The following is a 72089-nucleotide window of genomic DNA, read 5'->3' on the forward strand; positions in this document are numbered from 1 at the left end:
GAATCTTTCGTTGACCAATTGAATGAATGATCAGAGCAAGTGGTTCGATTTAAGCCATCAATGGTCTCCGAGTGCCGATCACGCCTAGGGTACCCTCTCGGAGCGTGACATTAAGTTAAGGTGTGCCATTGGTTTTGGTCATAGTTTAGAGAGAACTTATGCAGTATCCCCATTTATTATACAAATATGAACTTCATCTCCTTCCTTGAATACAAGTATCAGGTTCATCCAAAAATATCTCAAACTACACTAAATCACTCAATATTTCATATTTAGGCTCCTCGATAGGTAATCAATACTTTGCACTAGTAACCATTCAAAACAGACTTATTTGTGGAAATCCAATTTTAATTTTTTTAAGCTTCGAGCTTCAACAATGGTTGCATATGGCTTAAACGAAATGTCAGTTATAATTCATAGGTAAAATAATGACTTAATATGCCAATTTCTCTAAAAGTAGTAAAAATTACCAATCACTCAGCTTTATATACATATTTGACCATTTATTTCACTTCGAACAAGCAAAAGAAATAAATCCGTTAATTACCACCGCTGCAATAGCCATTTTCATCGAAAACAATTGTCTTCAGTTAACCAATTAATTAATAAAACCACACCTGATAATTTCAAAAATGGACAAAAAATAAAATATGGGGGAGAGTGTGTGTGTGTGTTTTGGATGTGTAGAGAAGAGAGAGGAAAGAGAGATATCAATATGTTAGTGGTTAAATTTGATAAAGTCTAAAAAGCTTGGCCTGTTAGAAAGCAAGTAGGAAGAGCAAGTGGTCGTCCACTTGTTGCTCCTTTTTCTTTACATGAGTGGGCAAGTTGCCCACTAATTTTAATCTTATTTTGGCTATAAATTGCCAAAGTTTGGCAATTGAAATAAGAACATAGATACTATAATATCTCTCAATTCTCTCTTTATCTCACTCTCTCCTCCTTATTTTGCTAAATTTAGTTTATTTTATTGTATAACACGTTATCAACACGACGCTCTAATTTATTTATTTATTTAGAAAATTAACTTTTATATCAGGTATATCTATTGAAAAAAATTAATTTTAAGTTGTCTTTGTTATTTTTAAATTAATTTTCGTCATGTCAAACTTGTCAAAATTGGAGTTTGTGGCATTTGATATTACTGGAAAAAATTATTTGTCATGGGTACTTTATGCTGAAATCCACCTTACTGCTAAGGGTCTTGGTGATGCTATAATCAAAGGAAGTAAAGCATCAAGTTAGGATAAAACAAAGGCTATGATTTTCCTTCGTCATCACCTAGATGAAAGCCTGAAGGTTGAATACTAGACAGTGAAAGATCCACTTGAATTATGGATAGATTTAAAAGGGAGGTATGACCACCTCAGGAAAATGGTATTGTCAAGGGTTCGTTATGAATGGATGCACTTACGATTTTAAGATTTTAAAACTGTAATTGAGTATAATACTGATGTATTTAGAATAACTTCTCAATTAAAATTATGTGTGGAAACTATAAATGATGATGACATGTTGGAAAGAAACTAACTACTTTCCATGCCTCTAATGTGATATTACAACAGCAATACCGTGAAAAAGATTTTCAAAAATACTCTGAATTGATCTCATGCCTTTTGGTGGCTGAGCAACATAATGCTCTTTTAATGAAAAATTATGAAGCTCATCCCACTGAAACTGCTCAGTTACTGGAAGAAAATGTAGTAGAAGCACATAGCCAGTCTGAAAGAAGACAAAATAAAAATTAAGGCCATAATAATGTGCATGGACGTGGCAATGGAAAAAGATGATATAATAATTATCATGGTGGTGGTCAAAAAAAGGGAGAACAATATGAGTTCTCAAAAGTGGACCTTCAAGAAGTAACAGTCGTCGTTGTGGCATGAAAGGTCACTGGAAAAATGAATGTCGAACACCTAAGCATTTTGTAAGGCTTTATCAAAATTCCTTCAAAAGAAAGGCAAATAGATGTGGTGCCTCTTCTTCTAATGCTCGGATAGAGTCACACTTGGCATTTGAAAATAATTTTGAGGCAAGACGTTCGCACAATGATAATATTGAAGTAAATCTGGCTTTGAAGAATGACAATTTTAATGACCTCAATGATATTACTCATTTAGAGGTTGAAGATTCTTTTAGGGATTATAATTGATGTTTAATTTTATTATATGATTTACAATATGTTGTCATTTTTATGTACTTTTGATTATCATGTTTTTACATTTATCTATTTAAAAGAAAAGAAGAAAAAAGAACTTATGTTTTTCTAGCAATATTGTTACTTATTTTATCTCTTATAATGTATTCTTATTTTATGAAGATAGATAAATTTCTCAGTCTTCAATTGAATCCAAAATGAGTAATGGAGATATGTGCCTTTTAGATAGTGCTACAACTCATACGATATTAAAAGAAAAGAAATATTTTCTGTCATTTGATTATAAAAAAGGCGTATGTCAATACAATATCCGATAGTACAAAATTGATTGAAGGCTCTGAAAGAGCGGCCTTATTACTACCTGGAGGAACGATATTGGTAATTAATAATGCATTGTATTGTAGTAAGTCTCAATTAAACTTGTTAAGTTTCAAGGTTATTCGCCAAAATGTCTATCATATTGAGACTGCGAATGAAGAAAAGGTTGAATACCTTTATATTAATACAATGAATATGGAGAAGAAAATTGTGCACGAAAAATTATCCACACTTTCTTCTGGATTGTATCATACAAATATTGGTAATGTTGAATCACACGCCATAGTAAACAAAAGGTTTACTGATTCTAATAATTTTATCATTTGGCATAATCGGTTAGGCCATTTCGATTATAATATGATGCGCAAAATTATTGAGAATTCACATGGACACACTTTGAAGAATTAGAAAATTGAAAAGTACCTTCATTCTTACAAAAAATGGTGGATGTACATAAGGAATTCTCTTGTGTTGCTTGTTCCTAAGAAAAAATAATTATTAAACCATCAGCAACTAAGGTTAGGATTGAATCTCCTGTGTTTCTGGAACGTATACAGGGTGATATATGTGGGCCAATTCACCCTTCATGTGGACCATTTAAATATTATATGGTCTTGATAGAAGCATCTATAAGATGGTCACATGTGTTCTTATTATCAACTCACAACATGGCTTTTGCAAGATTATTAGCTCAAATTATAAGGTTAAGAGTACAATTTTCAGATTATACAATAAAGACAATTCGTCTTGATAATGCTGATGAATTTACATCTCAATCCTTTAATGATTATTGTATGTCGGTTGGAATAAAAGTTGAGCATCCGGTCGCTCATGTTCATATTGAAAATGGTCTAGCAGAATCATTGATTAAACGCCTCCAATTGATAGCTAGACCATTGCTAATGAGGACAAAACTTCCTCTTTCGGTGTGGGGGCATGCTATTTTGCATGTAGCAGCACTTGTGCGCATAAGGCCATCAAATTTTCATGAATTTTCTCCATTACAGTTGGATTTGGGAAGGGAGCCAAATATATCCCATCTTAAAATATTTAGGTGTGCGATATATGTCCTAATTGCTTCACCGCACCGCACAAAGATGGGTACCCAAAGAAGATTGAGAATATATATTGGGTATCAATATCCTTCTATTATAAAATATTTGGAACCTATGAATGAAGATTTATTTACGGCAAGATTCGCTGATTGTCCTTTTGATGAATCAGTATACCCAATATTAGGGGGGAAACATAAGCAATTGGAAAATGAGATAGATTGAAATTCATTATCACTATCTCATTTAGATCCTCAAACAAATCAATGTGAGCAAGAAGTTCAAAAGATGATTTATTTATAGAATATTACAAATCAACTGCCGGATGCATTTACTAACCTTCCACGGGTTACTAAATCGCATATTCCGGCTACTAATGCTTAAGTTCGAGTTGATGTCCCGGTAGGACAACTTGTTCCGACAAATGAGTCTAGGCTACGGTTAAAATGTGAAAGACCAATTGGTTCCAAAGAAAAAAATCCTCAAAAAAGAAAAGGAGTAAATGATCGAGATAATCATAATTTGGGGGCAATTACTCAAGAAGAGCCCAGAGACACAACAAATGGTGATACCACCGAGGAGGTCCAGTACTTGAAAATAATGAGAATGAAGAAATCTCAATAAGTTATGTCTCTACAGGAAAATGGTGGAACCGAAATGATATTGTGGTCGATAATATTTTTACTTATAATGTTGCCACTGATATAATGCAACAAGATAAGGATCTTGAACCAAAATCTGTCGATAAATGTAGACAGAGAAATGATTGGCCAAAATGGAAGGATGCAATTCAATCAGAGTTAACTTCACTTGAAAAACGTGAAGTTTTTGGATCAATAATCCAAACACCTGAATGTGTCAAGCCAGTAGGGTCAAATGGGTTTTTGTGCGTAAACAAAATGAAAAAGGTGATGTCGTAGATACAAAAAATGACTTATAGCCCAATTTTTTTCACAAAGACCTGGTATTGACTATATGGAAATATAATTCCCTTCAGGTATCTAATGAATTTGGCAGTTCATGAAAAACTTGAAATGCACATAATGGACGTGGTCACTGCCTATTTATATAGCTCATTAGATCACGACAATTTTATGAAAATTTTCGAAGGGTTCAAATTGTCTGAAGCATACAAGGATTCTCGAGAAACTTGCTCAATAGAGCTTTAGAAATCCTTATACAAGTTGAAAAAATCAGGGCGCATGTGGTACAATCGTCTTAGCGAATATTTGCTAAAAGAAGGATATAAAAATGATCCAATATGCCCTTGTGTCTTTATGAAATGTTCTGTATCTGAATTTGTCATAATAGTAGTATATATTGATGATTTGAATATTATTGGAACTCCGAAAGAACTTTCAAAGGCAGTAAAATGTCTGAAAAAGGAGTTTGAAATGAAAGACCTCGGAAAGATAAAATTTTGTCTTGGTCTACAATTTGAATATTTTAAAAATGGGATATTTGTACATCAGTCAACATATACTAAAAATATTTTAAAGAGGTTTTATATGGATAAAGCACATCCATTGAGTACCCCCAATAGTTGTGAGATCTCTTGATATTAATACAGATCCGTTTGACCTCATGAAAATGAGGAAGATCTTATTGGTGCTGAAATATCATATCTTAGTGCAATTGGTGCATTAATGCATCTTGCCAACAATTCTAGACCAGATAAAGTTTTCTCTGTAAGCTTGTTATCAAGATTTAGTTCTTCTCCAACACGAAGACACTGGAATGGAATTAAGCATATATTCAGATACCTCCGAGGGACCATTGATATGGGATTGTTTTACTCAAATGAATCCACATCACAATTGATTGATTACACAGATGCGGGATATTTTTCTGATCTCCATAAAGGTCGATCGCAGACAGACTATTTATTTATATGTGGTGGTACAACTATATCATGGCGTTCAACAAAACAAACTATGGTTGTCACTTTCTCAAATCATGTAGAGATAATAGTCATCCATAAAACAAGTCGAGAATGCGTTTGGTTAAGATCAATAACTCAACACATTCAAGAAACATGTGACTTTTCTTTGAAAAGAGACGTTCCAACAATATTGTATGAAGACAATGTTGCATGTATAGCTCAACTGAAGGGAGGATACATCAAATGAGACAGAACAAAATATATTTCACCAAAATTCTTTTTTACTCATGATCTTCAAAAGAAGGGTGAAATAGATGTCCAACAAGTTCGTTCAAGTGACAATTTAACAGATAGGTTTACCAAGACATTGCCGATTTCAACCTTTGAGAAAATGAGATACAAAATTAGAATGCGACGTATTCAAGATATCAAATGAAGGTTTCATCAGGGGGAGTAAAATACACGCTACACTCTTTTTTCCTTAACCAAGGTTTTGTCCCACTGAATTTTTCTGGTAAGGTTTTTAATGAGGCAGCACTCAAGGCGTATTACCAGATGTGTGTACTCTTTTTTCTTCACTAGGCTTTTTCCCACTGAGTTTTTTCTAGTAATGTTTTAATGAGACACAACATCAATCGGTGTTCAGAATAACTATGTATATTGTTTCTTGTAAAGTTTTTATTGAGGCACATTACACATGGACATCCAAGGGGGAGTGTTAGAAAGCAAGTGGTTGTCTACTTGTTGCTCCTTTTTCTTTACATGAGTGGGCAAGTTGCCCACTAATTTTAATCTTGTTTTGACTATAAATTGCCAAAGTTTGGCAATTGAAATAAGAACATAGATATTGCAATATCTCTCAATTCTCTCTTTATCTCACTCTCCCTCCTTATTTTGCTAAGTTTAGTTTTTTTTATTTTATAACATGGCCTATTTTGGCAATATATTTGGATCAATTGTATTTTTCAATAATTATCTCCAAAAAAGAGTGTCGTGGTAATTGGTAGAAAATGATCAAAATGATCCTTCATGTATGAATAATGTTTTATTTTGGTCCTTAATATATTTTATTTGATTAAAATATCCTTAATGTATAACAAATATATTCATTTTGGTCCTTAATATATGTCACTTGATTGAAATGATCCTTAATGTATAACAAAAGACGTTCATTTTGGTCCTTTACCTTTATCCTAACATATATATCAAAATAAAAAGTGTTAAATTCAACCGTGGATCCCATGTGAATAACAAAATTCACTATTGTTGTCTTATTTGTTAAGTTCAAAGAAAGAACTCCATAAAATCTAACACTATTTTCTCTATTTTCTCATAAAAAATTACTATTTTCTCTTTCCTAAAATACTACTTTTTTTTTTTTTAAAATTTTGAAATTTTTATTGCATGAACCAAACGACCCCTTACAGATATTTGTCTATCTTTACTTGCCTAGTACGTGGCATATTCCTATCCTCATTTCTAAGATAACTCTCAGAAATGTCAAAAGAGGGGAACTCTTTAGTAGCTCCTCTTCCTAAAACTCGTCTCTTGGTCTTCCTCCTTCTTTGTTTCCATTGTTTGTGAACATGATGAAGAGGCCAAATTGTTGCTGGTTTCCTTCTGATTTGCTTTCGATCTAGCTGATTTTTGAGTTTTTTAGCCCTGCATGTGTGTTTGTTGCCTTGTTTTTCATGTAGAAAATGGTCCTTCTCCTTGTCGTGTTTCTGTTTTTGTTTTTTCAGTTGATCCTCTTTTATTGAGGTGTGAAGATGATGATAGGACCAAATCTGCTTAGTTGGTTTCTTTCTGATTCTCTTCTGGTGTAGATATTTTGATGTGTCCCCTTCCCCTCTGTTGAATCTGTTGCATCTAAGAGCTTTGTTCTCCGCCATTGTGGTTACTAGAGTGCTTGAAGAAATTGATTTGTTGTTGCTTAGGGAAGTTGTTGCCTTGTGTTGATTAGTCCTTTTGTGTTTTCCTGTACTCCTGTAAAATAGACATCCTAGAAAAACAATTTGAACTAACAAAATATTATATAAGAAATCAAAATCTTTTTCCTCCTCTTTGTATTTGATTTTCATTTTCAATGTGAGTCCCTTTTTCCTTTTTTCTCCAGCTCTTTCAGAATTTCTTAATTCTTAGATAAGGGATTTGACTTTTATCACTGTTTAGGATTCTTCTCATGTGCACCGTCAAATCCTTAAACAAGTAACATTGCATTGGTCCTTCGTCTAAAGCATAGTTGGCTAAAGCATCTGCCAATTTATTTGCTTCTCGTAGGGTATGTTTGAAAAGGACATCCAAATCCCTCTTGTATTCCTCCACTTGTTGTATCCAGTCTGCTATAATCCATGGAGGTTTCCAATCTCCAGTTAAAATATTTTGTATAGTTTGTGAGTCTGTCTGAAAAATAATGTTGTTAAGTCCTTGCTGCTTACAATACTTCAGGGCTTCCAGTAGAGCCACAATTTCTGCTTCTATATTGGTGGCATAACCAATTTCCCCTGCTTGAGCATATATTAGATTTCCTTGTGCATTTCTCACACAAAAACCATAGGCACTCCTCCCTGGGTTACCTCTAGAGGCTCCATCAGTGTTGCAAGCACACCAACCTTGTGGAGGGAAATTCCATCTGACTTGCTTTACCTTCATTCTTGCTTTGCCTTCCTCCAATATATGCACCAGATTTTCCCACCCAATAGGGATAGTTCTAATTGAGGGGTTTCTGTAAAGAACTAGTCTTTGGATGGAGATTAGGACTAGATGAATAACTGAGCTATTAACCTTCCTAGCCCATGTTTGATACCATTTCGTCTCTTCCATAATTCCCATATTATGATTGATGGCACTGCAGCATATATCTGCTTCAATCTGTTAGTTACTTGTGCATTCCACCATTTCACAATTAATTGTTGTAACTGTACTCCTTCCATGTTTATTCCTGCTGCCTTACAAAAATAAGACCAAGTCCTTTTAGCAGTATTTGATGTTAGGAATAAATGGGGCATAGTCTCCTCTCTAGGATTTATACAACACCAACACTTAGACACCATAGTAAAGTTCATCATTTTTAGGACATCATCAGTAGGAATCTTGAATTTCCAACATCTCCACATAAAAAAGGAGATTTTAAAAGGCAACCCCTTAATCCACATGAAACTATATTTGCTCATTTGTGGTCCCCTTAACCTAATAAACTCCCAGGTTGATTTAATAGTAAAACCTCCACTTGTGTCTAGTATCCACCAAGGTCTATCACAATCTCTTTCTTCCCTGGGTGTGGATATATTATCGATGATATGATCAACAATGTCTTCAGTGAGTACTTCCATCAGTTTTCTTCTATTCCATCTCCCTTGTTCTGTCATTTCTTTGACATTTTGAATTCTTGTATCATAGGTATTCCTTGGATTTACATAGTACAGGGCTCCCAATCCAGTCCAGTTATCAAACCAGAAAAGTGAATCCCCTTTCCTAGTTTGCCACCAAATTTGGTGTTCTATTAGGTCCCTGGCTTCTAGCATTTTTTTCCATGTCTGTGACCCCTGTTTCCACTGTACCACTATAGCATGTTCCTTCCTACAATATTTGTTAGTCATATAATCACTCCATAAGGTAGATTTTGTCCTGAAGTTCCACCAAAGTTTACAAAACAGTGCCAATGAGACATCATGAAGTGATCTAAAACCTAGGCCTCCTTCTATGGTTGGAATACACACCTTATTCCAAGCCACCCAATGTCTACTCTTGCTCCCAATAGTATTGCTCCAAAAAAACTGAGCAAACATCTTGTGTATTTGTCTGATGATTCCAATAGGGGGGTTAATAGCTGATAATATGTGTATTGGCATGCTTTGCAAAACATGTTTAATAAGAATTGCCCTTCCTCCAAAAGATAACATTTTTCCTTTCCATCCTTGAAGTCTATTCATAATTTTAAGGGTCAAAGTATTAAAGAATTCCTTTTTTCTTCTACAGTGGTAAATAGGGCAGCCCAAATATATAAAAGGGAATTCTCTTCTATTGATGCCAGTTACAATCTCAACTGTGATACTGATGTCACCTGATACTCTATTATGCATATAGACAGCACTCTTGTCCATGTTTATCTTTTGCCCAGAAGTCTGCTCATAGTTTCTCAAAATTCCCATTATTTTTTGTAGAGACACCACATCTGCTGAGGTAAAGATAATCATGTCATCTGCATATGCAAGATGATTTATTTTTGGACTCCATTTAGGCATTCCAAAGCCCTTAAACTGAGAGTTTTGATGCAATGCATTTAAACTCCTTGATAGGACTTCTGCTGCTAAAATAAATAGGGTAGGGGAGAGAGGGTCCCCTTGCTTTACTCCTCTGGTAGATTTAAAAAATCCTTGTTGTTGACCATTTATCAACACTGAGTACCAGTTATTGCTAACAATCCTATAGATTATGTCTATACTCCTTTCTGAAAAACCCATTTTTCTAAGTACTTTGGTTAAGAAAATCCAAGATACCCTGTCATAAGCTTTTGCCATATCCAACTTCATTATAACATTTGCATCTTTAGTTCTTAGCCTTATGTCAGAGATAATTTCTTGAGTCAATAGAATATTCTCCACTATACTTCTGTTTTTAATAAAACCAGCTTGATTGAGGGATATATTATTAGTTAGTTTGGAAACCAATCTCTCATGGATCAATCTAGAGAAGATTTTGTTCACAAAATTGCTCAAACTAATTGGTCTCATATCAGAGAAAGTGTTAACAATATCTTTCTTTGGTATTAAGATTAAGTTAGTATGGGTGATAAACCTGGGCAATTCTGCACCACAAAAGAAAGCTTTCATCATATTGGTGACATCTTCTTCAATGATTTCCCAGCAAGCTTGATAGAAAACACCAGTAAATCCATCAGGTCCGCCTGCACTTTCACTATTTAATTGGAAGATCACTGCCTTCACCTCTTCTTTGGTAGGTTCTGCTTCAAAACACAGGTTGTCTTCCTCAGTGATCATTTTGGGTAAGTGGTTAAGGATTTCATAGTCTTTTGGGTCTTCTTCCTTTGTGAACTGATCAGTGTAAAAATTAATGGCTTCTGTGATTATTCCCTCTTCCTCTTCTATCCAGTTCCCATCTTCTCCTTGAATTCATCTAATCTGCATCCTTTTCCTTCTTCCTTGTACATGAGCATGGAAGAATTTTGTGTTTCTGTCCCCATCATGAAACCATTGCATCCCAGCTTTCTGTTTCCAAAATTCTTCCTCTAGGTGTAAAAATTTATTTAAGTCAGCCTGTACTTTATGCAAGTCCTGTCTGTTGGTAGGTGTTGGACATTTCTGAAATTGGGTTTCCTTCATTTTGACAATCTCTTCAAGGGTTTCAATTTCATGAAATATATTCCCAAAGGTTGCTTTACTCCATTGTGACAAAGCTGCTTTCACCTTCTTCAGTTTATGATGATAGATTATGAAAGGGTTTGCCATAAACTCAGCTGTCCAATTTTGTCTAATTAGATCCAAAAATCCTTCTTGTTTTACCCAAAAGTTTAAGAACTTGAAAGGTTTTTTGATGTTTCTATTGTCTCTTGTGTAAGAGATTATCATAGGAGCATGATCTGAACCATTTCTAATCAAATGTTTGATATCAACACTAGAATATTTTGTTTGTAGTAGTTGGTTACCCAAACATCTATCCAGTCTCTTAAAGATACAGTCATCCCCAGTTTGACCATTCCACCAAGTATATTTGTTGCCACTAAACCCCAAATCTGATACTCCACAATTCTGAATACATCCTCTAAAATCCATAATTTCATTAATGGTAACTGGTAGTCCTCCAAGTTTCTCCTCTTGTGATGTTATTGTATTAAAATCACCCCCAATCATCCATGGGATGCTGACTGAGGTAGCTAAATCTTCCATAGAGTCCCATAATTCCATTCTTTCATTTTGATTACATTTAGCATACACCAGGGTTACTAGTATCTCCTCTTGACTACCTCTAATCTTTAAATTAATGGTTAAATGTTGTTGATGGTCCATTATTATGTGACAGTCAAAAATATCATCCACAAAAACCCATATTTTACCAGATATATTGGCCATTGCATACTCCATGCCAAGTCTTCTTCTATATTCTTCTATCTTGTCTGAGTCTTGAAAAGGTTCCATTAAACCTATGAATCCAAATTGGTGTTTTTGATTAAGCTTTATCAACCTTGTGAAGGCTTCCATGGTATTGACTGACCTAATATTCCATATGAGATTATTAATCATGGTTTATTGAGTTTATTAATCTGCCTTCTTGTATGTACTCCATTTCCAGGTGGTACACTTGTCTCTCTTGATATTTTTTTTCTCTCCTTCCCTCCTTTTTGAATATATTTTGGTGATATATCTCCTGCTCTCAAAGCTGCTTCAAGATTGTGTTCTAAGGTATGTTCATCTAAATCTCTGTTACTTCTTTCTATGTTTACTTTTGGTTTTGTTGATATTTCTTGTTTCTGCTGTTCCTTGTTAAAATCTTGGATTTCCTCTGTTCCTTCTATATTTCTTTGTCTGGTTTCCTCTGTTTCCATGTTGTTTGTAGTATTGGTTATTTTTTGCTGATTTTCCTTCTGTCTATCCCCTTCCCACCAGTTGTTATTACTATTTTTTAAATGCAAATCTTTGTTTTGACTATTGTTTTCCTTTTCTTGCTGTATTTGATTTAGATCAGGGGTTTGAAATTTTACCATGTTTGTATGTGCATCAGATGATTGTTCCCCTCTGCTTGTGGTTGTGGTCTTGCTACTGTTTACACTGGATTGATTGGTGCTCTTGTTGTTCTGTTCAAACTCCTCCTCTTGAAGACTTGATGTTGCATTTTCTATTTGGAGGATTCTTTTTGGTGTCTGTGTTTGTGGTTCCTGAGATAAGATATCCTCCACACTGTCATTTGGTCTTTGTTGATCAGTTGATGATTCTAAGTGTTTGTTGTGGTTTTCATGATCATTTTTGAAGTTGTCTCCCTGTGTTACTTCTGTATCATTAGTGATATTGTTTGTTTCCTTTGTTTGGTTTTTGTGGGTATAGAAACTCTTCTCAATCCATGTTCTAGTATCTTCTTGTGGTACTTGTTCTTTATTCACAATATCTTGGTGTTGTGGGATCTCTTCTAGTGCTGCAAATGGATTGGTATTTGTCATGGTTGTCTCCTTAATTGGACTCATTTCCCCAATTATAATCCCTGATTTATCCTTTTTGTATTTGCTCCTTCTTTGCATCCATTCTTGTTTACCAGTAAAGTACCCTCCCCTTCTTCCGTGAATGCCTTCTTTATTTTGAGTTTCTGTATCAATTCCTTGTGCCTTTTCTTTTCGAAAATCTTCTTTAAACTGTTTTGCCAATTCAGGATTAAGACTTCTACATTCCTTCTCCTCATGACCTTGGAGTCTACAGTGCTTGCAATATTTTGGTAGGTAATCATAATTTATCCTTACCCATTTTGATTTTAGTATTCCTGATTCGTCTTCTTCCGCAATGTTAATCCTTTTTGGTAATGTTGCTAACAAATCTACCTCAACTTTGATTTTTGCGCAGCTTGGTCTTGTCTTATTTACTGTGGCCATATCTACCGTCAGTGGTTTTCCAACTGCAGTTGCTATGGAGAAGACTGCTTCTCTAACAAAAAAATTTGGTGGTAGTTCAGGGAAGCTTATCCAAGCTACAGCCTTTGATGTCTCTTCCTTTGGGTTGAACCATGGATTCCATATAAACGATCTCATTTGGCAATATCTATCATGCACCTTTAGGTAATAAATAGGGGTTGACATCATTTTAACATAGTCTTCTAGAAAATTTAGTCGGATCAGAATATGTCTTTCATCTAGTAGTCCTATAATTGGTACTCCTTTGATTCCACATTGTGTTGGAATTACCTTCCTTAGTTCTTTAATATCAATGTTGTCATATGAAAACTTACCAATTACTGCATACTGTAGTTTCTCCTTCTGTATCATCTGCTGAATCTCATTGGATTTCCAGGCAATAAATGGTTCTCCGTTGATGTATGAGATCTGCTTTGATGGTACTTTGACATTATCTATTTCTGAGTTTGAGGGTTTGAAGAGATTGGCAAAGGTTTGATTTTGATTGTCGTTCTTTGATATTTCGGTTTGTAATATAGTAGGTTGTGTTATCAAAGTATTGTTCTGTGTTACCAGAGGAGATCGTCCTCCGGTTGATTCGGCCATTCCGGCCAGTGACTGTCTGAAATTTTGAAAGACCTCACTGAGAGAGAAAAATATTAGGCGGCTAGTCTAAAATACTACTACATTGACCTAAAATCCATTTATGTTTTAAGTAAGAGAAAATAGTAAATTTTGCTAAGAAAGTAGAGACAATGATGTTAGATTTCATGGAGTTCTTTCTTTGGAGCTAACAAAGAAGTCAACAATGGTGAATTTTGTTAGCTACGTGGGGTCCACAATAAAATTTAACAATTTTTATTTTGATAAATCTATTAGGTATAGGATACAGGACCAAACTAATAACTTTTGTTATATATTAAGGACCATTTTAATGAAGTAAAATATAGTAAGAATCAAAATGAACTAATTTGTTACACATTAAGAGGTCGTTTGGTAGCTAGATAGAGCTACACCTAATACGTGAATAACTTTGTTATTCATGTATTAATTTTATACCATGTTTGGTTTGCAAATAGGATAAAAGTTATTCATTTATTAATTTTATACAGTGTTTGGTTAATAGATTTCCAAATGTTGAAAAGTTATTCATATATTATTTTATACAATGTTTGGTTGGTAGGTTTTCAAATATTGTATAAAAGTTATTCATGTATTAATTTTATACGGTGTTTGGTTGTATTTTTTTAACCCTACATTATTAATAATTGCATAACTTATGAAGGAATATATGTAAAATTTATGCACGATAGAAGATGGAATAAGTTATGTAGGTATTAGTTATACATGTATTAAAATAGTAAATTACACATTTACTCCTATCAATTTACTTTTAAGAGTTTATTAATTTACAACAAATTAAATAATTAACACAGGTAAAAAAAGCACTATCAATTTTTTCCTTTGGATTTTTTGTCTTGATAATTGATTAATTACTTTTAATTTCTTTTCTTAATTTCTTCTTAATTATTTTTTTGACGGTGAGGCATTGACTGTTAATTATTTTCTTGTTGATTAAATTAATTTCTTTACTTAGTTTCTCTGCAAGGCAAGGCCAATACATGTATTAATATAATTTTAGTTATCTACTTTAATTTAAATTTCATAATTGTTTAATCTTATTCAATACAAATTACTTAATTGCTAGTTATTTTTTATTGACTTTATTATTTTTAGTTATTGATATTTATTTAATTTTAATATGTTATTTAGATAGTTATTTATTTTAATGAGTATAATAATTATTAGCTCATTAAATATTTTTGGGATTAAGAAATAAGAATTAGCTCACTAATGTATTGAAATCGCTACATAATTAATTCCTGTATAACTAATACCTACATAACTAAACCCTGCATAACTAATATCATATTACTAATATATGCATAACTTTATCCAGCTATCAAACGACCCAGAATCATTTCAATCAAGTGAAATATATTAAGAATTAAAATAAAACATTACTCATACATTAATGGTCATTTTGATTATTTTCTCGGCGAAATGGTCTAATGGACCTTTGCACTTGTTTGAGTTTGTATTATGGACCCTTCTACTTAATCTTTTACCAACTGAATCTTTAAACTCAATTAAAAGAAGATTTTTAAACTCTTCCTATCATATGTGTAACTCACTTGTCGTTAAATAGATGACATGTCAAATCCATGTCACATAAATTAATAACACAACATTATTATCTTCATTGACTATTTTAAAAATTATTAATCAAAATACAAAATAAAAGGTAAATAATTCTCTAAATTTCTTTCTTTGCATTTAAGTTTCAGAGACTAAAAACTGAACATTTAAAGAAAACTTCCGTCCACCTCCTGACCCACAACCATCCGGTGGTTGATCCAGAATTTTCACTCATGGGTTCAAAAAATAAAAATAAAAATGTTGCACCTAGCAGGAATTGAACTTGCAAATTAGGATAGTATTCGCGACCCAAGTTGCACAGTTTAGTACCATTGGGCTATCTCTCCTCTTTGATTTAGGTTGTTCAAAATAAGTATACGTAGAAAAATATAGAAAATCTATTCTATATACACAATATAATTTTTTACCGAGGGGATTAGGGTGAACCTCCTAACACCCACGTAGGTCCGCCTCTGCAACCACCGTCACCACCATTCTCACAACCACCATCATCATAACCTCCACCCTCTTATTCTCTTTTTCTTCCATTTAAATTTGTCTTCATACAGAAGAAGATAATCGGAAATGAAAGTCTTGAAAAGAAAGTCTTAAATCTTGAAAATATAAGATCTAAATCGTCATCTTCCTTTGTTTTCTTTCCTTGTAAGTCTTTTGTGTTGAAGAAGAAACTAGAGAGAAGCAAACCTATAATAGTTATTAACTATAAAAAATAATTGAAAAGCTTACTCTTTAATGGTGGATTTGGTGAGACTTAAATGAAAAAAAAATAAGAAAGGAGAATAGGTTTGCTGAAGAAGATGACAGTAAGGTATGGAGAAGAAGGAAAAGGGAGGTTGGGGGGGATGGGGTGGAGTTGGGGGATGGCTGAAAAAGAAAAGGGGGGGGGGGGTGGAGGAAGAAAAATGCTCTTTTTTTTTTTTTTTTTAAATTTATTATTTTATAATTTTAAAGCTTCTTTTTATTCAATAATGGTGAATGAATAAATGAGGAAGAATACAACTCTTAATTAGGTTAAAAATTGATATTTGTTGTCTTTTTTTAAGATCTCACTCGCCTAAATGCATGTATCACACACACTTTGGATAAAAATACCACATAGGATGAAATGTCAAAAAAAAGGGTTTAAAATACAAAATTTCAATGAGTTCATGACTTTAGTTAACAAAAAATTAAATAGAAATATCCAAAATACAAACTAATACAAGTACTATTTTCTCTTGTAAGAATGGTACTTCAATTTGGGGCGCAGAGACTGTTTTCCTACCATGGGCGAATCTAGTGAGGCGGAAGGGGGTTCACCCGAACCCACTCGACAAAAAATAACATTGTATATATATAGGGTATTTTACTTAAATCCTAGTGAAAAGTCCAATTATAATTTATCTCGATTTTTTTGGTAATTATCTGAATTTCCTTTTTTTTTATATAGATTTCTGATACATACGAATGACGCTAATACACCGTGATTTGATATATAAGTCATTTTCATGATACATCGCTAGTTGATACAAATCAAACATTGTAATATCTATAAAACTTATGAATCAGCTTATAACACCTAATATATCATGAACACAATAAAAATAACAGTAAAACTTATGTTTTACTGATACATTTTGTGTTTGGTTTGTATCAACTAGCGATGTATCATGAAAATGACTTATGTATCAAATCGCGATGTATTAGCATCATTTCTATGTATCAGAAGAGGAATTTTTGAAATTTTTATAAATAATAAAAAATAATTAAAAATATAAAAATATAAGGTGTGTAATTTGATAATTTTTCCTTAATGTTAAACCCCATATACGATAAAACAAACTGTAGCATAGTAGTAAAGGCCCTTCCACGTAACCTATGTTCAAGGTTCAAATCTCACCGACTACTATAAAATATAGTCGGAAAATTGACTCTCTCTAAGGTAACTTTCTTATCTCTCTCTCTTTTTTTTGTCATTTTATTTCTGCTCCTATACTTATCTCATCCACTGCTGGACAGATTTATTTTGGACTCAAGCAATATACATATAATTTTTTTAAAAAAGAATATTGTACCTACATCCAGTATCTCAAAGAGTAGTAATAGCAGTAGATAAAAAGGCTTTTATGTGTCTTAAGTTTTGGTACTTAATAGGTACCCTGTTATTAATCAAGGTGTGTAACCTGACGCGATTACCACTTTTTTTAATTTAAAAAAGAGAATTAGTTACTTTTGATTTTGAAAAAGAAAATGAAAGAAGCTAAACCACAAGATTCAGTTTTTATCTTGAGGTCAGTGATGCATATTCCTTTCTTATTGAGCACAAGTTTGCTCTTATCTCTATTGAGAAAAAAAAGAGATTATAATAGTTTGATTTGTTTTTTCATGGTTGACTAATACATTTTAAAATAATTGTAAAAAACAATAAAAAAGCAAAATCATTTTCTGCAGTTACTTTCATGCCTACCCCCTTTTTAATGCTTTTCTTTATCTTATTCCTTTCACATTTGCAATGTACAACAATTTATAGAGGATGTTTGAAGAGTGTTTAATTCTTCCCATAAATTCTAGTTGCACATGAAGAAATACTATGGAAAATATGACCTGGGATCAAAATAGGCCCTTTGCTTTACAAATGATAAAATTGACAAGTAACAAGTTCAAATAGAACTGAATGTGAGAATTACGAAGTCTTAAACTGGGAAGCTCATCTCTACATTTTTTGACATTATCTTCCTTTTTGTTAAGTTCCTAAGACCCTTGATGTAAATTACAAACAATAACATATCTAGTGAAATTCCACAGAGGGTTGAGTGTATGCAGCCTTATCACAGGCTGTTTCCGAAAGACCCTCGACTTAAATGAAACAATTTCAGATACCAAGAAGAAGAAAACAGTGCTGAAAACACAACAGCTAATAGGAGAAGTAGTGCAAAGCCTACAAGAAAAGAATATGAATAGCAACATATTAGTGTAGTAGCTGAAACATAATAAACAGATGAAGATAGATATCAAAAACTAGAACTAACAAGGATACGGCTAGTACAACGACAAACACTAGCAAGCCTGAACCCTCGAAAGCAAGGCAACACTCCACTACCTATAACCTCCTACCCTAATACAAAACCTTCTATCTAAAGTCATGTCCTCGGTAATCTGAAGTTGCGCCATGTCCTATCTAATAACCTCTCTCCGATGTTTTTTCGGCCTACCTTTACCTCTCCTCACGCCTACTATATCCAACCTCTCGCACCTCCTCACTAGGGTGTCTGCGCATCTCCGGTTCACATGTCCAAAACATCGAATCTCGCTTCTCTCATTGTATCCACCACGGAGGCTACCCCTACCTTATCTTGGATAACATCATTCCTAATCTTATCGCTCCTAGTATACTCATACATCCATCTCAATATCCTCATTTTTGCTACATGCATCTTCTGGACATGAGAGTTCTTAACAGGCCAGCACTGTTCCCAGTACAACATCGTCGGTCTAATCACCCCTCCATAGAACTTACCTTTAAGTTTTGGTGGTACCTTTTTATTACACAAGACTCTAAAGGCAAGCCTCCACTTCATCCACGTCGCACCAATGCGATGTGTCATATCATCGCCGATGTTCTCATTTCCTTGGATTACCAACTCGAGGTACTTGAAATTATATTTCTTGGGGATAGGTTGTGTGTCAAGTGTCACTTCCACGCCTGTCTCATGCATGACGTCACTAATTTTGCACTCCAAATACTCTATTTTGGTCCTGCTCAACCTTAGATCTAGAGTTTGTCTCCACTCTTCTAGCCTAGCATTAACCCCACTATGTGTCTCATCAATCAATATTATGTCATCCGCAAATAACTACACCGAGGCACCTTGTCTTGAATACATCACATCAATTCATCCATTACTAAGGCAAATAGGAACGGGTTAAGAACTTATCCCTAGTGCAACCCCATCTCAACTGGGAAGTGCTCCAAGTCTCCTCACACCATTCTCATTCAAGTTTTGGCTCCATCATACATGTTTTTTTAACGCCCTAATGTTAGCTACATGTACGCCTTCTTGATGTAAATTCTAAAGCAGAAAATAGAAATTATACATATGATGTAGGGAGAGTGTGTATAACATATTTATTGCCCAATATATCTGCTTTGCCAACTTTTATGGATCTGAGTTGTGGATGCATATTTTTTGTCGATGCATGCTATAGTTTCTCAGTTTGAAGGGAAGATTACCTTGCCGGATAATTGCAGAGGACAGTTTATATTTTGGTTTACTTTAGTCTAGCAACAAATATTGTGAAAAACCAACTAAAAAGAATGGGATATGGTTTATTGATTGATTGTTTCATCACTATACTATAAAATCATGTTGTTATTAGCATCAAGGATATTATTGATCATTTCCAATTATGTTTTTTTTGTCGAGAGAAGTTGTCATTGTAAGAAACTATTTGAATTAAGTATTTTTTATATCCTTTCATTTCTCAGTAATTTCTTCTTCATGTTATACGCATCTGATAAATCTTCCTCTCCTCCTTTCCTCCCATCTGGGGTTTTACTAAGGTTGAATAACTTGAAATCAGTCTCCGGAGCTCTTCAATGAAAAATAGAAGGAAATGAAACCAAAGTACATGATTTAATGGCTTTAGGACGTAGGCAAGCAATTAGCTTTTTCTTGCAAAAGCAACTTGTTGTCTTTCTTTGTTTTTCTCCTGTTTGCATATATCCTTATGCATTTTCAATGAAGTCCTCTATTGTCATTTGAATTCGATAATTCCATTCGAAGTGGTCAGCTGCTGATGTTGATTTCAGGATCTGTTGGTGTGGTCCATAGATTACACGATTTTAGCACTCACTAGAAACAGATAAGTTCCATTCCGTTCATTGACATAGGAACATTGGATCTTTTCATTTTTATGAAAATAAAGTAATGTCAGCTATCATCTTTTTCAAGCGACAAAAGGGTACTCATGCTGATTAGAAGCTTTGTTCTGTCTTACAGAGACTAGACATAAAGAAAATTCCATATGTTTTGTCCCAAAGGAAAACTAAAGAGACGGATCATAGTCAAGGAATGGACATATAAATGACTGGTGCTTTCTTACCAGGGCTCTTGGGAAATATTAATGAGGAATCATTAAAATTCATTCTGGTCCCGAAGAAGGTGATGATTTCATGCTATTTGGAGGCTGCTCGAATAATTGTTTGCAAGGTGATGCAACTTATTTGATTTGAGTTTGTTAGTTTACTACCTTAATCCATGACACCATTAATGCGGTAAGTAACTTGAGGGAGTTGAGATTTTAGTTAACTGCTAGATTTTGTATGGTTACAAGTCCGCTGGCTTATGTATTCATAAAGCGAGTTATAGGGATCAACCACAGGCTTTTAAATGAAGGCATATGCATGGCGATTTCAGTTGTCCTGTAGGAGATATGTGTACGCGAATATGACCACCTCTAGCTTCTGAAAAGAGTATGTTGCTTATCTGCTAATGTCAAAATTCTTGAAAAGATAGCAGAGTCTTAGATGCTGAGGTCCACCAATGTTGGACAACACTAACTTTCTACGCTAAGTGTCTTATAAAAACATTTGTTTTTTGCTGTCTACATGACTTAACCTCAAAAAGAATAGAAAACTACACAGGAGTACATATCAGTTACCTCTTTTTCCAGGTCTCTCTTTAATAGGTATCAGTCTCTATTTAACTTTTAAGAGCCTGAGGCCTGAAGAATTCACCAAGCAAGTCATTTGGATGTGGTCTTAACCATAATTTAGGGGGGATTTTGTTTGATGAAAAGCAATTCAAGTATGTAGACAAACGATGATATGATTGTTGTAAAGGCTGTGAAAAGCTATCCTTGGTTGGTTGGAGTTTACTTTCATTGAACGTTTTTTTTCCTCCTATTTATGCTGGTTTCGAGAAGTTCTGTCATCTGTAAAAATATTCTTTTTGACAAATTTCAAAAGGTCATAATTCTCTATGTGCTGCAAAGTATCCTAAATTCTTTTCATTTGGTCACGTAACAGATAGAATATCCTGAGTAGCAACAACTCCTTGTGTTTTCGATCATTATTGGTATGTTAGTAATGCTGTTGGTGTCAATCAGGCAGAACAAGTTGATAGTTTTACCCGGAAGTAAGTGCCTTCTCATACTTTACTATAGAAATCCACTCTATTAAAATTAATTCAATACCACATACAGTAATCCTACTAAAGGAGGAAAAAAAAAGAAATTCTATACTCTTATGCATTAAGAATATGCAATCATTCTATATATGGTGTAATAGGGGCCAGCAAAAGTATGCCGGCCTCACAAATGAAGACACCAAAAATATTATAAATATAGGCAATATTCTTACTATACTAGCATTGATCATGATCTGCTTGAATTTTGTTGCTCGTTGGTTTTCCAACTTGTAAGCATTCAATTGGAGGTTGAGTAGGAGTATATAACTCTCCGAATGTCTGCCAACAGTATGGATCATACATGTGGTAACGCTCTTGTATTGGCTTTAGTTGGATATTCGTGAGGGTCACGTCTTGACATGGCATACTGTCACTACATGCTAGATGCACCGGTTTTACTGTATATGTTCCTTTAATTCCTGCATAGTTGATTCCTGATAAAGCCACTGCAGCTGTCTGGTTCTTGCATTTGCCCTTGTCACAATAGAACTGATCAATTACAATCGGTAGCTGGACTTCGTTCATTTGAATGTTTGAGAAAAACACTCCTTGTACTGACCCTGACCCGCCCTGCAGTAGTAGTATAATCTAATGTTAGTGTTCGTTGTAGATACATTTGAACTCAAATTCCTGAATTCCGAATGGATGATGCAAAATGTCATAATGAAAAACCATACCTGCCATGTCTTAATCCTGACACCGTTCATCGTGTTCTGCATAACAACATCTTTGACTGTAATATTTGAAACACATGCCTTAGTATTGTCTTTCCCTAGTCCTCCAATGCTGATTCCGTGTCCTGGTCCACAATTTATGTTGTGTACATACACATTGGTACATCCAGTTTGTATCGAGACACAATCATCTCCTGTACAGATAATAATCGATGAGTATTTTTAGCATGTACTAACATTTTAAATTGAAGGACAAAATATGTGCTTGGTTCTTTTGATGTTCAAATTGTTTATGCTATAATAAAGTTGTCATCTATGTTTCCATCTAATTTTGAGTAGTTTTGATATCTGCAGATAATGCAATAGGACAAATTTCCTTTGTGTGGGGCTAAAAGTCTCTCTCTATTGAATTTACTCTTTTACTATATATGGACAAGATCAGTTTTTGCAGGTAGGATCTTAAAGCTTGTGGTGCAAAAATTATACATTACAGATAGGTGGTTGCTACGCGTCGAAGTGTAAGTGGTTAAAATTTTCAAGAATGTGGTCCTTATGACATTATCAATGTGGACAATATTTTGGCATATTCTTCTCCCTGTTATCAGTTATGTTTGTTGTAAAAGAATTCACAATTACCACAAGCAATGTTGGAACTGCGAATTAGCGCGTCTTTGGAGTTCTGTAAATGGATTCCATCTGTATTAGGACTATCTCCAGGAGATGAGGCAGTGAAATCGTATACTGCTACCCCTATGCAATTATCAAATTTGAGATGACATTGTTGGCTATTCTGAATTGTGATGCCTGTCACAGTAACATTGAAACTCCCATAGAATCGAAGAGCCTGCATTTTTCAACTATCCGTTTAGTATTCAGTAAACACTTAAATAGGCAGGTTGAAAAACATAAGGTGTTTGAAATTGTCCTTACTGTTGGTTTAATGCTTGGCATTTTCCCACTAAGCGAGCTATTTATCTATCACACAAAAGAGTATTAGAAAGGAAAATATATCAAAATCGAAACTACATATCCAAGATTGAAAGAGATAATTACAGGAGTCGGAGGACGTCTCAATAATGTCTTGTTTAACGGGATGATTAGTTTTAATTCATCGTCTAGAGGATCATCATATGGTGTATCTTGCCACCAAACTGCACCTCTTCCATCAATCACCCCATTTCCTTTGATTGTAATTCCCACCAATTTGGTAAATTCAAGCCATTGCATAACACCTGAACCCCAAGATTTGGCATCTGTTGGAGCAATTATTGTTCCATCAAGCTGCAAAAAACAGAACACATTCATCTAATCATGTATTTTTTTGATAATTTGAAATAACTCGTACGAGCACACTCATATCATATTCCTTCTTCAACACAAATATGTCAAGACAGAGTAAAGATGTAAGTGACATTGGCTTTTTACATTATGCTGATAATCTATCTATTGTTTTGACTGACCTGAAAAACAATGTTGTGTTGACAGTATGGACCTGAGAATGAAATTGGTCGTACAAGGAATGTGTATTTCGATGGAACGATCATCGTCGAAGCTTCCACTTTACAAGCAGCTGCCCATGCAGCTTGAAATGCCTGTTTTTACATCACAAGAAATAAACATTTCATGCTTAGTATAATAGAAATATGCATTTTTATTTTTGTATTTTAGGTGATTAGTATGTTTATCAAAATTTTCATAAAACATATTCAGTTGTAAGTTAAGTGGGAACCACCTCATTTCTCTGTATGACTCTGCCTGCAATTCTGTCTTATCTTATTTGTATTATTAGCTTTTTCTTTATTACATATATATTATTGTTGTACCCGCAAAGTTAGTTCAATAATAATGAAATTGTCACAACTCACAGTTACCTAACTTTTTGTCATGTAAACATGAAATTATTTTTGTGAATTTCCAAAACTTTTTTTCCTCAACTTTATTTACAATGTCTTATTGTTAACCCGTGAGACCTTCTATGAACTGACATTTTGGCAATTGAGAATAACAAAAAATTAGCCTTACAGAGCCAATTGTCTAATTCTGAGTGAATTACACGTATTGTCACCTAATTTTAACGTTACACTATATGTTTGATGCAGTTAAATACGTGAAAATTTTACCTTAGTATCATCGGTCTTGCCATCTCCAGTAGCACCAAAATTCATCACATCAAAGATGTTAGTCGAAGGTACATTGTCATACCCTTTGCTTGGCGGGTTTGTTGGTGTACTTGGTGGTGGAGACGAGTATTTTGGCTTCGGTTTGCTACCACTTTTGTGATGGTTATTACTACCATGATATTTTCCTTTCTTTTTGTACAAAGAAACAGAGGATGTTCTTGTTTGTTGTCTCCAATGTTTACCTCTTCTGGCATTACAAATCTCAACATTTAACGACGACCACACGAGAAATGCAACTATAAACATAAATGTAAAGCTCCTAAGGCTTAATCTTCCCATATTTTTTTTGTAGTGATGGAAAAGAGAAAGAATGGAGGAGTTGTTTTTTTTCTCTTTTACTTAGACAACAGAGGAACTTCTGGTGGTTTATATAGGAAAGATTGTTAAATGAAAATTGTACATGCATTAGCAAAAGTTTTTTTGTTTTAAATAATACATATATGTTAGGCATTTATGTCATTCATTCTTTGGTCCCCAATTTTAATTAATAAACTTCCTTTTCTTGATGTGATTTTGGTTGGCTGAAAATAATAATATTGTTACCCTTTATTATATCTACCATCTTTGTGTTAGGACCGAAATAACTAGGTGTCATGCGGAAGATAGAAAAGCAAACCTCAAAAGATCATGGGTAAGAAGACAAACGAGAAATATACTAAAAGAGACACAAACATTTAATGTGGTTCGGTCAACCGACCTACACCCATAAGAAGAGATGAGCAATCCACTATAAATATGAGAGTATAAAATATAGAGGAGAATAACTTCACACAATTCACTCGTAATACAAAGAGGTTCACACAAACGTTAACATAATACTGTGTCTCACCGTTTCTCCCCCTACCCAAAACTCTCAAGCCTCTAGGACGATGTTGTGAATGCTACCATTAAAAAAAGGAGTGAGCCTCTATTTATAGTGCCATAAACCTTTCCTATAAGAAAAAAGGCTAAGCCAAATATGAAAAATTTGTGTTTTCCTTTTAGGAAAAGGAAAGCCCAATTATACTAGAAAAGTCAGGGTAAAACCCAACAATTCTCTCCCTTGGCCTGAATTTCTGACAAAATAAATTTTCTTCATCTTCTTCAGATAATCTTCAACAGGTTGCATCTTCATCTTCAAATTCTCCTCCATCAAATATTTTTCTCGCATAGAGAACTTCTCTGAAAAAATTCTCCAACAAAATCTTCATTACTGTCAAAAAGGTTGCAGTTAGAACTGAACCCGCCAAGATGAACACTAGTTTTAACCTCGCTCATTGAACCATTGACCCTAGATTTGATACCACTTTTCTTTATGAGTATCTAGCATGACTTCATCATAACCTTCAGGCTCTCCCATGTCAGTCAAAAGTATATACTCATTAGGAGAATAACGTGTTGACTTTAGCTTCTCCCTAGTAGATCTTCTACAAGAGGTTTTTGGAGCATCCGGAATAGTCATTTGACCATGAGTTGGTGGATGATCAACCATAACATCATTACTAAGAGCATCTTCAAGTTCTACACTCTGATGATCATTCTGATCTTGATCCCCATCGACATTAGTATCTTGGATTCCTTCATGTGTAAAAGATGTTTAGTACTAGGAACTATATCAACATCAACCAAGCTCTCATCAATCTGAGAATCTATTTTCTCAGTCTTGTTAATATCTTAATTGTTTGGTCTTCAAAGAACACAACATCATGACTTCTGATAAGCTTCTTATCAATTGGATCATAAAAGCGATATCCAAACTCATCTTGACCATAACCAATGAAGATGAATTCTGCTTAGTTTTAACATCTAGTTTTGATCACTTATCTTTTGGAACATGCATATAAGGTTTACACCCAAAGACTTTCAAGTGATCATAGGAGACATCCTTTGCAAATCAAACTCTGTTTGGAACATCACCATCCAAAGCAACAATAGGAGACAAATTGATAATATAAGCAACAGTGTTAAGTGCTTCAGCCCAAAAGGAATTTGGAAGTTTATCCTCTGAAAGCACGCATCTAACTCTCTCAATAAGAGTTCTATTCTTCCTTTCTACCAAGCCATTCAATTGAGGCGTCTTAGGAGGAGTCTTCTGATGACGAATTTCTTGCGCTTTGCAGTAGTTATTAAAGGGACCAATATACTCACCACCATTATCAGTGCGAATATATTTTAATTTCTTTTAGATAAGGCTTGAAACTCCTTAAACACATCAAGTACTTGATCTTTGGATTTTAAAGGATACTCACAACTTGCGAGAATGATCATCAATGAATTGTAAAGTAAAGTGCACCACCTTTTGACTTCACTTTAAAAGGACCACACAAGTCAGAGTGTACTAGCTCCAGTAGTTCAGACTTTTTAGTAGGAGGATGACTGTGAAAAAAAACTCTTTTCTGTTTCCCAGCTAAGCAATGAACACATCTTTTCACCTTTGTTTGTTTCACACCAGCAAGCAAATTCTTCTTAGCTAAACATGTGATCCCCCCTCGCTCATATGACTGAGGCTCTTGTGTCACAATTCTGACAATGTTTCATTTGCAAAGAGAAGGTCATCTCGGACAACAACAACAACATTGTCTCCATTATTTTCTTCTTTCTTTCCTTCTCTAAGGTCTTGCTTCAACTTATTGCAAAATATTTTAATATGTCCTTTCTTTCCATAATGATGACATGAAACATGTTGATACTTGGATCTTGACTTGCTTCTGCTTATACCTTTACTTCTCGAACCTCTTGTTTTACCTCTCCCTCGATCTTCTGTAAAGAGAACGTCTGAATGTGAGGATGTACCTTGAGATCTTCTTCTGACTTCTTCATTCAACACACCACTTTTTGCATATTCCATAGTAACCTTACCACCGGAAGCAGAATTTGTTAAAGAAACTTGAAGAGTTTCCCAAAAATCTGATAGAGTATTAAGAAGCCAAAGTCTTTGTATTTCATCATCAAAATTGACACTCATTCCTGACAGCTGATCAAGAACACCTTGAAAATCATTTATGTGATCAAGAATAGGACTGCCCTTCTTGTATTTAAAGTTCATTAATTGCTTTAGCAAAAACAACTTGTTATTGCCAATTTTTGAAGTGTAAAACGTCTCCAACTTTTTCCACAATGTTCTAGCATGTGTCTCATTCACAATATGATTGCGAACACTATCTTCAACCCATTGCCTTATATATCTACATAATTGTTGGTGCTCAAAATTCCAATTTTCATCTGTCACATTCTCAGATTTATGAGCAGCAAAAATGGGAAGATGCATCTTTTTCACGAATAGTAAATCTTTCATCTTGCTCTTCCATATGTTGTAGTTACTCCCATTTAAACACATCATCTTGCTTATATTCCCCTCCATCAAAAAATCCTTGATAGACAACCAAGGCTTTGATACCACTTGTTATGACGGAAGGACGTAAATTTGAAAGATCATGAGTAAGAAGACAAACGATAAATATACTAAAAGAGATACAAACATTTAACGTGGTTCGGTCAACCGACTTACATCTACAAGAGGAGATGAGCAATTCACTATAAATATGAGAGTAAAAATATAGAGGGGAATAACCTCACACAATTCACTCGGAATACAAAGAGTTTCACACAAATATTAACATAACACTGTGTTTCACCGTTTCTCCCCCTAACCAAAACTCTCAAAGCTTCTAGGACTACATTGTGAATGCTATCATGAAAAAAAGGAGTGAGCCTCTATTTATTGTGTCATAAACCTTTTCCTACATGAAAAAAGGCTAGCAAAAATATGAAAATTTGTATTTTCCTTTTAGAAAAAAAAAAGCTCAATTATACTAAGAAAGTCAGGGCAAAATCCAACACTTTGGCATATGGAGTTAAAGGAAGAAAGAAAATTGTTGGTTTTAACTGCCATGCAAATTAAGGAAAATTTAATTTACATAATGCAAAAAAAAATAGATATGCATTTGTTCACCTGCATTACTTAAGACGCTATAACAAATAAAAGATATAGCGATAATTATTTAGCAACAATTATAAATATAAATATTTATAGCAACACAATATATAAATGACATTAAAAGTTTTAGAGACCGTGAGTGCATTGACATTAACTCAATTGACGCTAAATATTGTTGCCGTCAACGGCCACAAATAATGTCTGCTAAAAAAAATTATTATCACTAAATATATGTTGAAGTGATTTTTTTCTTTAATGTATGTTGTGTCTTTTCAAGCAGAAATTAATGATTAGGAATTAATTTAAGAAGTGGTATTGTTGGATTATATTTAGCATGATCGTAGCAATTATATGCTAAGGTTAGTACTGTTATTGTTTTTACCAGAAGGACTACATTAATTTTTGTTTCTCGTTTTTTGATTATAAAAGCCAAAAAGAGGGCACGTGGTTGGGTGTATAAGTGGTCAAGGGCACTGATTATAACAGCTCTTTTATGATCACATGCAACGTTCACGGACTTAAGTTTTTTTGTGCCTTTTAATTTTTCCCTAGCAATAGTCCCTCCCCAACAATTCGATTTCAAATTAATTAGTTGGATCGACTATATAAATAAGTTTGTATTTATTTCGTTTTACTATAGTTCAACTAAGAAAAAATGAATGAAGTTGTAAGCATACATGGATGCAAATTACATGCAAGAAGTGAGTTCAATGGTGTTTGATAACAAATAAATGATTTTGCGGCAATTATTTAGTGGTAATAATATAATTATTACTATATTATATTTAGTGGCAATAACTAATATGTGTATTTATAATCAACAGTCTATATAAATGCCGTTAAAAGCTTTAGCATCTCTAAATGTAATGACATTAACTCAATTGTCACACACAATATTTCCATTATTACTAAATATTTCTTTTGAATTCATTTTCATTAGTTTATTTGTGTATGAAAGGAAAAGGTGCACAAATTACTCCAATGTTATAGTTGGCAAGTGCAATCGAACTCCCGTTTGTTTGATTTTGTACGATACACTTTTCTTCATAATCTATTTTAAATATTAACTTTTGTATCATACGATACTCTTATAGCAATAGAAATATCACAACATATTTAAAGTTACATTTTTCAAGGGTACTTTTGTAATGACTTTATTAAAAAAAAACGCATAATACATAAACATGCCCTTTAACTTGGGTTTTCAGTTAGTATCTATGTCCTCCAATTTTGAGTGTGCATAAGTAGACACTTAAGTTTATGTAAAATTGAACAAGCAGACACACATGTCCTATGTGACATAATATATGTATGACACAAAATTGTCATGTAGGGCGAATGTGTACTTGTTCAAGTTTTGGATAGTTTAAATGTTTACTTGTGCACTAATAAAGTTAGGTGTCATTATTATCATCTAAAGCCAAGTTAAAGATCATATTTATGTATTATGCCTTAAATAAACTAATCCAATTAAAAACACGGTCATGTAAAATGAAACAGAGCAGATTCAAGCAACAAAAGAGCGGGGTATTGGTTGGGAGGGGCGGGGGCCAATAGAAACACAACGCCCATGGTTTTGTGCTAAGGTTTATATATTGTGAATAAGTAGTAGCATGAGGTTTATGTACAGTGTACTACTAAAATATGTATACACATAGCCAAGTGTCCAAACTGACAATAATTTAGTCCACACATAACATCAGTGTACGTAACAAAAAGGATCACATGCTTTAGCTGTATTTGGAATGGTGGGTTTAGAATAAAGTATAAAAAAAGAAAGATAAAATTGTGGGGGCTGTGGTAGGGTCTGGAATTCATGAATGTCACAATAGAATGTAGGTATTTTTCTGCACTTTTTATGTGAACAGAAATTGTTTTGATTGTGACCAAAGAATTGTTACCAACATCTTAAGGTTAGTTTTGAGTTTTCAATGATATTAAATTCCATTTTTCCCCTCTTTTTCTTGATTGTCCAATTAAACTTTATCTCTACTTTTTGTACCAATACTTGTGACCTTTGACATTATTCTCCCTTAAATTTTATAGCGTTGAATTTGAACCTCTCGGTCTTACAAAGATAAAGATAAGATATGTGTATAATCTACTTTCTTTAAACTTCACTTATGAGATCATACTAAATATGTTATTATAAATTTTATAGTGTAGAAGCGTAAACATTTCACAAGATACTCTATTGCACACACTACTTAATTTTTCATTTGCACGTTTACCCAATTCAAAATAACTTCTGAAATGTGGTGTTTGAAGTTTCATATTTGCAAACTGCAGGCAAAAATGATAAAAATATCTACACTTCAGTCATATGAAACTTCAAACATTGTATTATATATTAAAGAAAAAACTCCCACATCGGTGAAAAATTATGGGGGTAAAAATACCCCGATTCATGAATGTCACGCAGCAAACTGGATAATAACCTGAAGGGAGTGATAAAGGGGAAGGTATGTGACACCAAATTTGGTTATTTGTGCACTTCCACCGTGTAGGAGCAAGACGGTATCATAAATTATACGTAACAAAACAATTCAAATAATGCAAGAATGTTACATCTGAAATTTAAATTTTTTAATCAAACCTATTGTTGAATCACATTTATTACTATATTCCTATATTAAAAGCTTCTAGGTCTCGTGTCTGGTTTCAAAAATTTATATGTATACACGAGAATATTTTTGCCCATTTTTCGCACACAAAAAATTTCTTACACAGGAAGTTCAATTAAATCCCTTCATAACCTATACAATAAGTATAGATTCATAATTTGAAAAGAAAAAAAAACATGCGAGTAAATTAACAATTTACACTAATATTTCATAAAGCTTTTTATATTATCAGTGTATAAAACATGACTATGTTTTATATCTTTTGTTTGTATATATATGTTTGTGTTTGCTTTTATCTTATAAATCCTCTTTTCTTTCTCCTCACATATATGTGAAGGTATAATGAGCATGTATGTCTACATCATCCTACCTGTTAAGCTAAGACATACAGATAGACACTACAATTTATTTATTTTCCACCCAACAAGTTTTGTCTGTTGCACTTTGACCTCTCTTATCTGTCTTTTTCTTTCACTGCACCAAATTAAATATCTTTATATCTATCTGGAGATTACACATATATTACACTGCTTGACACTTGTATTTCATGTGAATTTGATTTGTTCCAAAATATATACTATTTGATGTTAAAAAAATATAACAAGCATTGATTAGTTTGTTTTCAAATTCATTAGTTTAAGCAAATAACTTAAATAAGGTGATGAATTAAGTAGTTGGAATTCGAATTTTGAATCCATAAAATTAAAATTCTGCATTTGTTTCGTGTCTGCATGTCACAACGAAATTCACCAGGCCGTGCGGGTACCTACTCTAACACATACATAGGAGAATCCTTACAAAATATCATGCGGAATGTTTACCAAAATACCATTGATAGTCCTAAAAGAGTAGTAAAACATCATACATTAATTTAAACCTCCAAAGTTGATTATAAGAAACACTTTAACACCCTCAAGAATACTAGTCTAAATAGGTACAAGAGTTTCTAAGATTCACAGTATAAATAAAACAAGACACAGCTCCCACCATGAGAAAGGAAGAGTAGAAGTTGTTGGGAATCATCTTCATCTTCACCTAAGAAACTCCACTGACCCTGCAATCAGACTATGCCAAGTGGCATAGTAAGAGTAGTATTAGTACAAAACAACGGTAGGAATCATCGATCAATCTGATACCCACCGCATAATATATGTACAGAAAAATAAGAGAGATCATAACAACTAAGCTTTATAAGCTTGCCTACCCGACCTTGCTATTAAACTCCTTACTCTCACATCTACCATTTTCATCATTCTACTAATCCTGAATTCACTACCAATTCTGTTTACGAACTGGAGACCTGTGGGTTATAGGCCCACCGTACTACTACTCACTTCACTGTAACAGTTACCAAAGACCCACCTTATCCACTCAATGGTTCACACAACTACCGCTGGTCTTGACCCCGTGGTCTCATAATATAATGTCCTAGCCATCCCATAACCACACCTCATCACTAACTCCAAATTCTAGGTAACCACTATATCTCAAATTTCAAACCCAAACACGACAACTCCCTACCAACAAGCAACCTCCACCCCTAAACCTGTAAATATAGAATATCACATATATCACATATTTTACATCGAGGCCTAACACAATCCACCATCTCACCCATGAATAAATCTATACAAACTCGCAGTTCCTTATAACTAACATGCCACAATTCAAAGGGTCCTTTATAAGTCCTTTTTCCCTAGCTTATTTACAGCTAGCTTCACTATTAAACAAAATACAGTTATCATCGGGTCCTCTCATGGAGCCATTCACACACACAGAGACTTGGCCCTCTCAGGGGACCCAATCCATCCCCATATGTGTCAGAACGTGACACCTGATCCAAGAATATATCAGAATATGGCACCTGATCCAATGATATGTCAGAACCTGTCACTCAATCTAATTATGTGTCGGAATGTAACACCCGATCCAATTATGCAAATCAACCACAAGCTACCAACAATAGACCATATTAATCATAAGAATGGGTTCATTACAAAATAGGCCAATAAAAGATCAGTTCACCTATTCACATACACCCATTCATACAATGAAGCAAATTAACAAGTATCTCAAACACATACGGGAAACAAAACCATCACCTAGTCTACCAACCCTTAAGGTTTAACTTCAATATCCACGTATTTTATATCCATGTACATACAACTATGACATTTACAATTTCACCCGTCTAAATGCAATAATATCACCGCCAATTCTTTTCAAAATCATTACACAACTTTCTTACCCAGCTCACTTCAAATTAGACTACTAATGACACTCGGATTTCTGTCCATAATCCGTGACCCACAGCTTAGTTACACTATTTCTCATTAAATTCCCTTCTATACTACACAATGGGTATAAATTTAACTACTCAGATAAGAGAAATCTAGCCTACCTAGGCGCCAAGCAACTGTGGAGAGATGATGCGGTTGAAATCCTTGGTTCCAGATGTCCTACGGGCAAGATAAGACTGAATTCTATCGATTGGAAACCTTCTAGTGCTAAGATTCCTTCCTCTCTTCTTCCCAAGTCAGGAGCAGCCTTTGGAAGGTTTTTGCAGTAACTCTTGCCTCTAACCTATCATTGGAAAAAGTGGGGAAATAAGAAAATCACGACTTAAGTTCTGTCCCACGTTCTTTCGCTCTGGCGGCCGCATTCCCGCTATGGCGGAACCATCCCGCTCTGACGGAATGGTGGGACCCAGTTGAGTACATTTTCTTGCGATTTTTTCTAATCTTAATTAACGATGATTCGGATCGTCACACTACAAACACGTAAAAAGACTAATAATATAGGCCTTGATAATTAATGTTTTAAGTGTATTGTCACACTTTACGTGAAATGGATGAAGAGAACCTAAATTAAAAATCAAATATTAATGAGTGACAAAACTTATAATAATTCGATCAAACATCAATTAATTCCTAACAACCCCTTTAATTTTTAAGTTTAATACAAATTAATCCTAATTTTATTACAATTTCTGAAAATACAAATAAGGGATTTTATTTAAAAAAAAAAAAAAGATCTCCAACTAAAAGGGTACTCAATTTTACAAGTAGATGCACGTGATCATACATCCATTCAAAATACCCTTTTGTAATCAATAACTTCATCCCATTTATGGGGCCATGATTTTTGCCTGTTTGGAGATTTATTATTTGTGTAAAGGTCCTCTGACAGGAATTAATTAATTAATACTTAAATTAAAGACATTTCCCTCTTTCTTCACGTAATTTATAACTGTGGAAGCTGAAAACCCACCTGTATTAACGTCCAAATGAAACAATAGATTATATATTTCAATTTGTAATAATATCAATAATTAAATCCAACAACAGCTGTTCCTTCTAATAGAAAAAAAATTATATTTTATATCACATATATACAAGCTGCAATATACTTTTCCAGCGTTGCAGGACGGGCATGATACTGGACGAGCATATGATATAGTAGATACTGAATTATCATATTGAGATTGAAATTTTACATCGTTGTTTCGATATTATGATACTTGATATACGAAACATTATGATACTTGATATGCATTTTATTGTTTTTGGTATTCAATATGACATTCAATAATTTATAAAAAGATTGTCGGAATATGAATATATACCGTATTGAAGTATATAATTATATATACAACTCATATATATTATTATAATATTAATAAATATAATATAAACTAGTTTAGTACAACCTAATTGCTTAATTGTTGAAATTTCGACTACTCTATCTTGATTGAAATGCCCTTTTTGTATAATTGATTAATGAAAGAAACTACTTGTTGCTTTTGTTTTAATATTTCTACATGTATAAGATGTTATGATATAATTGAAATGTTTTTTTTTAGAAAAGTCAAAGTTAAAATTTTTCATTATATGAATATATGTAAGTCGAACAAATTATATTTGTCAAATTTACCATACCACAAATATCAAATATCATACCTATTTAATTTGGTATATGGATTATGGTAATGGTATATATAGTATTTTAAACAAATGGAAAACCACTATTTTACTATATGGTTTTTCTTTGGTCTGTGTCTTGAATCTTAATGATGATTACTCTCACATTGTCACTTTCTAAAAGTCACAATTGGATGTATAATATAAAGGCAACTTTTCCTATACTCTTTTCCTTTCATTTGATCTGATGATATATTTGATTAGAAATTAAGTTTAATTCACTTTTTGGGGGAATTTGTGATTTAGAAACGGATCATAAAAAATTGTCATGAAGAATAAAAAAAAAAAATTAAAGTAAAATTATCAGGTTTATCTGAACTCAGTACTTTCAATGAAAAACATAAATGATGTATAAAAATCTACTTTAAAAATTACAATAAAAATAGATATCAAATTCTAACAATATAATGAATTTAAAATTAAAAATTAACTTTGTAAAATTTAAATTCTGAATCTATTCGTGTGATTGAATAGCAATGGGACATTTGGAAAAGCAAAGAAGAAATATGATGAGTAGGGTAGGTAGTAGGAGCTTCGTCTTTTAGTGAAAGTCATGCTCGTGAACTTATTTGATACCTCCCGTGATGTCCATGCAACAGCAAACATTATACTATATATTTTATGTTTTTAGTATATGATTGGTTTTAATAAATTCCCCCTTTATTTTCTCTTGCAGCTTATATATATATGCAAACTTTGACATTTGGAGGCCAATCATGGTGCCTTATCCTATCATTATTAGCACTCAAATATTTTTGATACCTTGCGATTCAAATTGTAGTATCACGAGATATTATTACATAATTTACATTTATTCATGACTTATGATTTCTGAATTTTGTTATTTGTTTCTCAAAATTTAAATTGTATGTGTGTATACTTGTGTACTTTGTGTTTATGTATACGTACTTGTGTAGAGATGGAACTAGTAATAAAATTATGAGTTTATTTGAATAAAATTTTTGAATCTGTCTATAAATGTGTGGGTAGGAGAGTATTAAGGCGCGCTTTGTGTAGACCAACGTGGTCCCTAATAGGTGGATTTTCTCACCATGATTCACGCAAAGTTATACATCAACCATTTCCAAGAATGATTCGACTTTACAGTCCAAGGGAAAAGTGGCCAAAAGAAAAGAAAAAAAGGAAAAACCATATTTTCACTATAATAGATATTATTATTATTATTTATATTTTCAAAATATTACGTATCTTACCATTAATTAAGAATTTTCTATCATATATTGAAGAAGATACACTTAGAACATGTATTTTTACTACCAGATACACTAAAATAGGGAGAGCGACAAGTGAGATGGGAGGGAGACGAGCGAGATTCGTTATGTATCCCAGATACATGTGAATTACATTAGATACACACTAGATACATACTAGATACATGTATCTGGAATACCATATACATAGAGAGTGGCGAGAGAGATGGGAGAGAGGCGAGTGAGATTTATTTTGTATCTCAGATAAATGTTAATCCACTTAGATGAAATGTATCCATCACAAGTTACACCTAATTTTGACCCATGTATCCCGAGCTACATGTATCTGGACGTATTTGAACGTATTTGGAGGCACCAAATTTGGTAAGATACGTAATAGTGCAAACTAGAGTTTATCAAGTAATTAGCTCTTAAGCTGTCACGACCCAACCCACCGGACTATACGGGCACCTACTCTAACACCTAGATAGGAGAAGCCTCAATCGCTTAAACAAAAGAACATGCGAAAGTTTAAAAAAATGCAGATTAAAAGTCTAAAAGAATTAGGAGATCGCTATGTGTTAAATTAAAAACTCTCCAAGGTTTATTACAAGAACATTTTAACACCCCCAAGGATACTAGTCTAAACATGTACAAGAGCATCTAAGAGTACAGTTTATAAATAAAAATAAGACACAGCTCCCACCATAAGAAAGAAAGAGTAGAAGCTGTTGGAGACTCATCTTCATCTTCACTTATGAAACATCATTGACCCTGAAACCACACTATGCCAAGTATCATAACAAGAGTAGTATTAATACAAACAACACGTACTGGTAGTCATCATCAGTCAACCCAATACCCACCACATAATATAAAGAAATCAACAAGAAGAAAACATGCTTTTAAGAAAATACACTCGCCAAACCTTTATGCACAAACTCTTATCATTCCCATTAACCTCATTAAAGTCATTCAAGCCTAACTCTCATCCCTTCTACTTGGTCAGTTTCCAACTCTAATACAGATCAAGGCGTAGCCCTTCTATCACATAGAGGGGTTTCTGAACTACGAGCCACTACTAACTCTGTCTAACTAGTTTACTACCTTTAGCTTTCACACCAACACCTGGACCTAGAATAATTATCATCTCACTTGAAAGAGGAAAACATTTAGGTGGACTAAGGCTCATATTCTAACCACACTGGCCCACCATGGCAGGACCTAACCTGCTCTAGCGGCTTGCCGGAGACAGAATCTCCAAATTTTCTTCCAATCCCCCTTCTTCACATGTACCAACATGACAACATCAATATCTGACTATAAGTCACTAATCTTACTAAACCACACATCAACTGCTCTCCACTTATTTACCCACGACCTCATACCTACAATACGGATATATTTTGCTGCCATAACATGATCCGAACAGGCATATACAGAAATACTTTATCAATTTATCATTTTAAGAGCAATATACTGTTTCATAGTGTAAATCTCAAATACAACAGTCAACATGATAACACTTATACCTTCAGTCCTTTCATATCAATTATTACATAGGATGTGCATGCTCAATTATAATTGGATCAGTTTCTTTATCATCACACATATATTCAAGATCAATTCACAAATGATAGCCACAACATGGTTCTCTCATGGAACCTATATCCAAACTATTAGTGTGTCGGTACGACACTCAATCCAATAGTTAGTATGTGTTAGAATATGATACCTAATTTAATATATGTTTCAAAACATGACATTCGATCTAATATATATGTTGAAACATGATATACAATCCAATATATATGTCAGAACATGATATCCGATCTAATATATGTGTTGGAACGTGACACCCAATCCAATAGATGTGTTGGAACATGACACCCGATCCAATCTCACAATCATAAACACAATCATAGTCCACAATGAATAGTTTACATACTTACACAATTAAATAATAGATTCATTGCATGCAATTATTCATAAATAGTCATTTCATTAGTTTCATTCCATCTTTTTGTTCATTAACAATATTTCATCAAGCCTTATTTATTCAAGGCATTAATTTTGTAGGGCAAGTTCAAGATTATGAATTTTACGGTCTTGGGATTGTAGACCAATCACAACAACATATCAATCACCCAACCATAATAATGAAATACATAGAAAACTTCACAATATTATTCAATCATTATCAATCACTATTAAGAGTCTCTCTATGATATAGACTAAACCATAACCTACAGCCACAAGTAATCAAATAGGTTCATAGCATGAAATTTATCAACTCTAAGTCGTTCACATTTCTCCTTTATTTCATGAAACACATCGATCAAGTATTTCACAAGGAATAGCCAGCATAAACACACACAATTATTGATATAAATACATCCCTTTATATGCATCAATAGCCCATAACCCACTAGTCTCAAGATCTCTTAATAACCTAGTAGTTGTCTACATTTAATCCCGCATGAGTCATAAGTCTTCTAAATAATTTTCACCAATGTTAACATTCAAAAGATTGTCCTTTATCACTAGTCACATAATAATTATGATTCACATCTTACATTGCCACTCTAAATAATCATATAACCATCCAGACTCCGTGTCCGAAGGCATAGACATGAAATTGCCTGTCAATCTACATCATATTAAGCAATGTGAACGAATTTATAACTACTCAATTGATAAAACCTAGTCTATCTGGACGCAAACAATTGTAGAAGAATTATACCATGATCCCTAGCTTATGAAAGGAGAAACTATAGAGATGGGCCTAAAATCCGTGGGTTGTAGCTTTCCTTGTGTTATAATTCCCGTCTTCATTTCTCTCCAAGCCTAGAGTAGCTTTTTGAGGATCTCAAAAGTAATTCTCATCTAGTTTGGCACTTAAGAGAAGAAGGAGATAATACAAATTTGCCCTTTTTTTAATTTTGGCCCATCAAATCCCACTATGACGTAGTCATCAATAAAGAGGAGAAAGTATTTGATAACACTCAAGGAATTTGTTTTCATTGGGCTATAAACATCCTCATGAATGAGCTGAAGTTTCTGGTTAAATCTCTATACATGATTTGCTTGAAATGGAAATTTTGTTTGCTTTTCCTGCTGACAAATTTTACAAACTTGAGCATTAGAAAGTAATTCAGGCATATTTTTTACTAGCTCCTTCTTTTTCATTTCTGCGATGCTTCTCAGATTGAAATGACCAAACCTTTTGTGCCATTAGTTTGTACATGTTTGTGAAGTAATACAGTAAGCATACTCAATTATTTTCTCTCAATCAACTGAAAATATTATATTGCTCATCTTAACACAAAATAATTCTACTCTAGAAAGGTCAGAAACAACACATTTCAGATTTTTAAAATGCAGAGAATAATTATTTTCAAGCATTTGTCCAACACTCAATAAATTTTGACTCATACCAGATGTGTACAACACATCTGGAATAATTTTGATACCTGATATTGTTGAGTTAGACATTGTACCTCTACCTTCGACTTCTACAGCCTCACCATTTTCCACTTTTACTTTGGATTTGTAAGTATCATCAAGGAATTTGAACATTTCAACATCATTGCATAAGTGATGTGTGTAACCACTATCAAGAAGCCATGAATCAGAAGATTCATTGATTGAAAAGTATGAAATTGCAAAGAGCTGCTCCTTATGTGCATTTGCAGCTTCTGCTACTTGTGCTTGCAAAGCTCCATAGGCCTTTGTTTTTGATTTTCAAACCTTGGATATGTGCCCCGTGTGATTACAGTTGCCGCATATAACATCAACTCTCCACCAACAATACTTCTCTAGATGTGTAGTTTTTTTTAAAAATGTTTGCACAGAGGGAACTTCTGCTTTACATCTACACTATTGTTTCCTCCGTTATGCTTTCCCTTGTTCCTTTGGTTGAATTGTTATTTTTCTTTATCAAAATTTTATTTTTGTACAGAGAAAGCTCCTTCAGTGAACTTGTCCCGTCTCATAGTCCTTCTTTTCTCTTGTGCTTGAAGAGCACTCATTAGTTCACCTAATCAAAATTTGCTCAAGTCCTTGAATTTTTTAAAAGAGGAAATCTTAGATTCAAATCTCTCAGGAGGAGTCACAAGAACTTTCTCCACAATCCGTTTGTCTGTAAATTCTTCACCAAGAAGTCTAATGTTATTAACAATTAAGGAGATTCGATCAGCATACTTGCTGATTGTTTCATCTTCTTGCATATTCAGGGACTCAAACTCTCTTTTCAGTTCAACACTTGCATTTGATGTGTTCTAGCGCTGCCTTGATATTCTTCTTTCAACCTATCATAAGCTTCTTTTGCTGCTTTACAAGCCATGATTCTATAGAACACGAAATCTGTCACAACATTCTACATAAGCGACTTGGCTTTAGATTTTTTTGCCTTCTCTTCGCTGTTGGATTTGATCTGAGCCAAGGTAGGATTTGTTGATAGAGCAGTAATTAATTTATCTTCTGTTACAATTTTTCAAAGTTCATAGGCTTCCAGAAAAGCTTGCATCTTCACAGACCAAATTTGATAATTTTCACGGTGAAAGCGAATGATGAACTTAAAGGTAGGTTGTTGAATGCCATTTATGCTGTAAATTAAAACCTTTTGGTCCTATAAGATCAACTGGAGGCTCTGATACCACTGTTGAAACAGAAACAGTCCAAGAAACTGAATTGAAGTATAAAAACAGAGTGAACTTATGAAATTCCAGCCATTTCATTAACTTGCAGAATTTCTGAATTTATACAAGGAAAAAATCTAACAATTTCCTATCTAGTAGCCACTTACAAAGTGGATGAAAAATTAAAAAAAACATGTGTCACTAACAGGCATAAAAGGGCCACTAACTTCAAAAAATTAAGCAACTAAAGTTGAGTAAGTCTAACTAAAAAATAGAAAAGCACTAAATTGAAACAAAGTAAAAAACTGTAAAAAAAACAATAATCTGGAAGTTCAAAAATGTCAATTGTCTAACAAAATTATCCTTATATAATTATTAATTATGAATTATGAATTCTAAAATTAACCATATAATATTTGTGTTAAAATAGGCTACTTACATTATACTGGCCTCATACATCAATATTTTTTAAAAATCTTTCTTAAAGATGCTATTTTATACATCTCAAAAGATATGACAACTATTATATATTCCTAACCTAAGTCCTAAATTTGCTGGATTTGTACGGATGTTTTTCCTTGTTTAAGTATGACACCAACGGAATACCTTCATTCTTGTCCAAGCTTCTGAATGTAATTTATTGTTTTTCTCTTTAATTAATACTATAATATACTATTAGCAATAATATGGTGATTATTATATATTTATGGGAAAAGGGTAAATTATGTGAAATGAACAAAACTATCCTTCCTTTATAGTTTGGTTTAAAAATGTTCTTGTCGTTAATATTTTGATCCAAAAATGTCCTTATTGTTATTTAATGGGTCAAAAATGTTCCTTTTTAAATAAATATATTATTTATTTTCTTTTTGAACACATTTTTTTTTCCTAATAATATTTCTCATTACCAAATGCTTATTCTACTTTAATTAGAAAAAACTTAAAATATTAAAAATATTTCTCATTTTATTATAATTATTTTTTATCGTTATTTGAATAAAGACTAATGATGGATTTATTATGATCTTGTATATATGACATATATTATCCGTTAAAACATAGAGTATATGAATTATTCTATTTTAATTGATAAAATGAGATTAAGAAGAAAAAAAATAATGGTCCTACATTTTTATTACTTAGTGTGGTTTAAAAAGGAAAGAAAACAAGAATAGAGTTCCTTAAAAGTAATATTTTTACAAGGAACAAGATTTATTTTTTAAATAAAATATAATTATTCGAAAAATGACATTTTTGACTCATTTTGTAACAATAGGGACATTTCTTTTTACCAAAGTATTGATGACAAAGACATTTTTGAACCAAACTATAAATAAATGACATTTTTATTCATTTCAAATAGTATAAGAGATTTTTGGCCCTTTTCCTATATTTAATTTATATTTTAAATCTATGAGTTAGAAAATGTTGATCTTGGAAATGCTGCATACATAAATAATGAGTTGTTCACACACTTGCCTACTTGTTATTGTATTGAATTTATTTATTAATTAATTAGATTCTCAATTTGGATGTTTTAGTTTTTCTGCCACTAAACAGCTCAAAACTATAATGAAACAGAAATTCGTTAGGAAGCATTATTTTAAAATCTGAATCTGTGCTAATTAAAGGTAATGCATGTGACTAAAAGTTAATCAATAATTTAATGTAATTCGATTAATTAATTAAAATAGTTATACTTGAAAGGATGGATGCACAAAAGGTTAAAAGTAAAAACAGAAAAGTTATAATCAAATGTGATTTAATTTAATAAAATTATTCTAAGTCTTGCATCTGAAGAGATCTATGTACATTTTATGCATGTACAGTTACCAAAGGTACTGCAAAGTACGTATATTATTTTGGTGGTACCTAGGTCAGAATTAACTTTAAAATTGTCTACTTCTAGATCTTATTGAACCTTCCAAGATGTTTGTATAAAAAATTATGCAGAAATGTGTAAATTCATTAATGTTTTAACAATTATTCAAGTTGAAAAATCATAAGTAAATTAAAACAAATCATTTTTTTTTTCAATAATCAAGCTCAACAAAACTCAAACAATATTTCCTTAAACCGCATGGTTTGAGTTTTATTAGAAAATAATTAATAAAAGTGGTCTCTTAAATATACTTTTGAGCAATTTTATTTTCTGAAGGTTACCAAAGCGAGAACTATTTATTTTCGTGAAACATTTAACAAAGTTTCTTCTTTTAAACTTGATGCGAAAACTATGATATTTTTCTTAGCGAAAACTCATATTTAAAAGCACAATTTTTGTAGTTTCTGCTATTTTTAGATATATTTCTCGTGTAGTTGTTTGTACTTATGCTAATATTGATGTTTTTTTTCACAGTTTTCCTTAATTCTAGCGGACCAAAGTTTCTTAAGATATTTTTAAAAAATCAAAAGTGTCCACCTTATGAAATTTAAAGAATCCAAATTGCTCAAAAATATATTTAAAGGACTACTTTAAATTTATCCCCAAAAATATTGAATTATTTTGTCAATTTCCTAATACTTTTTGTATATATGGTTTCTAAAAATTAAATTTATTAAATCTAAGCTTGGTAAAATTAAACCCTATAAATGTCCAACAAGTTAAGAAAGGGAACGGAGAATAATTTTAGAGTTTGTTTAAATGGTCTTATAAGCCGTTTATAAGTTATAAATCATAAGTAAGACTTTTAATTTTTGACCTATTTTTATTATTTTGGTTTAATAATAAGTGTTTAAAATATTTTTTTATTTTACCCAAAAATACTACAAAACTACCTAAAAATTATTATGGAGTAAAAACACCTAAAATAAACCAATCCAACAGGCTCTTAGAAAACACTTCTTCTTGCATTATCGTGTAGCTTGTAAGCAGCGTTGTGTGTGTGTATATATATATATATATTATTATTATTATTATTATTATTTCCAATTTTGAGATGGTAGTTAGATTAGTTTTTTTGCAATAAAAGGGAAGATATATCTATAGTAATTAGCAAATTTTGGATTTTACTCTATCTCCTAGCCATATACATTGGATCAGGATGGAAATTTCGTTGTCTTTATTGTAATTAATAATATTGTTATTTACTATTTTCTTCTTTTGTAAAAAATTTACAATTGCAAGTCTAGATAGTGACTGACCACCAGTCACTTTTATTAATAAGTAAGCATTCAAGTTAATTACTTTTTCATTTTTTTTAAAAAAACTGTTTAGAAAATATATCTTAAAACCCAGAATTTTAAGATTCTTGATCATATTAGACTTTAAAAATGACTAAATAATTGAATTGGTCCCTCATTATTGCAATTATCTTCAATGTTTAATTCCTTTCTGATTTTTCGATTATTTTATCCTAATAAAAAATAAAATGAATAACATTAAATAATAAAGATAAAATAAAAATAAAATAATAAATTATTTCTTAATTTTCAAAACTGAATAAATATTGTTGGACATCCTAAAATAGTATAATAGATAAAAAAAAATATAAGTAAAAATGAACGGAGAGAGTAGCAACAACTTTTTTCCACCCAAAATAAGAATTACCTCTTGAAAAACATTGCATTGGAAAAGTGGAAACATAGAAATCAATTAATTAATTATGCGGTACTCTTTTTTAATTATATTAGTTCTAAAAAGATGATAACATTTTATATTTAATAACAATTTATTAGTTTATATCTATTCGAATATCTAAATACATTAGACTATAATTTTCATAAATTTTATGCCTATTCAAATACGATCTTTTACATATGAAACGAAAAAAATATATATCATTGAATTCGTAGCTGATACTCTGCCCGATCCTAAACTGTAGTAGAATTTGTTGTGTGGGGATGACATTATAATGTCTGGTTCACGGATCATCCTACAACTTTTTAAATTCAGACACAAAAGTAAAAAAAGAGAAGCAGAAAATAAGTTTTTTTTTTTTTGTTTTTTGAGAGGAACAATTAGGGTATCTATCTAGTATCTACTGTCCCATCTTAAGCTTCCAATGGAAATGATTCATTTGTATCCTTGTTTGACATGTGAAACTTTCAGTTGCAAAATTTGTTGTTATTATTATACTCATAGAAGTTAAAAATTTTACTAAAAAATATAAAACATAAATTAATAAAAATAAAAAGAGTCAAAGCGATTTAATATCTAAGTATATGTACGTAAAAATAATTTAATTTATATATACAAATTAATTTATTGAAGGAAGTTCAGATAAACCTCTTGTGCCTCCTAGCTTCTTTTATTAAAAGAGTTTGCGACGATTCAAAATTTAAACTCTATGAATTCTACAAAATGTATATATTATTTAACTCTAATTTATTCTTATTTTTATGCCTAATAAAAGGTTTTCAAAATATTAAATTTTGTTGAACTCATAGATGAATCCGCCACTACAAATGAAAGTAGATGGCTAAAAAAATCCAATCCCATTCACTATCGGAAATAAATTTTTTTTCCATTGCAAATCAATAGAAAAATTGTGCAATAGAACATGATTTTTCAACTCATATCCTACCGAACTAGCTCACTGGAAAAACTTCTTATTTTTTTTTAATATGAAAATATTACTATTTTTTTTCTCATCGATTCAATTAAAATATCTATAGAAATAGTTTTTGATTTTATTTTTTTTTTGAAAAAAATAATGTTTTTTCAGTAGTATAGTAGTGATCATATTCTACCGGTAAGCAAAACACGGGCATTCACGGATTTGTTTGAGTTTTGGCTATGTAGACCCCATTTAAAAATTGGACTCAAAACAGTCCAAAAAATTACATGTTTATGTTGAAAATAAACCAGTTTTTGTTTGTTGAGACATAAAGCCAATATAGCAGAAAAGAACAAGCACATCATGATACTATAATAAATTCACAATCTAGCTAGCACACCTACACTGTCATGTTCATAGCCACTTACATTAGCTAAGGTCCCTAAGAGCCACACAAATTATAATGGTAAGTTGCTAACTTACCTTTTGTTTTGTCTATACACATGTTATAATATAATGATTTTTAATTTCTATTTTTATTGTGTATACAATATGTAAAATATTTGGAGTGTGTGTGCACACATGTATTTTTTTGCTATTGTTATTTTTTTGGAAAAATTATCAAATTACACACCTTATATTTCTATATTTTCAATTATTTTTTATTATTTGTAAAAAAATTAAAAATTTCTCTTTTGATACATAGGAATGATGCTGATATATCGCAATTTGATACATAAGTCTTTTTCATGATACATCGCTAGTTGATACAAACCAAACACAAAATGTATCAGTAAAACTTATGTTTTACTGTTATTTTTGTTGTGTTCATGATATATTAGGTATTATAAGCTGATTAATAAGTTTTATTGATATTACAATGTTTGGTTTGTATCAACTAGCGATGTATCATGAAAATGACTTATGTATCAAATCGCAATGTATCAACGTCATTCATATGTATTAGAGATCTGGAAAAAAGAGAGAATTCGGGTAATTATAAAAAAAATCAGGATAAATTGTAATTGTACTTTTTTCACTATAAAATTTAAGTAAAATAACCCATTTTCTTTAGTGTTGAAATATTTGTGGTCCTTTCTTTAAGATACATACTCTAGTTATACTCTTCATTCAAATTTATGTTATCGTTAAAATACTCTTTCCAAAACAAAATTAGCCACAATATTTGGCCCAAAAGATGTAATCGCACGGTACCCCAAGACAAAAAGGATTATTTGAGACTTGAATTTCTTTATATCTGGACCCAATTAAACTTGTTGTGTCGCAGCTAGGGCTGTATAAGGCAAATCGATAAACCGCATCAAATCGACAAATTGAACTAAATCGGAAAAAAACCCGACTAATGGTTTGGTTTGACTTGGTTTGGTGTTTGAAAAAAACTCTGACCATTATAGGGTTGGTTTGGTTTTAACTAAAAAAAGTCAAACCGAACCCAAACTGACCCGATTATAGATAAACTACTTTTAAATTATGTTATACATACAAATATTTATTAAAATGTAATTTATAAATATTTTTTAAAATTTTTTCATAATTTTTGTTTTCTTTCTTACATTTAGATTTGGACTTGAGAAACCATCTAAATAATATACAAAAAAAATCCATCTTATAAAGTTAAAACTTCAAACAATGTTCTGCCTCCATCTTATATGTTGATATTTTGTACTAGAACCCTTTTTAAGAAGCACTACTTTGTGCTTTTTATTAGATACTATAAAAAACCTGAGAAATCCAAAAAAACCTGAAAAATCCAAAAATACCCGAAAACCCGAGAAAAATTGATATCGAAAAATCCGATTTTTATTGGTTTTGTTTGATTTATAAATTTAATAATCCTATAAAATAATTTGATTTGATTTGTAAAAAATTCAAACCAATCCAATCCATATACACCCTAATCACAGCATACACATTAACAAGGTTTTTTTTTAATCAAATTGCGACTCTGCTACTCTTTAGTAAAAAGATCATAACTTCTTATAGAAATGTCAGACTAACAAACCATTTGAAGTGTTGAAAAGTACACTAAAAGAACTTTCATTTGATATATAGCTCGTAGGTTAGTTTATTATATGACGGGAAATATGATCATTTAAAGTTAAAATATGTGTGGTTAAAGTCCTTTTTATCCCTTAAGCAATTCCATTTCATTTCTGGCTACTTCCCCCCCTCTATTAAATATCCCTACGGGCCTATCGAACCTAAAATTTAGATACCACATACCGAAGCATATGACAAATTGAAGAAATTAAAGTGTACAAAATTATGGCCATTTCTTCTGTTGTGTTGCATGTGCAAGTAATAGCGGAGCCAGAATTTTTGTGAAGGAAAAGAAAATTAATCTTAACCCATTAAATTTAACTTGTCTTGTCATATTGCATATAACGTTTTTTCTTCCTACTTTTATCTTGATCCACTGAGTCTTTTTTAAAAAAAATGATTTTTTCCTTTTATTTTGTAGTGTTCTGCTTTATTTTTATATTTTAAAATTAGTATTCGTACAATCATATGTTACTTTGAAAATTATCAAGATTCTTTAAAAATGTGTAGGGATTAAGTTGGTAATATTATATGCATATTAAAAAGCTACATAAATGGCATCGCCGATTTTTAGTTCATTTATTCAATTTATAAGGTTTTTCATTTGTAAAAAATAAAAAATAAAAGACAAGAGATAAAAAAATCAAATAAGTTTAGTTTACATCTCTCTGGAAAAAAAAAGAAGCGATATCATGAATATTCATGCCTTTAATTTCTCCGTTCGATCAAATTTAATTTACCTTATCTTAAAAAAATGTTTTTTTTTCTATCTCAATTTCATGTTAAGCACAATTCATATATTTTTAAAGAGTTTCTTTGAATTAATATATAAAAAGAGAATTACGTAAATAAAATGAGCAATAAAGATAAGAAGAATAAAATACAAAAATAAAAATAATGTGCCTAATAAATTTAAACAAATGAATTTTGGAAAAGTAAAGTGAATCTTTTTTGGCATCTTTTTCTTTGCTTTGACTTGACATAAAAATAAAAATAATAAAAAATAACCACAAAGCTCTACATTGAGCCCAAATGCTTTTCATCGATTTAAAATTTGAACCCAAATGTTGAGCCCATATAAGCTTTGCTATTGGATTTTTCAAGGAAAAAAAAAACGGACGAAAAAATTGTTCCCTAAAATCGAACTCACAACCTTGAGGCAATTGTTGAACCCCCTTAATCACTGAGCTAAGCTCGTTGTTTGTGTCAAAGGGGGTTCATTTTAATATATATACTAATGAAAACAGAATTTGACCCTATATATACAATGTAATTTTCCGACGAATGGGGTTTGGGTAAACCCCCTGACCTCCATGTAGATCCGCCCCTATGTGTAGGGTGTTTGTCCTGATTTTCTTACTATAATTGAATTTTTTTCTTCTTAAAAAAAACACAAAGTTTTTATTTTTGGCTAGTCCTTCCTCTTGTAGGAAAATGTTTATAATTATACAAATAGAGACTTATTCTTTCTAACTTGGTAGCATTCACAATGTAATCCTAGGAGATTTGAGAGTTTTGTGTGAGAGAAACGGTGTTAACACATGTGTGAACCTCTTTTTATTCGGAATGAATTGTATGAGGTTATTTCTCTTGATATTGTGTACTCTCTTTTATATAGTGGATTTCTCATCTCCTACTGTGGATGTAGGACGGTTGACCGAATCATGTTAAATGTTTGTGCCTCTTTTGATATATTTCTGGTTTGTCATCTTACTTATAGTCTTTCAAAATTTCTTTTGCTAGCTTTCGCATGACACCTAATTATTTCGATCCTAACAGGATGTACACGAAGGGACCATCTTAACAGCATACATCAACAATTAATACATTTGTCATTTGCTTCAATAACACGCATTAATTTGGGAACCTTTAGTTTCTGGATTCTCAAGTTCAGGTAAGCATATTAGAGGCATTTTTCTGCTCGTTAAATGCTAGGAACTCTCCGTAAAACTCAGAGAGTATAATGTTATCCCGAATATAAATTATATATTAGGGGAAATTTCATAAATATAAGACCTATAAGAGTTAACTGTGTTAGATTATGCACAACGAAAATAATTCAACAAGATCAAAAACTTACAATTATAATTTAATAATATAATTAAACGAATATAAAGGAATACTTACTTGGTAAATCTTCTGCAAAATTCATCCAAAAACCAAGGCTCCAGGATTGTAATCTTCTACCATTTCCTCACTAACTCTTTTAGATCAAGACTTGTTGTGGACAAAAATATTATCAGAAAAGGATGATTCTTCTTTGATAACCACCACCCCTATTTATACTTTTCAGCAGAAGGAGAACGTTTTGATAAAGGAAAAAAGGTTTCTCCCATTGATTCTTCATTAACAACCATTAAAATGATTAATAGCCATTAACAATCATTAAGGGCATTCAACGGCCATCAAACACAATAAATGGCAATCAACAACAATATATTCTCTTCTTTCTCAATTTAAGGAAATATTTTTTTTCCCTTCTTTTAAACTAAAAAATAGTTTAAAAGACAAAAATGATTTATTTCTACACTAATAAAGAAAATACTAATTGTCCCTTTTTCTGAACTTGATCAATTAATCAGACATAGCAAGGACCAAAAACTTTATTATTAGAGGCTTCCAATTATAATTAGGGGTATTCACGGGTCGGTTTGGATCGGTTATTGGTCAAAACCAAAATTAAACCAATTTAAACGATTTTAAAATTATTAAAACCAAATCAAACCAATTAAAATAATCATCCAACGTTTTGATTGTTATCGGTTTCGGTTTGGTTTGGTTTGGTTATTAACCATACACAAAAATAAAAAATAAAAATTCATTCAAAAGAGAAGAAAAAAAAACAATTCATTCAAAACAAAAAATTATCTTCGTACCATTTTGAATCTTATAATTCTTATACCAGAACTTTAATTATGTTTAACTTTCTACTTATATTGTTAGCTAATCTAATGTACTAAATAACATAAACTTACTAAATAATGCACAAGCTAATGATATGGCTATACAAATACAATGCATATCATATCTTACTATTTTAAATTAGTGTGTTGTATTTTTTACATAAAAAATGTTCATAAAAATAATATATTATGTATATATAATTATAAGAAAATATGTAAATAATTTATCAGTTCGGTTCGGTTATTTCTTCACTTTTTTTGAACAAAACCAAAACCAAACTAAATATTATTGGTTTTCAAAAATATAAAACCAAACCAAATAAAAAATCGGTTTATTTGATCGGTTTGGTCTGATTTTTCGGTTTGGATCGATTTATACCCACACCGTGAACACCCCTAATTATAATATTTAATTCGTAAAAGCATGAATTAATCATATTATAATAAATCATAGATTAAACCACCACAAATATGTAATTGTACTTAATTTAATTTCGAAATTTCCGTTACATCTTAATTAACCCCCCATGTTAGAATTATGGACACCAATCAAATAAATTAAATCTTCTGAAAAATTTAATTTATTGACTAAATTAATCCTTTATCATAATACTTAATTTATTTCACATGTCGGATTTAAAATACGCCTGTAGGATTTCACGTGAAAACATATAAGTAACCATTTTTTTTATGGGAACAGACCCTACACGAGGCTCCCACTTCTCGTGCACAGTCAGGGGTTGAGCATCACCCCAAGCCTTAACATAAATAAACAAAATAAAAATACAAGGAGAGGGACATAAACCTTACCTCCGATTCTATGGTGGTTCATAAGTCGGCTAACCTATTAAGGTCGGCTAACTCATCCCCGATACAAAAAAAAGGAACTAACTATAACTAGAAAGCAATAAATCTATGAGAGGACTCCTCCCGATATAAATCGACTAAGAAAGCATAAATGAGGGAGACTCTCCCCTTCCATGAGAAACAGGAAAGTAACCTACACTAGTCCTATTCAACTATGCTACGTACCCAACATAGCTACATTGAAGAAGAACAAGTATATGAAACTTCTATCTCGCATGGGATAGGAAAATTCTTTTCATCTTTGCCCTTTTTAGTCGTGTCATACCAAGTAAGTCCAAAGAAGTTATACAACAACATCCATAGCAGGAAGCAGTTAAGGAGGATGGAAGGATAGAAAGTAGATGGAGCCATAGTAGCCAGCAGCCTTGGAGTTGTTGTTAATGAGGCTGAAGGATAGAGTAAGTGTACAATGCAAATTGTATGTGCTGTAGCCATGACTTGAGCAGCTGATTGGAATGGGTGCCTTGCACTTTGGATGGTTCTAATGCTGTCGATGGTGATCAGGGGTACTTCTGTACCTGCATACCCACAGATATACATCAGGTCCAATAGTCTTGGCTGCAAAGATTGCTGAAAGGAATAGATGAGACTCCTGCATGTATGTCTGTATGCAGCTTCTTATAGTTTCCAAATACATAATGATCATCTCCTTTGAGAGAGTATTATGTGCCTGCAAATAACAAGTAACAGAGCAAAAATCTACAGGAGTTTTATGGTGCAGAATTGGTGCTGCAGGTATTTCAGGAAAGAAGTTGGCCTTGGTGGAGGGCTGATGTGTTTGTCTTCTTGTCTTCTCCTCACTGAAAACATTCAAGGAGTTCCAAAGGACTTGGATGAGAGGGGGCTGCTGCAGGTGTTGAAGGACTACAACAGGTGTGCCTGGAGAGTTGATGATAGTAGGTGAGGCCCTTGCAATTGTGGCTGTTATGTCCCTTTGTCTGTGATTTTGTTTACCTGCACAAACAAGCAAACAAAGAACCAAACAAGTGTGATAGTTGTGGGGGTTGTTGCAAACCTGTAGGCATCTTCTTGTTGCCTCCAAAGGAGAATTGAATAGCTCCTTTGAAGGTATCTTGGGACACCTTCACAGATACACCAAACCAAAACAACATACAAAACAAACCTTCCAGCTACTGTACCAAGTACTATTGGCTTGTAATTGTTCAGTGTGTGCTGCATCTTGATGAAGCAGGGGTTGGCTGATGTTTGTTGCTGGTGGGTTGGAGATCAATACATTCAATACATTCTTGAAGTTGGAGTTGCAGTTGTGGTGCAGCATTGCTGCTGCAGAAGTTGAGGTCCTAGCCTGCCAAGCTTTAGTTCCCCTTCGTTTGCATGTATGGACAATCAATGCATTCTCAAAGATGGAGTTGCAGCTGGGGTGCAGCAGTGCTCCTACAGGAGCTGCTGCAGGTATTGAGTTGCATATCCGCAAATATAACAAGAGCCCAGTGTCTTGGAGGTGAGGGGGCTGTTGCAGTTGTTGAAAGGATACAGCTGGTAGGCATGGAGAGTTGATGGGAATAGGTGAGGCCCTTGCAATTGTGGTTGTTATCTCCCTTTGTCTGTGGCTTTGTTTACCTGCACAAACAAACAACCAAAGAGGCAAAAGAGAATTATTGGGACTGTTGGCAACCTGTGGGCAGCTTCTTGTTGCCTCCAAAGGATAAATGAGCATTTCCTTTGAGGGTATCTTATGTGCCTGCACATAACAATTAAGAAAGCAAGGACCTTCAAGAGTTTTGGGCTGCACTGGGGCTGCTGCAGGTGTTGCAGGGGTGGAGTGTGTATGGGTGTATGACTGGTGTGTTGGTGAGGTCCTATTTTGGAAGGTTGTTGTCTCTATGTTGATGTCTTTCATTTGCCAAGGTTCCCCCTCAGTTTTATACCTGCACAAAAAACATCACAGAAAAACAAATAGCCAAACAAACAGCAGGATGGTCCTTGTGCAGTGGTCTTGGAGATTCTATTTGATTTGATGGTTGTATCTGTGATATATTCTATGTAGTTATTGTCAGTGCATGTTGATGAGTCAATCCAGCAACCTGCAACAATACAACAAACAACCAAAAGCAAAAAAGAATTTGCACCAGCTAGCAAAAAAGAAAGGTCCTCCAAGAGTGCTTTGGGGTCTGTCAGAATTTTCAACGACGCTCGACTAACGTCTCCAATTATCCGATTGAGTTGAAACTTCTTAAGATATACCCAAACAGCCCTTTCTTTAGTTCTGCAAGATTTGGAGACTTTTTGTCCAAGTTGGAAAAAAGGCACTCTCTTTAGGCTTAAGACAGCTGACTTTTTCAATGTCGCTCGCCTAACGTCTCCAATTGTCCGTTTGTGATGAAACTTCTTGGGCCTTATCCCTATAATATTTGATGCAATACTGCAAAGTTTGGGGGCCTTTGGACTGGTCCACATGGAGCAACTCACCCTGCACATCATACCCTGCTGTAGCTTAGATGTTTTGGGGTCTGTTAGGATTTTCAACGTCGCTCGACTAACGTCTCCAATTATCCGATTGAGTTGAAACTTCTTGAGATATACCCAAACATCCCTTTCTTTAGTTCTGCAAGATTTGGAGGCTTTTTGCACCAGTTGGAAAAAAGGCACCCTCTTTAGGCTTAAGGCAGCTGACTTTTTCAAGGTCGCTCGCCTAACGTCTCCAATTGTCCGTTTGTGATGAAACTTCTTGTGCCTTATCCCTATAGTATTTGCTACAATCCTGTAAAGTTTGGAGGCCTTTGGACAGTTCCACATGGTGCAACTCACCCTGCACATCCTATCCTGCTGTAGCTTAGTTACAAATGTTGCAGAGAAGAGGTTGGCTTGAATGAGAGGCTGAAGAGAGGTCATAACATGCCCTGCTATAGCTTCTCTTCTGCTGAGGTGATTTGAACCTGTAAAGACAATTGGTAAGGAGTACCTGCACCCACAAACAAAAACAGAAAAATCCACAAACAAATAATTCTGCAAAATGACTTGTAGGTGTTCCCTGAGAATTGCATGATGGTGGAAATGCTGCTGGAGGATGTTGTTGTTGATAGAGGTAAGATGCAGGCTGAAGTTGCTATACAAAAGAGTCCTAGAACAGGATCTTGTGTTACTGCAACCCTTAGAGTAAATCCAAAGAGGGCCTGCATTAGGTGAGTTAGGCAAGCTCCCAGTTGTGGCATGTTGCATCCTGCTTCTGCTGTTGCTGTTAGGTTGCTGCTGCTGATGATTAGTGGAATTCACTTCTGCTGATGTAATAGAGCTTTTGCAATTGATATTGTTGAGTTGATACAGGTCTATGGTGGGTTGTTGGTCCTTAACCATTGTTCCTGCATAATTTAAACCCATAAGAAGGGAACTCCTAGAGCTGAATGAGCCTCCACCTGCTGTTGATGTACTGTAGTTGCTCCATGTGCTGTTGTGGAGTTGTTGTATGTATGTATATGGTAGGTGATGCATGAATTCCAGGCTCAACTGCTGCAACACCACCACATAGCTCAAAGTTGCATGATACCTGAACAATGAGACACCCAACAGTAAACAGAATTGGAACTTAAGCTTCCTTTTTGATGGCTGTTGGGTGTGGATCCATGTGTGTGATGTTGTGTTGCTAGTATGGGTTGTTGTTGCTGTATGCTCTTGAGTGTTGTGATTGGTGGAGGTTCTTGTTCTTGGAGAGTGCATATGTGTAGAGTACCTGCACAAGGCTTCCACATAAGAGGGCATTCCTACTCTATCTTTTACTTCTAGCATTGTGTTATTATTTCTACTGAAGCAATAAACAAGGGAGACTCTCCCCTTACAATAGGAAATAACTAGGTGGAATAAGAAGAAGTAAAACAAAATACAGGTAAATAGTCTATTACACATTAGGAATGAGATCAGTCAAGAGGGTAGTTTGATTCTTTTCAGAGTTTTCCTTCTGAAACTTGCCATTCCTAGCTTGTCCATCTTGATGTAACCTTTTCTTTCCTGTGGTAGCTGCTGGAGGTTGTAGAAATGTTGTGTATCATTAAACATGTGGATGCATTTTGATAAGGTATCTGCAGGATGGTTTGCTTCTCTGAATATATGTTTGCACTGAAAGAATTCCAATTGTTGGACCAGGGATTGTAACTTTGTAACATATCTGTAAATTTTCCAAGGTGGCTTAAGGTCTTGTTTCAGCCACTTAGTCAATAGTTCAGAGTCAACTTCCAATATCACTCTATTATGTCCATGTTGAATACACCAAGTGAGGCCAATAGTTGCTGCCTGTACCTCTGCTTGGTTATTAGTACCCATTCCTAATGGAGTTGCAAAGGCATATATTAAGTTACCATTGTGGTCTCTTAATATTCCCCCTGCTCCAATTTTCCCAGGATTGTCAAATGCGCTCCCATCAGTATTCAATTTCACAATGGAAGATGGAGGTCTGATCCACATAACTTTGGTCACTCTCATGTCTTGTTGACACTGTTCTATCATAGGAACCAGTTCCTTCCAACTCTGTGGCCACTTAATGTAGGGGAAAGCAGTGTGTATCAGCATGTAAAGGTCCTTGACTATGGAGAATTTAACTCTAGTAGTACTAGATTTCTTTCCTCCATACTTACTTGCACATCTATTCTTCCATATATGCCAACATACAAAGATAGGAGTGGCCTACAACATGAGCTTCTGAGCCTCATTACTGGACTTGGCAGTCCACCACTTCATCAGTATGCTTCTCAGTGAGCAGGTCCCTTGCATTATCCCCCATGAGCTAGAGAAGTGTTGCCAAATATGCTTGGCAAAATTTCCTGAAGCAAATATGTGATCTACATTGTCCAATCCTGGTTTGTAACAATAAGAACATGCTGGTAGTACTACTCCAAATTGGACAAGTTTATCATTAGTAGGGAGTTTCTATCTCAGAGCTCTCCATAGTAGAAAAGACACTTTGAAAGGAATGTTAGTGTGCCAAGTGCACCCATCAGTCAGGGTCTTGGCTCTTTTCTTTCTAACTAGTTCCCAGGCTGATTTAGAAGTGAAGTTGCCATGTGAAGTCAACTTCCAGTAGGCTTGATCAGCTGTGTTAGGGTGATAGTCTATCTCAGTGTCTAGTATCTGCTGCACCAGCTGAGGTAGGGCATATTTTCTGATTTTCTGCACATTCCACTCCCCATTCTCAATATATTCAGATACTCTAGTATTGTTGAGTCTAGGTAGATGGTTGTTATGATAAGCTAGGGGGCCTATACCCAACCAATCATCCCACCAGAAACTACTTGTACCTAAGTTGATGTGCCAGTGTATATGTGGCTCAATATCAATTTTATTAGCCATCATGTGCTTCCACATAATAGATTGACTTGTGTGCCATTTGTTTATCACAGGATGAGCCCTCTGGCAGTACTTAGCCTTCAGAAATTCTCCCCATAAAGTCTTCTTAGACCTGAAGGTCCACCATTGTTTGTATTGCAAAGCTAAGCACACATCTTGTATTTTCTTCATACCAATACCCCCTTCCTCCATAGGATAGCTGAGGGTCTCCCATGATGCCCAGTGATATTTCTTCTTCTCCTTGTCCCATCCCCAGAAAAAGTCAGCTAAGAGTCCTCTGATCTGATTCATAGTGGTAGCAGTATGTCTGATTGCAGACTATAAGTGGATTGGTATTGATTGCAACACTGATTTCACCAATATTGCTCTGCCTCCATAGCCCAACACTTTAGTCTGCCATCCTCTGATTTTGCTTATAACTTTGGACACCATACTTGTATAGTAAATGATTCTTTGCCTTCCAATGTAGAGTGGACAGCCCAGGTAAGTAATGGGACCATGTGTCCACTTGAAGCCTGTGATCCTGCTTATCCTATCAATAACATCTGGATTGGTATTAAGAGGAAGCATGAACTGGCTCTTGTCCTTGTTGATTAGCTGGCCTGAAGTTGTTTCATAAACCTTCAAAGTCTTGGTAATAAGAGTCATGGACAAGTTGTTGGTAGCAGTGAAGATGATCACATCATCTGCAAAGCTCAAGTGGTTCACTTGGGGGCCCCTTCTTTCCATGTGGAATCCAGTATATAGGTAGTGTTGGTTAAGATTATTCAGCATCCTAGATAGTACTTCTGCTCCTATAATGAATAAGGCAGGTGACAAGGGGTCTCCTTGCTTGAGACCTCTTGTGGAATGAAAAAATCCATGCCTTACCCCATTGATGATGACTGAATACCAGTTGTTAGACATGATCCTCCACACGATATCAATAATGACTTCTCCAAATCCTATCCTTCTCATGACCATACAAGTGAAGGACCAAGAGACCCTGCCATATGCCTTAGCCATATCCAACTTGATCACTACATTGTCCCCTACATTGGGTTTCTTAATATTGTGAATAATTTCCTGTGCCAGCATTATATTTTCTGATATGCTCCTACCTTTAACAAATCCTGACTGATTGTCTGAAATGAGCTGAGGTAGAATGGGAGCAAGTCTGAGACAGAGTAGTTTGGATATGATCTTGCTAGTGAAATTGCTGAGGGAGATAGGCATGTACTCTGACAGTTTGTTGGGGTGCTCAGTTTTAGGAATTAGAACCAAACATGCATGAGATATGTACCTGGGAATACAGTGACTATTGAAGAAGTGTTGCACTAGCTTCAATAGATCATCACTAATGATATCCCAATATGATTGAAAGAACTTGCCACTCATGCCATCTGGCCCTGCAGCTGAAGTAGGACTCATAGAAAATACTACCTCCTTTAGCTCCTCCTTTGTAGGTATGGATTGTAGTAGTTCATTCTGCTGATTAGTAACTATCTTTAGGATGCATTTAATCACATCTTCATTGATATGTTTCTCCTCAGCAGTAAAGAGTTTCTCAAAGTGTGCACAAGCTGCACTTGCAATATTGTCATTACCCTGGATAGAGTTTCCTTGTTCATCACTGATCTGATGGATGAATAACCTTCTTCTTCTCCCTTTGATGATGGCATGGAAATAATAGGTATTGGCATCTCCATCTTTGAACCAGTGCAATTGAGTTTTCTGTTTCAAAATAGACTGCTCTATCTTCAAATACCTGATGTACTGGGCATTTATCTGATTTAGCTTGGCTCTATTATCCTCAGAATTGTCTTTGATGATATTCTCTTAAGCTTGTATCACCTGTTCCTCAAACTGTTTGACTGAAGCAAATATATCACCCTATTGATTTCTAGACCAGTGGTTAAGGGTATTAGAGACTCTTTTCAGTTTTTGATGGAAAGTCCTCATTGGATTTCCATCCACAGGTCTTTCCCAGCAAGATCTTACAGTATCAAGGAAGTTTTCATTTTCAACCTAGCAGTGTAAAAACTTGAAATATTTGATAGTATGACTTTGTCTTTCAGTACATTCCAGTAGGAGAGGGCAGTGATCAGAACCTGTAGAGGCCAGGTGATTAAGAATGCTCACAGGCATGACCTCCAACCAAGCATCATTGACCATGGCCCTGTCAAGTCTCTTCCATATTCTGGCATCTGCATCTCTCTTGTTGTACCATGTGAATTGTTGTCCATGAAAACCAAGATCAATGAGTCCACAAGCTTCTATGACACTAATGAACTAAAGGCTCTTCTTCATGTTGTAAGGTTGGCCCCCCATCTTCTGTTCAACATGAGTAATTACATTGAAGTCTCCAATGGTGCACCAAGGTTCTTCCATATCAGATAATTGAAGCATCTTGTCCCATAGTTCTCTTCTCATGTAGTCTTTGCATTTGGCATATACAAAGGTAATGAGATATTGTTTAGGCCAAGCTGCATGTCTGATCTTATAGGTAAGCTGTTGTTCATCCTGATCCACTAGATTACACACACAGTCTTTGTTCCAAAATAGCCATATTTTGTTGTTGGGATTGGACATGGCATTATCCATACCTAACTGAATTCTGTAGAAGTGGAGTTGAGATTTATTGGAGAAAGGTTCCAGTACTGCAATCATAGAGATCTTGTGATAGTCTTTCAACCTTTGTAGTCTGTCTAAGGCTCCTTGAGTATCAATACTCCTTGCATTCCAACAGAGTGTATTGATCATCATAACTTGTGGGATTTAGACCTTGTGTTGATGTTGATTTTGACTGCAACATTATCTGAGCTGCTGATTAAGTTTTATTTACTCCTCTTCCTTTCCTGCTTACTTTTGGAAGGTGGCTCTTTCTTCTCCTTTTCTTGCTGAGTTTCCTTCTGCAATAAGGCTGCCATATTGGATCTGAATGTCTCTAATTGGTTTTCCTGTTGTTCATTTGTTCATCCTCCCATTGGTCAGGGTCTTCCTCATCTTCAGAATGAGTGACCCTATATTCATCAGATAAGTCTTCTGCACTGTCTTCTTTACTAAGCACCTGCCTCTCATTGGATACATCATAAATTTGCAGAGGTGGGGCATGATCAGTAGCTGTGTACTCCTCTTTAAAACCATCTGATATGGTTTTCTGACTAAGTTTACTCTGTTCTGCAGACTGCATCTGGATTCCTTCTTGTTTTGGTACCAGAACATAGTTCACACTTGTTTGCTCTGATTGCCTCTCCTGGATAAGTTTCTTGTTAATAGCATCCCTTTTTTCTTGCTTAGAGATAATGTGGCCTTGTTGTTGAGGGTCTGAGAATGTGTACTGTGGTTTGTTATACTTATATTAGGAGTTTGATCCTTTCCCATATTTGGTTCAGCAGCCTGCACCTCAGTTTATTGCCTCTAACCCTTATTGGCCTGAATATTAGCCACATTACCCTGTACTGTATCATTAGGCTTGTTCCTTCTGATCTCATCTTCTTATTGGGTATCAATTTAATGTTCTTGTACCCTGGACCTGCTAGTATTTGGAGGAGTGGTTGCATGGGATTTATAGTCTTTCCTAGGGTCAACCAACAGAAGTTCCCTCCCCCTGGTAGCCCCTTCCTGCATGTTAGTAATTTTCTCCTGACTTTCCCCTTCCTCAACCCCACAAACTTCTTCAGCCAGCACAATAAAATTGTTTAACACATTTAAATTATTGGGGGAGCCATGGGGGTGTGGGATTGGTAAGTCAATACCTGTGCTTTTGACATTGTTGCCTTCAACAGTATTCAAGCCAGAACTTGGTTCTTCTATGGCAGCAATATTTTGATCTTTTTCCTTGTCTACAGGTCTGCTAGTTCCAACCTGTTGAGTGGGATTATGGGAAGTGGAATGTACTGTATTTTGGAGAAGGGGCGGGGGGGTTGAATATGGACTCCAGATTCAACATTACAAGTTTGGACATTATAACTATTAACTTTGGAGTTATTAGGCATACCTGACTGTTGCTGGTTTCTTTCATCATTGTTGTTGGTGTCATTGTGTTGGTGAGGTACTGAACCTTCCCCTTTTGACCTGAATACTTGTGTTTTATGCTGCCGTGTTTGATGTTGTTGGTGTTGTCCATCTTTCTTGCCTCTTCTCCTTTGGATTTGCCACCCTGTATGCTCTTGATTTCTTTTTTCAGTTTCAGCCCTATTAGTGTTTTGTTGTTCCTTAATATGTTGGTCTTCTTGGAGCTGAGTTTCCTTGTGATGATCAGTAGCAGGTTTCAGAGCCTTTCTCTTATCAGTGATGATCCTGTCTGTGTTCCTGACCTCCTCTTCTTGATCATTATTTTTCTTATTCTCCTCATCTATTTTTTTAACAGTACAAACTTGTAAGGTGTGACCTTGATGCTTGCAGTAAGGACAGTAGTCTGGCATTCCCTCATATTAAATGGATTGCCACCTTCCATCTCCATTTTCATCTTCATCAAAGCCCATCCAGATGTGCTGGGGTCTTTGTTTAGTTAGATCAATTTGGATTTTGACTTTGGCCACACTACCCCTAGTTTTTTTGTATGTGGCCAAGTCCAAGAACAAAACCTTGCCAATAGGGAATAGTAAAGGGGTTACTACTTTAAGCCTATAGCAATGCCATGGTAGCTCAGGTAATATAGCCCAAATAGGGACCAGAGGGGTTTCTTCTTCTGGCTTGAAGGTGGGAGTCCATACTTGAAGTCTCATCAGCTGCCCATTGATATGCATTTTCCCTTTGGACCATACAGTAGAATGGTCATATTCATTGTCCAAGTCTATGTAGATGTGTCTAGAGTTAAAGTGAGTAAGTTTCACTCCTCCTTTGAGTTCAGTTTAAATGATGAATTCCTTTCTGATGATTTCCATCTTAGGCATGGTGTTGGTGAATTTGCCAATTAGTGTATACCTATAGTCAGTGGCTGGATTCACCATGAAGTCTTCTTTTGTAAACACCACAGCAGGATATCCCTGTTTTGTTGTGATTTTTGGAGGAGTAATATCAATATCATCAGCTTTCATAGCCTCCTATGCTCTCAACTTGGTAGCTAAAGTGTGGGGGATGACAGGGTTAGGAGGGGCCAGGTTAGGATTTGTGTGGCTAGGCGGCTTGTTTCTAATGTTAGCCCAGGCTTGAGGCATCACATGATTAATAGGATTAGGGACAGTTAGGTTGGTTCTATTAACTTGGGTTCTAGTGGGATCAATTCTACCAGCCTTGGTTTTCACAGGTTCAAAGTTGTTGGAAACTACCAAAGGTTGGTTATTGGGAATGTAGGGAGTATGTTTGGCTTGGTTATGAGACTGTTGTTGGACAGTATCATAGTGTTCTTGAGCTTGGACCTTGCCCTTTAACTTAGTTATCTCAGCAGCAGTTAAACGTACTAGGGGGTTGATCATTTATACCAACTTTAGCCATGTTCAGCTCAACACAATCTTGAATATTATCCAATTCTATATGCTGCAGTACAGAGTTGTTATGAATAATATCATGAGTATTATGATTAGTCAAGTTAAGAGACTTACCTGTTGCTCCTTGTGCAGACAGTCTGAAGTTCTGGAAGCTGTGGTCACTTCCTGTAGCCTTGTGACCTGTAATCAAATTATTTCTCACATGTTCCTGATTATGTTCATCATTTGTAAATTGAGAGACAAGTCCATGCTGTTGAGCCTTGTCCTGAGGCAGGTTCACTTCCTCATCTGTAGCACAATGTTCTTCCCTCCTTTGGTCGTCTTGACGACTTTTCGAATTTGAGCTTTTTGGGGAAGTTTCAATATAACCTGGATACTTTGTTGGAATTATAACACCAATATGAACATTTTGGTCTGTTTGTTACTGCAATTGATTCAGTAGAACTCCGGCAATCCGACTTTGACAGTCGTCTTGACGACTTTTCGAATTTGAGCTTTTTGGTTATAATTCGAGACATTCAGTATGGCTGGGAATCCTCTCTACATTGTTGCCTACCTGTTGACATTGATTGTGCCTCCATTGGATCGCTGGGGCTTCGGCGACTCCATGATTGTCAGGGTTGGAAGGTAAATTCGAAGCTCCTGGTGTTGATTCGAAATGGCACTCCGGGCCTGGAAGATGCACCTCTATATAAGGAATATTTTGGCATTCAATTTGATCAATGTGGGTTACCAGAGCTCCGGCGACACCATTGTTGTTAGTGGTTGACTGGACATTTGAAGCTGCTGATACTGATTCGAACTGAAGCTTGGTGCTTGAGTGGTGCTCCTCACCATGCTGAACAACTCGACATTGTTTTTGTTCTATTTGGGACGCCGTAGCTCCGGCGATGACCACACTTTCTTCGCCAGAGATGATTTCTCCGGTGAACTTTGTTCCTATAGCTGCTTCAAGTGTTTGCGAACAAACCCCAGATGGTGCAATGTATCGAATCTCACCGGAGTTGATTCGAATTTGAAGGCGTACCGGCGAAGGTGCTGCCGCTGTTCTTGAAGATTGCGCCTCTTCATTGTGCACACTGATATCAATTTTTCTTGTGAAATTTTGACTGTATGTTGTCCTTTTGATGAGTATTCATTTCCTCCAATTTCTTTTAGTTGAATCAATCCACGACTTTGAAGATAATTGATTTTTTGAAATTTTTTTAGCTCCTCAGCAGTGACACAAGTATTGATCGCTTCATTGTTTTGCTGATTAGAGGAGCTATACTTGGAATCAGAAGCTGTAATAACTTGCGTTGGACTCGTATTGACGGGATCTTCGATCCAATCTTTGGATCAAAATTTTCCGACGTCCGGTGGTGGGTCCACCGACATTTTTGTTTTATGACTAAAATGCCCTTTCTTGAGAGCTCTTGCTAGATAGAAGTTTTTAGAGAGAGAAAGCGATTAAAGAATTCTGAATCGTATGTAAAAATTATAAGTAACCATTTGGGGTTCCGTCAGTTCCATCAGCTCTAGAATAAGGAAATTGGTCTAGGAGAGTTGTTGAAATCACATTTGGGGTTAATACATGTATTTGAAGTCTTGAGTTAAAATGTTTGATTTTAATGAGTTAAGTTTGACTTTGGTCAATAAATCGAGTTTCAAGTGTCGGATGGTGATTTTACTAGTTCCATTGGCTCCGAAACATGTTTTCTGATCAATTTACACTATTGGTTCATATTTATAGAGTTCCAAATGAGTTTTGAGGGTCAAAAACATGTTTTAAAGGGTGGTGGTGTAAGTTGACCGCGGTTAACACGCGGTAAATAGTCAACACGCGTGAATAGTAACATTTTGGGCAGAAAATACCCCTTTCTTCTCATTTCAATATTTTTGACCATTTGTTTGAGTTCTTGAACTCCTTGAGGCGATTTGAGAAGATATTTTCGAGGCAAAGTGTTCGATAAATGATTTTTGACCTAAAACCTTTCTTTTTCATTAAATATTTGATGATTTTAACTCCTAAATCTTAGTTTCAAACCCCAAAAATCTTTGTTTCTTCCTTAATTCAAATTTAAGAAAATAGTCATTTCTAACTTGTTTGGGGCTCTATTTTTATGGGTTTTCAACCATGAGTTCCTTATTACCAGTAGAATGTGATTGTCTAATAAATTTCCAGATTTTGATTCTTTTTAGAAATAATTAATTTTTGGACCATTTTACCTCTGATTCCAAAATCTATCAATATGGGTGTCATTGGACTCCTTGTGATGTGTATGTTTAATTTTTGATAGTGGATTCTCATTTTAGATGTTGAATTCAAGAGTTTCTTATCCGGCGAAGGTGTTCGAGTGCGGTTTCGGTAATTGAGGTAGATTTGACTATCCTTTTTTTAAAACTGAGATGAGTAATTAGTCATTCATATGTTATAGACTTTGGGATGAGATTGTAGTATGAGTTGAGAATGTTATATATATTGTGATATTTGTGTAGGGGCTTATTTATTAATGTGTTGTCGTGTATGGGCTTATTTGTATTACATAGCCCGTGTGGAGGCCTTATTTGTTATCTTATTTGCTTTGAAAGTATGTGATTAATGATTTGCCTTTGAGAGAGGCTTGAGGATATTATTTTACTTGTGATGTCCACCTGAGGGGTTGATTTGGGGATTTTGAGCATACCTGAGTATTGAAATATTGTTGAGAAAGAGGTGAACACTTAGATTGAAATATTTCCTTCTCATTGCTATTCATTGAGGGTAACTATCATGTGTAGGTTAAGTTTTGAAAAATTTGAACATTGTACTACATGTTGTGTTGAATATTTATTCCATGCCATATGTGTTTTGATGCATTCATCCTAATTCCTCATATCATGAAACATGGCAGGTTGAGAATTATGAAAATCTTTTTTGAGAAAGAAAATGATGATTCATTTCAAGTGTCATTGTATATATGTTGGGTTGCTAGTCCTTATGCCATGTCCTTTTTATACTAGTGATTCTCATTTGAGGATGAATGTTCCAAAGGGGGAGATATTATAACATCTCAAAAATCTCTATGCCAAGACTCAAACCATTCTTTTTAGGCGTATAGGGTCGAACTCATCAACTTTTAATTGTATATATGAGTTAGGATCAATTCCTAAGAATTTGAATAGTATTAGATGTCTTTTAGGGTCATAAGGAATCTCTAACACCAAGCCAAGTCCAAAGAATTTCTATCGACTAAGTTTTTGTATAAGACCATAGAAGGGTCAACTTCAAAAGATCATATCTCCTAAAATATAACAAATTGGGTGGCTCATAACCTATCAAATTAAAGGTCAGTGAGTCTTCTTTCCAATGCCACAAATATAGAAATTTATGGAGTTTAGAGTAAAAAGTATACCGAGTTGACTAGAGAGGTGCACGATAAGTCCGCGACGTGGACCTGGCGCGGACTTGGCCTATTTTTCCAGATTTGTTTTGACCAGAGAATTGCGCGACAAGTCCGCGACGCGGATCTGGTGCGGACTTGACCAGTTTTTCAGATTTTAGTAAGGGAAACTTGGATCATTCCCTATTATATATGTATGATCGTGGACACAATTTTAGGGCATTTTACAGTCTTTTGCCTCCCCAAAACCTTAAAGTTCATCCTCCTCTCTCCCAAATCATCTCCTACAAAACAAAAATCCTCTCAAACTCAAAGGATTCAAGTCTCCCCATTGAAGATCCATGAATCAAACATTCTTAAAAGCTTCAATCTAAGGTATGCGGGTTTTCATCCATGGGTCCTTCCACCCATGGAGCCCAAAAGTTTTCTCAATCTAGTATGTCCATTCAAAATGATGAAATCTTATGGGCTTTCACATGATGACTTTAAATGCATAGATTATGATATATTTAAGTTTATTTACATATATTGATGGATATTGACTCTTAGTTTCATGAAGTTATAATATTATTAAAGTGCCTATATGAAGGCTTGAAAAGAATTTTAAGACATATATGGTGGGCTGTTTTAAGATGTTTAAATGATAAATTCTTTCACTCTCATGCATGCTTGCATTGATTTAAATGAATTAAAATTTTATTGATTTGAACCCACCTAGTTTTCTATGATAAAGTAAAGTTGAAATGAAGTTTGACTCCAATGAATGTCATGAAATAAATATTTATGAAGGAGAGTCTTTATGAAATGATTGATTGATGAAAGGGATTCTTAGCCAAAGTAAGGATTTTATGTGAAAGGGCAATTCTCACATTGAATCAAATGAAATGTTTAAGGTTATGATATGACATGTATGACATCCCTATAGCCCACCAATGTTTTTGAACATTTTCCCAAAAAAGAAAGGTTGGATTAGCAAGGTACCCGGAATACCATCACTGATTGTAGACATACTGTTCTTATAAATCAAAGTTCATTAGTAGAACGGTAAATAGGGCATGACAGCCATGATGATATTATAAACCAAAGGTTTTAATAAGCTATTCAATGGAATGATAATTTTATATTAAAGTTATATAAATGCTTATGTTATTATGACATTTAAATGTTATTCTACTGAGAGCTTACCTAGCACTGAGCTGGACTAGGGGCGAATACCCATGTTCAGAACTACGAGCCACCATAGGTATAATGGAGATAGAGGGAAATATCCAAATCTCTAAGAGGTAAGTACCCGAAATATCAAGGCTTGGAGGTGGGTACCCGAGTCTAAGAACTAGGGGTGAGTACCAGGCTCATACAATCGCTTAGTGGATCTACTAAGATATGATGTAGTCTACATTGGCAAGTATTCTCCCTTTTTTTCTCCGATGTAAGGGTAACATCGGGAATCCATGTTATAACTCACATGGTTTACGTCGGTTAACGGTCATTCTCACAAAGGTACAAGGTCCCTCTTCCAATGTTTAAGATATATCATATGATGTCTACTATGTCTATCACGAAGTAAAGTATATGCTCTCACAAAGCTAAAGATTTCTTTCAAAGGGTTTATGGTATACTTATTTACGATTCATGGTAATTTGCAAGTTTATGGTTTCTTATAATGATTCATGATTGCCTCTATAATGTTTAAGTTTCTTTTATGATTTATGATGGTTTCTATATTTCATTGACTAAGCTCATAACTCCAAATGGTATTTCAAATAAATACAAGGTTCTAGCATGGTCCATTGTTTCACCTTATTGTACAATGATATATTGAATTGAATGCTCACATACTTAGTACATTCAAAGTACTAACACATACTTTGCCTACATGATATCACCATGTAGAAATTGACGTCGCTCCTTGACCTCTTCCACGTGACTAGCTCGGATTAGGTTGAAGATTGCTTGTGGTGAGTTTCCATGTTTCGGGAACAACATCCATTTTATTATAGGCTTATGTTATGTATAACATTAAGACTTTTATTATGACATTCCTTGACACTTATTTTTAGGGTGAGCTAGGGACATATATTAGCCCCCACCAAGTCTATTAGTATAGGTATGTTTGGACACAAATGGAAAAATATTTTTATTTTCGCTTGTTATTGTATGTCATTACTTATGAAAAGCTAAACGAATGCCAAGAGGCTTGAGTGAGGTACCTCCGGGTGTCTCATTCATCGTATCCTGTCTAGGCCCTAGGCTTGGGTCGTGATATGTACTAGAGCTACAGGTGGCTCCACCTCTGGCTTCGGAGTATGTTCTCGGTCCCGGGCAGGTACTGTAGCCCTAGTACGGCCTCTACCTCCTGCGCATGCCATCCTGTAAAAGAGTGGAACAAGTGAGATTTCTAGAAACAAACAAGATATACACTACACGACAGCGATACAAAGAGACACGTTCCTAGAGATATCCTGTAGCCTCATGAGGATAAGTCACGAACGTCTGCGTGCCGATACGCAATATTCTATTAGATGTTAGTTCTGTATAAGTGAGACTGGTGAACCTGGTGCTCTGATACCAACTTGTCACGACCCAATTTCTTAGGTCATGATGACGCCTACTATGGCCCACTAGTAGGCATGTCGACCCATATCCCAGAACCGCGACTAATGGGATGTCAGGGTAGAAGACCAACAATCTATTCTAAATAGTAAAGTAATAAATAGGGGCATACAAGTATAGGGGAAGTAATTAAATATATACAAACAAAAAGATCCTTCCTAGAACCTAGAAGTCATATGCACATAGTTGCTAATAAAAGAGTACAAGTCCCAAAAATAGACCATGAAAATAGAATTGTCTCAAAAAGTCAAAGAAAGGCAAAATATATATGTACAGAAGGAGACGAGTAAATCAAGAACGCAGTGTGCTCACCCTCGCCTTCAATCAAAATCGCAGCTGGCTCAAATCAACGATAGTAGCTAGTACTCGGGTTTGCATCACAAAAATAGATGTAGAGTGTAGTACGAGTACCAAAATAATAGGTACCCAGTAAGCATCATAGGCCGATTGAGCAAGATAAGCAAAAGTAAACTAAAATGTGAGTAAAAGATCACAACTAAAGACAGGGCAACAAGTAAATATAGGTATGTACACGAGCGTACTACTAAACAAAGAAAGAGAATCTAACTAACTCCACCGGGCTCCCATAAACCTGATGGGTGCGCTCATGAAAAAATAAAGAGTAACCACCTGCATGGACTCCCAAAATCCCATTTCCCAGACTTAAAACGAATCATTTCCAAACTCTAACACCTCAACCCACAGTTGAGATTAGATGAAGACTTAAACCGAGGGTTCATGAGGGAATCAGGAATTTAATCACGTGTAACTTGGAGAACGGATTGCAACCAGGTAACTATAGCTAATGAGTCAACATGAGTTGGCTATACCATAGAATTTAATTGGGTAACTGTAGCAAATGAATTGATATGTGTAGGCTAGACCACAAACTTTAACCGGGTAACTGTAGCCAAAGGTCAAACATAGGTAAGCTATATCGCAGACTTTTATCGGGGTAACTGTAGCTAGGGAGCCTGAACACAAGTAAGTTGGACCATGGACTTTGACCGGGTATCTGTAGCTAAGGAGCCGAACACAAGTAAGTTAGACCACGGACTTTGATCGGGTATCTGTAGCTAAGGAATTGGATTGAGTTAGCATCAACGACCAATCATGCATCACGAAGAGTACCCCCAAACCTGGTGTCATTAATGCACTACTCCAGTCCGAACTAAATATAGCTCGAATCGCCGAGAAAACTTCCAGAATCAAGAACCGAGCGATACAGAATCCATAAGAGAATAGGGCATTATGGTGGTATGTTCATAAGCTTAGTTACAGCCTAGCTAAGGCTCAGACTATCAGACTCAAGTCTGCTATATAAGTCTATAGGGACCTAACAATCCAAAACGATGTTGGATAAGGTCTAAAAACCAATGGCACCAAAATCACGCAATTATAAGGCAACACTAGTCTAAGCCTAGACTAAGGACAAACATACTTCCAAACGTATACCACAAGCACAACATTCATTATAGGATAGTAACAATCAACAACCATGGGAATCCTTTTTACACAGTTCAACAATTATCCAAACTAAGACTTAAGACATGGATTCTAGAAATTTAGCATGCTCGATACCCAACCCCACCAAACTCATATATATCAATTTATAATTGCCTAAACATGCTCAGTCTTATAAGAGAAAAATTGTAGCCTACCTATAAGTCGACCATACGTGCTCTAACTTATGTAACCGGAGGTGTTTCCTTCCTAAGAGCCTACGAATGCTACCACGCTATGAGCAATAGAATCACAAGGTTAATACGGTCATTATGACTCTAAAATTATCAAATTCGGAGATAGAGTAATTTCGGAGACTAAAATGGGAAATATGGAACCCGCATCCGGAATTCCTGAATTGACACTAAAAATAGGTTCTAAACATCTCCCTAAGCTAACAAATCAATTTGATAAATAGTACTGGGTTGGGAAACGACACAAAATGAGCATAGAACGAAAATTCACAAAATTTGAACTAAAAGATGAAAAGGACAGCTTCTTGGTTAGTGAATTCTGAAAAAATGAGACTCTCCCAATCCAAACAAATTACACCATGACGTTCTTTACGAAAACCCCCACAATCTAGCCTCAAAAGTCAGTAAAAATGGAGTTAAATTGGCCAAGTTACACACTCCAAAGTTCAACAAATTTTCACTCCAAAAATAACTAAATTAGCAGCTAATTACGAATTATTACCTCACACAAAGCTTCCCCATGCATTTTCGAGCTCTCCACTAGATTCCTCAAAAAAACTCTTGCATTTGGATCTTTGAATCACCTAATTTGAGCCTAAAATGAAGGAGAACACCAGCATTGAAACTTGATATATAATCTAAAAAAAGAGTCTTAAGAAGGACCCTTAAGTGTCGCTTTAGTGACTACCTCGTGATCGCTTAAGCGACACCCACCTAAAAGGCAGTCATCGCTTTTTAGCGATGCCTGGTCGCTTAAGTGTCCAGTGTCGCTTAAGATACACCCACCCAAATGGGTTGATCTCTTTAGTGATCTCCTGGAGGCACTCACTTTAGCGACCATGGATCTCTTAAGCGGCCGCACCAAACACAGTTGTCTAAGAAAGAGATTAGCATGGAAAAACCTACGACGGGGTGCTTGGTATTCGTTCGGGATCTTGTGAGCGCAGATGACATATACTACCCATAAAATTTGACTTTTCAGACTCAAGCGTATAGTCAAAATTTCCATACAAGGTTGTTATGACTGGAAGTGGGTTCCACACTCAAGTGCCATTTTGAGCCAAAGTCCACAACGAGCTTCGGGATTAGACCGAAAGCCTCATGAAGCGAATGAAGGGTCGTTTCAGACTAAACTCGATATTCCAGAACTAACTGCGTTGTCAAATTTTTTATCCAAGTGCGTTTTCCAAGAATGTTGACCAAAGTCAACTGTGAGCCAAATTTCTAAGGCAAAAGCACCAAATGGTCTTAAACTAGTGCTGATTGTCTTGGTACTCATGCCGACCATGCTACTAGCCTAATTTGGCCATTTTGGAGCTGGTGGAAATATCAAAATTCCGATCTGAGGTCATTTTCCTAAAGTTATGACTGAACTCAACTTTTTAAGTTATAAAAACTCCAAAATAAGGAAACAGGCCTAAAATGAAAATGAATGACCAGGCGACAGAACAGTCAGTGCCAACCAGTCATAAATTATTTGGGGTCATTATAGAAACTCTCTAAACGACTGAATGAATGCTTAAATTCAAAAATGAGCTAGAGGGTCATTACATTTTTCCTTCTCTATAGGATTAACAGGTTGGTAGTTCCTCCTCTTTCAATGAACTCAGAGGTCCATCAGAAACCAACCTTGAAATCCTATCTATATTAATATGACATAGACTTAGGTTCCATAAATAAGTTTGACTCAATTTAGAAATACGTTTTCATTTATGAGAAATATCAATGTTATTTAATTCGATTTGTTGTAGCATGTTATAGGAGACTTCAAATACAAACAAATCTTGTATTTTAAGAGAAATATGGATAAAACCATTATTATATATATTAACAACACACTTATTTGCAAAATAAATATTATAACCACCATCAATTTTTTTTTATAGGATAACAAGTTCCTTCTTATCGAAGGAACATAAAGGACATTATTCAGGAGCAAAACCCTAGAATTACTAAATGAATAAGAAATATTTCCTATAGCTAAGGCTAGTGTTGATTCTTCATTAGTCAGAAAAACACAGACTTCATTCTCACTTAGCTGTCGCATTTCCTGAAACCCCTACAAAGAATTGTAGACATTGTAAGTAGCTCCAAAATCTATAGCCTAGAGTTGGGTAGAAACGACCGCTAAATAGGTTTCAAAGACATTTAAATAAGAAGTACCTTTATTTTTTTATTTTGTCTTGGTGGTCAGGGCACTACCCTTTATGGTGACCAGGCTGCTTGCAATAAAAGCACTTGCCCTTTGGCTTATCCACACCACCCCTAGGACCTCTAGGTGTCATAGCCTTACGCGACTTCTTTTTTTTCTTTTGGATTTTCTCCGGCTTGGAAGAGGAAGACACGGGCTTTTCAACCATGAATGCCACAGAGGAAAAAGTTTGCTGCTTGATGATAGTCTCATTCGCCCTCAGCTCATTCAACAATTTCGCCAAGAATTTCCAACTCATTCAGTAAGCCCATCATTTTCAAAATGTTCTCATGAACCGATAAGCCTTTATCCATTTTTATAGTCAAGAGGACTTTCATAGCCGTCTATTTTGCCACACAATTTTTCTCACCAAACATATCTTTGAGAGATTCGAGCATATCATACGCAGACACCATGGACTGTTGTTGATGCTACGAGACATTTTCCATAGAGGAGAGAATGTAGCATCTTGCCATCTCATCAGCTTTTACCCACTTATCATAGGCCTTAATCTCATCCTCAGTTGTATTCTCATGTTTTTCAAGGCATTCCTCAACCA

The 72089-nt window shown here is 34.4% G+C and overlaps 3 protein-coding genes across 3 annotated transcripts; all 3 read right to left on the reverse strand.

Annotated features, from left to right (window-relative positions):
- Positions 1-7531: 7531 nt before the first annotated feature.
- On the reverse strand, positions 7532-10410 carry LOC129870195 (uncharacterized). Its single transcript, XM_055944856.1, has 2 exons — positions 8657-10410; positions 7532-8258 (listed from the first exon to the last, which is right to left on the reverse strand). The coding sequence occupies exons 1-2, from the start codon at positions 10408-10410 to the stop codon at positions 7532-7534; spliced, it is 2481 nt and encodes an 826-aa protein (XP_055800831.1).
- Positions 10411-21346: 10936 nt separating this feature from the next.
- On the reverse strand, positions 21347-24651 carry LOC129880352 (polygalacturonase At1g48100-like). The gene is made up of 7 exons (XM_055954343.1): positions 24204-24651; positions 23544-23675; positions 23137-23364; positions 23014-23058; positions 22720-22927; positions 22087-22277; positions 21347-21979 (listed from the first exon to the last, which is right to left on the reverse strand). Exons 1-7 carry the CDS (start codon positions 24540-24542, stop codon positions 21587-21589), a joined length of 1536 nt encoding a protein of 511 aa, XP_055810318.1. The 5' UTR covers positions 24543-24651; the 3' UTR covers positions 21347-21586.
- A 34531-nt stretch (positions 24652-59182) lies between these two features.
- On the reverse strand, positions 59183-60662 carry LOC129870202 (uncharacterized). Its single transcript, XM_055944868.1, has 4 exons — positions 60236-60662; positions 59994-60134; positions 59764-59912; positions 59183-59575 (listed from the first exon to the last, which is right to left on the reverse strand). Exons 1-4 carry the CDS (start codon positions 60660-60662, stop codon positions 59183-59185), a joined length of 1110 nt encoding a protein of 369 aa, XP_055800843.1.
- Between the last annotated feature and the right edge of the window lie 11427 nt (positions 60663-72089).

Source organism: Solanum dulcamara, chromosome 2 (assembly GCF_947179165.1).
Source record: "Solanum dulcamara chromosome 2, daSolDulc1.2, whole genome shotgun sequence".
Classification (NCBI taxonomy): domain Eukaryota; kingdom Viridiplantae; phylum Streptophyta; class Magnoliopsida; order Solanales; family Solanaceae; genus Solanum; species Solanum dulcamara.

Coding starts and splice junctions, on each gene's coding strand:
- LOC129870195 (XM_055944856.1), bottom strand. CDS start 10,410: ATGATCACTGAGGAAGACAACCTGTGTTTTGAAGCAGAACCTACCAAA. Junction 8,259..8,656: donor AGAGATTGTGATAGACCTTG/GTGGATACTAGA, acceptor TATATGCTGCAG/TGCCATCAATCATAATATGG.
- LOC129880352 (XM_055954343.1), bottom strand. CDS start 24,542: ATGGGAAGATTAAGCCTTAGGAGCTTTACATTTATGTTTATAGTTGCA. Junction 22,928..23,013: donor TGCCAAGCATTAAACCAACA/GTAAGGACAATT, acceptor TGAAAAATGCAG/GCTCTTCGATTCTATGGGAG. Junction 21,980..22,086: donor TCAGGATTAAGACATGGCAG/GTATGGTTTTTC, acceptor CTACTACTGCAG/GGCGGGTCAGGGTCAGTACA.
- LOC129870202 (XM_055944868.1), bottom strand. CDS start 60,662: ATGCCAGACTACTGTCCTTACTGCAAGCATCAAGGTCACACCTTACAA. Junction 60,135..60,235: donor AAGAAACCAGCAACAGTCAG/GTATGCCTAATA, acceptor TCCAAAATACAG/TACATTCCACTTCCCATAAT. Junction 59,576..59,763: donor CAAATACTAGCAGGTCCAGG/GTACAAGAACAT, acceptor AACAAACCACAG/TACACATTCTCAGACCCTCA.